Source organism: Hemicordylus capensis, chromosome 3, assembly GCF_027244095.1.
Source record: "Hemicordylus capensis ecotype Gifberg chromosome 3, rHemCap1.1.pri, whole genome shotgun sequence".
Lineage (NCBI taxonomy): Eukaryota > Metazoa > Chordata > Lepidosauria > Squamata > Cordylidae > Hemicordylus > Hemicordylus capensis.
In genome coordinates, this window is record NC_069659.1 from 305,103,277 (window position 1) to 305,175,365 (window position 72,089).

General features: G+C 41.4%; 1 protein-coding gene across 2 annotated transcripts; it reads right to left on the bottom strand.

Moving 5' to 3' along the window:
* Positions 1-7,055: 7,055 nt before the first annotated feature.
* Positions 7,056-51,459, bottom strand: SLC25A36 (solute carrier family 25 member 36). 2 transcript variants are annotated; one of them, XM_053307696.1, is made up of 7 exons: positions 51,300-51,459; positions 36,424-36,594; positions 31,200-31,277; positions 24,784-24,884; positions 14,697-14,763; positions 12,817-13,106; positions 7,056-12,307 (listed from the first exon to the last, which is right to left on the bottom strand). In XM_053307696.1, exons 1-7 carry the CDS (start codon positions 51,338-51,340, stop codon positions 12,114-12,116), a joined length of 942 nt encoding a protein of 313 aa, XP_053163671.1. In that variant the 5' UTR covers positions 51,341-51,459; the 3' UTR covers positions 7,056-12,113. The 2 variants fall into 2 exon arrangements, with proteins under 2 accessions (XP_053163671.1, XP_053163672.1); XM_053307697.1 differs by lacking the exon at positions 51,300-51,459 and adding an exon at positions 47,147-47,513.
* Between the last annotated feature and the right edge of the window lie 20,630 nt (positions 51,460-72,089).

The following is a 72,089-nucleotide window of genomic DNA, read 5'->3' on the forward strand; positions in this document are numbered from 1 at the left end:
AGTACACTGTATACTTTTCAGAGGTCCGATATTGTTCTATTCTTCAATCCTTGTCTTCTTGGTTCCATGTAATATTCTAATTTTCTGAGATTGTGGATTTGGGGTTTTCATGAGCTGTACGCCATGATCATCACAATTATAACAAATTAAGGCTTGACTTATCTCGCTTTGCATGTAATGCGTCTGTCTCATATATCAGTTTCACCTTTTAATTTGCATTACTGAAATTAATGGACTTTTGCACGATATTCTAATTTTCCGAGTTTCACCTGTAAGTGCACTGGCTGGCATCCAGTGTGGGTACTAGGGTAGTGTTTTTCACTGCAAGGCCTAGTGGTGGCCACCATCAACCCTAAGTGCAGTTCCTGGGCTAATTGCTTGTTGGGCCTGTGTGAAGCTTTGGCCAATGCTGAATGCCAGGTACAGTTCCCATGGCACCCTTTGGAGGCAACCATTACCACCATGTGGTGTTATTCTATGCCCAGCACGGGGGGGGGGGGGGGCACATGCTCCATTAAGGGAAACTCAGGCGTCTTGGGCCTCTTCACTATCTTGGAAGGTATGCAGTGCTAGGAACTGTAGGCCGTCCCAACGCTTTCCTTGTAGAGCTCTTTCTCTCTTAAAGGGTCTTCTCTTAAAGGGACTAAGGAAAAAGTGCAGTGCAGAGGAGAGGTCAGCACAGTGGGAAATTGCACTACACTGAAAGTTTTTTGCTATTTAGAAAAATATGTGAGGCTCACTGCACTGGGCAAAAGTCATGTAACTGCATGAAATTGTGGGGAAACTTGAAGCTACACACATGTGCAAAGGTCCCCTGCAAATAATGAAGACGACGATTCACAGACCTACCACATTGTTGCACAAGGGCAAAACATGTTTGACCTAGCACAAATCTTGTCTGGAATGCAAGGTCATGACTTAAGCATCTAGCTGGTTCAAAATCCTTGTGCTAACATAGCGTTAAGACTGGATGTTGGCCACTGTCACCAGACTTGGAGATTCTATATCGCAACATGATTATACATATGTGGACAAATGTGTTGGTACCCCTCCATGAAAAAGAAGAACCCACAATGGTCTCTGAAATCACTTGAAACTGACAAAAGTAATTAGCACCCATCATTGTTTATTCTGCATATAACAAAAATCAGACTTTGCTTTAGAGTTTTGATGCAACAGAATATTTCAAATAACACAAATGAAAATGGCATAGACAAAAATGATGGGACCCTTAACCTAATATTTTGTTGCACAACCTTTAGAGGCAATCACTGCAAACAAGCAATTCCTGTAGCTCTCAATGAGACTTCTGCACCGGTTAACAGGTAGTTTGGCCCATTCTTCCTGAGCAAACTGCTCCAGTTGTGTCAGGTTTGAAGGGTGCCTTCTCCAGACTACATGTTTCAGTTCTTTCCATAGATGCTTGATAGGATTCAAATCAGGGCTCATAGAAGGCCACTTCAGAATAGTCCTATGTTTTATCCTTAGCCATTCTTGGGTGCTTTTAGCTGTGTGTTTTGGGTCATTATCCTGTTGGAGGATCCATGACCTGTGACTGAGAAAGAGTTTTCTGAGACTGGGCAGTAAGTTTCACTCCAGAATGTCTTGAAAGTCTTTAGATTTTATTGTTCCCTGCACAGACTCAAGGCACCCCATGCCAGATGCAGCAAAGCAGCCCCAAAACATAACCGAGCATCCTCCATGTTTCACAGTAGGTACAGTGTTCTTTTCTTTGAAAGCTCCATTTTTTTGTCTGTGGACATAGAGCTGATGTGACTTGCCAAAAAGCTCCAGTTTTGTCTCATCTCTCCAAAGGACATTCTCCCAGAAGCATTGTGGCTTGTCAATATGCATTTTAGCAAATTCCAGTCTGGCTTTTTTATGTTTTTCTTTCAGCAGTGGAGTCCTCCTGGATCTTCCTCCATTGAGCCCACTGTCACTCAAAAAGCAACGGATGGTATGATCAGACACTGATGGACCTCGACCTTGGAGTTCAGCTTATATCTCTTTGGAAGTTGTCCTTGGCTTTTTGTCTAACGTTCTCACTATCCTTCTGCCCATTCTGGGTTCGATTTTCCTCTTGCAGCCTCATCCAGGGAGGTTGGCTACAGTCCCATGGACCTTGAACTTCTTAATAATTTTTGCAACTGTTGTCACAGGAACATCAAACTGCTTGGAGATGGTCTTATAGCCTTTGTCTTTAACATGCTTGTCTATAATTTTCTTTCTGAAAAGAAAAGAAACTCTCTCCTTTGTTTTCTCTGGTCCATGTTCATTGTGGGACACACGATGATACCAAACAGCAGAGTGACTACTTTTCTCCATTTAAATAGGCTGAATGACTGATTGCATGATTGGAGACATGCGTGATACTAATTGAAGAAAACAGCTAATTTGAAAAATCACTCAAATCCAATTATTTATCTTTTCTAGGTGTACCAGCAAATGTGTCCAGTGGGGATATGCACGGAACTGCAGAGGCACGGTCTGTTGCCGGCATGGGTCTCCCTTTAAGGGTGGGGGGTTGCACTTACCTCTCCCACTGCTTTCCCCCCACCAGCACTCTGTTTTAGTGAAATATTTTTGGGGTGGCAGCATTCCTCCCAGCCGCCCCTGCCCATTATTGTCCGGAAATACCGCAAGTAACAAGTGCACGTGCACCCGCCGTGCGTACTTGCGGCACACATCACATGCTGCATGTGTGATGTGCGCAGCAGAGTGTGATGTGTGTGGCGGGCGCATGCACACTCGTTACTTCCAGTATTTCTGGAAGTATATAATGCCTCCGGACTGGTCGGTGCACATCTGTAGTGTCCAGGCCACTTTAGAATATCTTTGTAAAATAAGCAATACTTTATCTGTTTTCACACTTGTTTTGCTTTACTCGATGACATATCAAAGGCATGCAGGTATACATGGGACAATCACTTTTCAGGAGGCATAAAATACTTTTTCCATGAGCTGTAAGGGTACCAACAAATTTGTCCACGTGTGTATAAATCTGGTTCTCACACTTAAAGGTTTTAACCTTTAAAGCCCTAAATGGCATGGAACTGGGTTACCTGAGAGAGCACCTTGCCCCATATTTCCCAACCCAAACCTTAAGATCATCTTTGGAGGCTCTCCTCTAGGTGCTCCTGCCAAACGAGGTGAGGAGGATGGCTACAAGAGAGGGCCTTTTCAGTGGTTGTACCCCACTTATGGAATAGCCTCCACAGTGAGGTTTGCCCGGCTTCAACATTTTGTTCTTTTAGACACCAGGTAAAGACCTTTTTGTTCACCCAGACCTTTTAAATTCAAATTTTCAGATTCTGATTTTTAACCAATTTTAAAATGAGTTTTTAATCTGCTTTTTATTGTGTTTTGTATTTCCTTTTCACCTGTCTATTTCTTTCTTTTTTTGGTCTGTTACGATTTAATGTGTTATGTGTTTTTATTGCATATTTTAATTCTCCTTTGGGCAACTTGCAAGGAACAATTTGTTATGGGGTGGCTAACAAATAAAGTTTATGATTATTATTGCATGGGGAGGCTGGCTACCCTGCCGCAGTCCTACACACACTAAGGTGAAGGTGAGAAATGGATTTTTTTTGGCTTCCAAGTCCCAGCCAAGGAGGATGGTTTTTTTGCCTACCTCGTTCAGAAGCTGGAGACAGAATCTGGGTAGGGCATGTTCATTCTACATAGCTGGGACTTGACAATCAAGCTTCCTACCTCCAACCTTGTTTTTAATCTAACACACCATCACAAAAGGGAATTACGCAGAGATCCTGAAACTAAATAATTCTCATCTCCTACCCAGTTTACAGTTGTGTGGACTGCCCTGATATCTCTGGTCCATTTGCAAATGTTCACTTGTTGAAGGAGCTGAGTGGCAAACTGTGCATTTCAAAGAAGGGAAGGTGAGTGAGCGAAGTTGTTTTTTGGCAGAGAGAAGAAAATACTCTGTTCCAGTAAGAGGAGCTTACAGCAACTTTCTTTCACTGCTCATCTTGACTGACAATACTCTGTTCCAGTAAGAGGAGCTTACAGCAACTTTCTTTCACTGCTGATCTAGACTGACATCTCTGTAGATGGGTTTGCTGCCAGGGCAGAACAAGGGGTGGGGGGTGGGAGCCAGAACGGCAAGCAGAACAAACTAGGATTCTCGGTTGGTGTTTAATATGAAATGACATGTAAGCCAAACCAAACTGTCAGCACTGGATTGTAGGGAACCTCTGAATGGTAGGTCAGTGTCTGAAGTGAGACAGGGAGGGCCTAGCTGAGGACCATGAGAAGGGGGTGGACCTGGCAGGAAACCTGAAATTAAGCTGGGAGTTCATGCCAGGGCCAAGCAGACAACAGGAACCAAGAGTAAAAGGGATCAGAGCCAAAGTCAAAAGCCAAGCAGATAAACAGGAACAAGAGACAAGCTGAAAGTTGAAGTCAGGGATCACGTCAAACTGACAAACCAGATTAGAAGATGCAAGAGCAAGGAGACCTTGAAGTGGAGACAAAATCTGAGCAAAGATAGAAAGCTTATAATCTCCTTTCTGTTCCTGAATGATCCAGTGAACGACCTGGCTTGTGTGGGTTCAGTCCAGGCCCTGAGAACTCCATGCCTGGCACTACTGTTGAAGTTCAGGTGGGCTGCTATACATATTCTTAGATTCCCAGCCTGAACACAAGTAGTTCTCGACACTTTGGCCACATCCAGACATTACCTGGAACTGGAGTTACAGGTTGCCGGCAAACCTGTAACTCTGGTTTCATGCAATGATTGTATACGTGCAACTGTGGCTTCACAACCAAACCACAGGGTCCAGTTTACTTCCCAATTCGGACTTGGGATTACTCCTCAGTTTCACTGCTTTAAACCTCTTTTACAAGGGGCCATTGTGCTGTCTGCTTGAACCTGTATGGTTACAGGTTCAAGCAGTGGCTGTGACCAGTGAGAAGCCAGCTCAGAGCAGCACCATCAGCAGTTATGCTCTAGGGCCTTATCCAGAACTCCATGGTGTGTTCCCTGACCAAATGCCACACCACTTCCCACATCCTACTTCCTCTGCCTGCCAACAGACACGCCAGGCCCTGCTGCTCTTATAAAGGGCCAGCAGTACTACCTGGGGAGCACTGCTTGAAGTCTGTACTCACACCCTCTATGAGTTCTTGGCCAATTGTGAGCGATTTCCTGGAACTTTGAAACCATACTCACAGCCTGGCGACAGCCATGGCTGTACAAGTGGGTGGAACCAAGCTCGGAGGACCAGAAAGAGGGAGAGGAAACTCTAACCTGCTTTTGGAGTTTCCCAAACCAGGGATGGAGGATTGTCTGCAATGCAATCCCCAATTTAGAATTTTAATTGCGAACTGCAGTTCTAAGCCTGTTCCTGCTAGAATGCAGCCAAACTCTGGTTAAGCAGCCAACTTCAAACCATGGTTTCAGATGGTTTCTTGACCCAAAATAAACATGGTTTGACGAGTGGCATTGGCTCAGACAGACTAACCATAATTACTGAAAACTATGTAATTTATATTGCATAGGTATGCAAAATTAAACTATGGCTTTGTATTATGTCTGATCATGGCCTAATGAATTCCAGAGACTTTAACTCACAATGTTTGTGTGTCCTGCTTTTATTTTAGGCATTTCATTTACTTAGCTAAATGCAGCTTAACAAGGTGTTTGGTTGTACTTGTACCACCCACAAGTAGAGGGTGGTACATACCACCATACCCTAGTTCTTCAACTGACAGAGAATGTGTTAAAAGCTAATGATTTTCTGAGTCAGGACAAATCACATGCATTGGAAACAGTACACAAAAGACTAGATCGAAAGTTTTGTTTAGCGAGAAACAAGTACTGACAGTATCAAGCAAGCTCTTTATGAAAATTACTGACCCTTTTTGCTATTGGCACCATTAAATTCTCAAAGGAAACTAACATTCTGTAGGAGAAAAATATCCCTGATTTTAAATACATGGCTTACAATACACAGGAAGACACGAATGCAGATTTCTCGGGATTATTTTTTTTTTAAGCAGCAATGTTAGATATGTTTTTCAGGAGCTTCCTCCTTTTGTGAATTTTATATAGGGATTCTTTAGTATCCAAATGAGTAGAGATAAAGCCTAGCCTCTAGAAATAGCAGGGTAATTCATGGTGAACAGCATGGTCACATGCTCAAGTTGAATGAGGTGTTAAGAGTGAAGACAGCTGGTATAGAAGAGAGCTGGTCTTGTGGTAGTGAACATGAATTGTCCTCCTGCTAAGCAGGGTCTGCCCTGGTTTTGATTTGGATGGGTGGCAAAGAGCCCCTGGTGGTGCAGTGGTAAAACTGCCGCCCTGTAACCAGAAGGTTGCAAGTTCGATCCTGACCAGGGGCTCAAGGTTGACTCAGCCTTCCATCCTTCCGGGGTCGGTAAAATGAGTACCCAGAATGTTGGGGGCAATATGCTAAAATCATTGTAAACCGCTTAGAGAGCTTTGGCTATAGAGCGGTATATAAATGTAAGTGCTATTGCTATTGCTAAGTGCTACATCGTGAACACTTTCTGCTGTAAGATATTCCCCTTAAGGGATGGGGCTGTAGAGCATGTGCTTGCTAACTGGGCAAAGAGGCACCTTTTTGTGATTCTCTTTATTTAGCAGAGGGAGAGTAACTGGCCCTATCCACCTCCAGCACAGTAACTCCAGTGACTGTTGCTGGTGTCTATCTTATGTTTATTTTTAGATTGTGAGACCTTTGGGGACAGGAATCCATCTTATTTATTTTTTCTCTATGTAAACCACTTTAGAAACTTTTGTTGAAAAGCGGAATATATTTGTTGTTACATTTCCCACCCATACTCACAAAAACCAAGCAAAATGCCATTATTTGTTGACAGGGATATTTGGGGGCAATATCTGGGGCAAATGCTATCAGGAGTAGTATTCTACAAAGTTTCCTCTTTAATTCCAAAAAATCAGCCCAATTCTGAATCTAATTTACTCCAATACATTCTTCACATAAGTACTGAATTGTACAAAAAAGGCTACTTTACACTTGAAGAAGTTAGCCACATGTGGATTTACAACAGGTTTGAATAAGCACATTTTATTGTATTTGGAAGTTTTGAACAGTCCAAATGAACGTTATCAATATAATATAAATACAAAAGTATTTAAGCACGTCATTGACAACCAACTACATGGTATGCAAGAACAACAGCAAACCTCACAAGAGCAGTAGAATATTGGATGTGGCAAATAGCTATGACTCCCAGGGCCTCAAACGATATTCACATATACAGGGTATGCAGACTTTTGAAATAAAACTGAAATCATGCAGAACTTCAGGTATTCACAAAGACACATACATATGTTTGCTTGTTTCTTAGTACATGTATATAGGCACAGGTCAATTTTCTGCATTCTTTATTTTTCTTTCAAAAAATAAAGCACTGTTATTCAAGGAATGCAACTGTCAGGGAGAAGAATAAAAATAGGAACAGAAAGAAAATGTCAACAATCTCTTGGACTGAGGAAATGTGTGGAGTGCAACATAAAATTCTGATATTGGGTTGAGATGTAAAGGACCACATTAGTTCCATGTGTCTAAGTGAGTTTTAGACCTGTGTTTCTCAGACAGCAGATTCCCTAGGGCACAAAGGAAACCACTTTATACACTACGGGAAGTTTCAAAAGCAGTTTGCAACATAGCATGGCAATCTGCTTTTAAAAATAAAGGGGGTTGGGGTTAGAGCATGCCCAAAGTAACTCTTTGGTTCCCAGCCATAGTCACTGAAGAAAAACCTTTTTATTAAGAGACACTCACTCTCAAGTATAAAATTTAGACAGACGCCGTAACATGGCAATTTATAGTAGTATGTGCTAGCGGTTTTTTATTTTGCATCATTAGTGCATAACCAAGAACTGATTTATTTATTTTTTAAATATAACGTCATTCATGCATAGCCAAGAATGAAGCTTGGTTTTTAAGACAAAACCACGATCAAAGCAGAACTTTCTTATGTGCAAGATGCATGTTTATTATGCTGTTTTTATGTTGAATTTTTTTAATCTTAAGTACAGAGAATCTACTATGGCTTGTTCCCATGATGTTTATGGCACTAAACCAAGTATTTAAGTACAGTTCATTTAAAGAAAATTTGATACACCAGGTATAGTTTTAAAGGTGTATTCATTGTCTATTGTGATATGTTGCTATAGTGCCACCTTCTGGTCAGGCTTACCATCTACATACTGCACTGTAAACTATTGTTCCAAGTATAAAGTAGAAAGTTTTCAATTGTAGTATTTAAACTGTGTGTGTGAAAAAGTTCTCAAATAATGAATTTCCAAGGATATTTAAGGATACAGTTTACTTAGGAATATAGTCAAATCACAATTAAAAGCAAAAAGAAACTCTTCTCTGTGTTATATTAGCTCCTCTCTTTCATTAAACATTTCTTCTTGTAATATATGAAAAGCTATGCTTAAGTCTCTTTGGAAAACATTTCAGAGGTATCCAAAGATTTAAATATATATAATTGGTTAAATAGTTACAATGAAAAAAAAATTCACCTCATGAGACACTACAACCAGATGTGAAGACTGAGAAGAAGACCAGAAGACTAGTAAGAGGAGACCAATTACCCATCTTCAGTTGATAAGGATAAGAAGCATATGAGGCTATCATACTCTGGTATTAGAATCAGTAGCTACACCAAAAGCAATCAACTTCTGGATTAGGCACACTGATTTCAGCAAGGAGAATGCATTAACCAGTTGTTATTGTTTTGTCTAGAACAGGCCTGCTCAACTTCGGCCCTCCTGCAGATGTTGGCCTACAACTCCCATAATCCCTGGCTACTGGCTACAGTGGCTGGGGATTATGGGAGTTGTAGTCCAAAAACAGCTGGGGGGCCTACGTTGAGCAGGCCTGGTCTAGAAGATGGTTAGAATGAGACACTTGCCAAAACACAAAATCCGTTTGGGGTCCCCACTGAGAATACATGCACCGGAGAATATATTACCGGAGGATGTCCTGGCACACTATCAGGGGACTGGTTCACCTGAATTTCCCCTCTACCTCATGACCTAAGTAATGACAGAGAGGTTCAGGAGTAGTTATTCACTTTTCATCACACAACCCTCTCTTCCTTATGCGTGGGCACAACCACCAAAACACAATATACAGACTATGAATGGGAACCTGGTATTGAAGCCACAAGAAGCTTAAGGATGTTCCTTAAGTCAGGCAAAATCATGAACTCAGAATGTCCAACAGCATTCCCTAGTGACACAAAAACAATCCTTATTAATCTCAGAGTTCTATATGAACATACTGATTGTTTGTCAGTTGGATCAAAGAAACCCTGGATTAACACAGCTTCTGATTTTCAAGTAGACATCCAGAGGGATACTCTGTTTCTGAGAGGGGCTAATGTGATGGACTTGGATCGCTCATGTTTTTAGTAAGCTAGATTGAGCCAACTGTCCAAAAGGAATCTGGTGTCCTGAAACCATCAGATAATTTACTTCAATTGGAATCCCAGCATGGTGACTTTACAATAATTGCACAATGGAAAACAATTTGATCGTCCAAATCCACCTGAGCTCAGAATTTTTTTAAAAAAACACATTTTAAAATGAAGTAATTCTGCTTGCGTTATAAAACAATATTACATTACACAATTTAGCCTCTATATTCACCTGACATTTCTTTTTCATTGAGGCAGCAGTAAGATCTTTGCTACCAATATTTAGAAGCAGGAAAGAACTAACTTAAAACAGAGGTCATTGGGGGAAAGCTCCTTTAAATAGGTTTTCATATTCATCCTTGAACTAGAATGAATACACTGCCAAGTGTACTGTATAATGGGCTCAAATGAGATCACGTACAACATTAGGGAAAGTAAGCCATCTTATGTGTTCCCTTCAGAAAAGATCTGGCAGGGGTCACTGTGCTTCACAAGTGGCCAAATAAGGAGAAATACTGAAAACTCTTCCGAACCAAAGACTTCAAGAATTATGTCTGGCATAGGCCAAACAGGATCAAAAGGTGAATAAAATCTTATATTTTGCATTAGCTAAGCACTGATTCAAAAGACAGGGGACCAAAGATAACATGGGGTACAACCATGCCAATATGAAGCATTTTAAATCCCCAATGACTTCAATTTAAGTACACTTTTCCACAGTCCTCATTGGGCCTTAAGAGTGCTTGGATGCAGCAGGATTGAGCCCTAGGATCTTAGGTGGGGGGAGCTGCAAGTCAATAAAGTTATGAAGCACAAGGAGGGCTGTGTTATTAGGACAGAGTCATTGCACAAAATGCACATGGACAAATTTACCCTGGAGTCATTCCTTGTTTAAACTAGAGAGGCAACAGTAAATTATGAAGCTACCAACTAGTTAGGATGGAGGTTTCTTCACTGTAGTTGCAGAACATGAAACATTTTATTATCTTTCTAAGAAATAGATTATTTGCAATGGCTGACATGATGCACAGTTCTCATATATTCATTAGAACTTGCAGTGCTGCTACTTCAGACCCGGAAGCAGCAACGCTGCTGTAGGGAACTGGTGGCAGTGCTACTAGCGTTACCGTATTTATTCCCATTGACACGAATGGCAAGACCTGCAGTAGCACTGGCAGCGCTACTGCTGGTTCTTTACAGGGACACTGCTGCTTCTGAGTCTGTAGCAGCAATGCCTCAAGTTCTAATTGAGATGTTATAACTGCACATCTTGTTGGCCAATATTTTCAAAAAGTTGCTTTGTAAAAAGATGCAGCATGAATAAGCCAAGACTTGCTCTTAAAATAGCAGAGCATATTGTACAACTCACGTTAAAACTGATTTTCAAAATTATAAATATTCTGAAAATGTAGAAGGTTCCACTTATACGGTCTTTTTGCAGAGTGCTTCAGGATGAAGCAAATAATAAAGCAAAAAGGAATTCTTGAACTCAAGGTATTCAGTCATCATTTCTCTCCTCTGGTTTGATATTAAATCCACAATATTAGCACTTTGACATGGCACAAGATGTATCCTACATGTTTCTCAAAATCTAGTAGAGTTCTGGTACTCTAGTTATTGCAGTGTTAGGTTAAATACTGCAGGAACAAGCCACTGATGAATGCAGCTTGTTCAATGCCAAGTTGACTGAACATTTCATATCCTGCTCTTTAAGGACATCCTGTTTGCTGGTTCTCAGGGACTGAAAGCAACACACTAAAAGCTATACCAACACATCAAGCCTAGCATTCATAGCTAGTAGGTAGGAGTGCCTTAATTAACTCTGTTAAGGATGATGGCCTTGTTGGAGTGGGATTTATGGGCACAGTGTGTAAGTAGCCCGAGAGAAGAGAAGACATGATCTGTTTCAATTTCAGGTGGATCGTCTTAAGGCTCTTTCCACAGGGCACAAATACTTAGGACATTTAAAACACTATGGCCCTTCAACACTAGGCACCCCTGGGTCCAATATTAAAGCAACTGGATTTATCTTTCTTTCTTTTTTTAAAGTTTCCAGCTGCCCCCACCATGCCTAACTAAAGGCCACCTTTTTTGTAGACAGAAACCCAGCTCTCCCTGTCAGATACCCTGAGGTAGTAAAATGGGAAGCTTAACATGAATCTTCAACTTTCATTTTATTCTCAACTGCAAAATGGAGCTTCAGACATGACTGATTATGGATCCGCTTTAACCAGATACAGATACAACCTTCCAACATATTACTGTGCAGTAAAATACCAAGTGAATTTAAAATCAGCAATGAACAAGAACTGAAAAGTTGTATGCCTTGTAATAGGAACACGTATTAAGACCCTTCCTTGTTCACAACCATGTTGTTGATGCTCACTGCATTGCATTAGGAAAGTTGACACAACTGGAGAAAGTTGCAGTGTAGAAATATGAGGTTTTCAAAGGCAATTCCTTGGGAGTAGCTCCAGATTATCACATTGTGAAAAGATGCCATATGATAAGGCAGCATGAGTTAGCATGATTGCCTATCATCAAGCTTCCATTTTGTCCACAGCTGCATATTCTTGATAGGCTTTTCCTCCTACCTACCACACTGAGAGTTCATGGTCCACTGCAAGCTTTTTGGTCTTCCATTTTCTTAAGGATAGCTCGTAGTATTGCTATCCATTGAGTAAGTAGACTACCACTTCATAGGTAGACATCACTATAGCTGTGTTTGGAATCTGTCTAATCAAATGTGTTAATAGACCACGGTAGAGAGAGCCATAGCCTTCTTCTCGTACAAGCAAAGATAGTGTCTGGAAGAAAGACCTGTACTTTGTTCCTTCTTCTCGTAACCTTGTTCGTACAACCTCTATATAAAACAAGAGAGAAAGTGTGTTTAGTTTGAAAATAGCTTCCCAAATGCAAATGAAGTGTAATATAATTTAAGAATGGGGTGGCCTTAAAAAAAAAAAAAAGAGAGACAGAGAGGAAGTGAGGCAAGAACCAGAACAGCAATAAGATACATAATACTTTTGCTGGTAGCTCAGCACAATATTAATGAGGCTGTATCAAAATACAAATACGGTTAATTACTTGACACAGCTATATCTAAGCGAAGTTAAGCGGGGCTAAAAGTAAAGCTGTAGTAAGCTTTAATAAGAATATACTGGACTGAATCAATACTTCACCTAAATCGTAAGGCACGATGTCTACTTATACATTAATTCTGGTCCCCACATAGCACAAACCCTTAAGGTATCAGTGGATAATACTGATTTCACTGAGCCAAACAATGGCAAACATATGGCTACAGTATGCTTTATTTGTAGCTGATGGAAAGACCTGCACTGTTGGATCCCATAAACAAGCCTTCCTTACCATGTGGATAGGCTATAGATGTGGCACATGTTTTGGAAGTGGCTGCAGCCATCATCATGCCAATGAAGTCAGATGCTTCTTTCACAGATTCATCCTCCTCATCCATTGAAGAAGCAGACTTGTAGTCTAAGAGTCTTCGCTTAATACTCTCATAAATAACAAAGTGAATAACAGTTTCTGATATGCCTGCATAGGATGCAGACATTCCTCTGTAAAAACCTTTAATGCCATCTGATCGATAGACTTTGCGCACACATTCAAAAGCGCTCATCCGCTTTTCCCCACGATTCCTAAAAGACAGGAGAGCAAAAGTTCAACACACTGGATTACTTGAAAATACGTTGCCTGGTCCAGATATCATTCACACTGGCCCACATGCTGCACAGCACAAAAGCACAATACTTAAAGTTCATGCCTGCACTTTGGGAGCACAGCTTACACTGGGAACAATGTAAGTGATGCTCCCAAAGTGCCAGTGTGCAACCACCAGGACTTCCTTAGATGCTGACAGTAGCACAAGTCAATTGGAAACGCTGTGTAAGGCTGCGCAACAAGTGGGCCACTATACTGGCTGTTATAGTGGTCTATTCAGAAGCATGTAGGGCTGGCAGGCAGTCTGTTACGCTTTATTTTCACACTAATCACACAAAAAGCAAGATGTATACTCCATTTACATCTGCTTCAGTTCCCCCCACCCCAAACTTAAAAACTCTTTATTTTAAAAAAATTTACAAAGCAAAACTCTGATCCAAACACAAACAGCAATTCCAAATAAAAATACAACAAACCCCGATTCATCAATCTATCCAAACTCTAATATTGTCTAAGACAGGAAAACGACCATAATTTTCCCCAATTAGTGTAAAGAATAAAATTTGACCAAATTACATAAAAAGCATTATTTGTAGTCTGGTATGAATGGGACCGAACAATCTGAGTTAGCTTTTCTGAGACTGTGATATGCCATGATTTCTTATACTAGATATCCATTGACATGTTTTAATTTTTCCAGTGTTTGGCTATAGCTAACCTGGCAGCAGTTTTATTAATGTCACATCTGTACTGACCCCAGACAATACTACTAAACGCAAGCTGGGGGCATAATCCTGGTTTGTAATCCTGCTCATCTCTGTGAATACCTATGTCCAAAAGGATGAGACCCCTTGGACAGGTCCACCAAAGATGAAAATAGGTACCCTTCATCCCGCAACCACTCCAGCAAAGTGGAGAGCAGTCTTTTTGGATATATGTTATTTTTCCTGGCTTCAGGTACCATCTATGGAATCTGCTTTAGTTGATATCTTTAGTTCTGCGATTATCTAAAGTGAAATCAGGAAGTACCCTATCACATGGTTTGGTGATCTGCATCCTACATTTCAATAAGTTATTCTTCTGACTAGATATCTAAATAGCAGTCCTAACGCTAGGTTAAATGTAGAGACAACTTGGAACATCTACACATCAGGTAGAGCCAAAATTATTATAATGATTTTATGCCTCTGATCACAAAGTCACAGGAACTCAAAAAAGGCAGCCTAATAGCCTGAAAATCATACAATGTACTATGTTGTATAAAACACAACATGGCTGTTAATTTAAACTAAGGGGTTAATTGGAAGGTCTGCTAGAAATCTTAATTCTTGATGCTTTCAAATGATTGAAAACCATCTCCTTCAAAGATACTGTCTATCTCATAGCTAATTTTATTTACGTTGCCAGAAGGAAGCCAGTGTGTATTCTAGATCACATTGGCTCATAACCAAACACTGTATTTCCATTAACTAAACAGCATTTCCATTAACTCTACAGCATGGTTTTGCCCAAGTTATTAAACCTATAATTATGTCGATTCATTTAACTTCTCTAGAAGAATTAATTACCTTGCATCAAGTTGTAACCGCGTCTTTATTAGCCAAATTGGATTGGTCGCTGTGACTGAAGTAAAACCTAAACAAATTTTTTTTTAAAAAAATTAGCTTTACTAACATCAAAAAACACAACCTGTTAAAAGCTAAAATGTGCACAATAAAAAAGGTACAAGTTGATGTGAACTTCTGCTAACTGTTAAAAACCAAAGTAGGCCTCTACTGACATTTTATTAATTTTTAAGTCCACAGAGCCAATAAACTTTTGCATTATCATTTCGAATTAGTATTTCTTCTTAGTTGTTAGTAATAAGTACAAATAGCTCAATTTGTGCCAATCTATTCAGACAAATACCTTTTTGACACCTTTCAAGCAGTAAGAAAGACTAGGCGAACTGTATTTAAATGTACTCCAAGTAAAAGCACATTGCAAATTAAACTAAAGTATGCTGGAAGAGCATAAACATTTTCTGTAAATTTAATTTATAAATCAGAAAGACAAAAATCAAAACATAAAAGCATGTTAACTACTTGATATGGTAATGCTAAGAAACATGTTACTGTACATAAACCCTTTAATACTGAACTATATAGCATAGTTAAGTAGGACGTTTTATTAATTATGCCAGTGAGTTCTACTTAGCATTCAAAAGCAGGGACTGTTGGTTGGCTCAAGGAATACTTGAGAAAACATACAAAAAATGAATAGTTAATTTAATACTACTGCATATATACTATGGACTACTTAGCAGTCAGATGGTAACTATTTAAGGTTTCAATAGGGTTAATAGGATCAGTGTGATTGCTCTACCACTTTAAAAGCAGATAGGGAAGAGTATCTCTCCTCACTGCACAACCATAGAGAACAGAAAAACAGTGTGGGTGGGCAGCTCTGAATCAGTTATTTGCTAGTCCAAGGTACCCAAAGTTTTACTATTTTATTCTACTACTGTCAAGTGAAAGCCACTCATTTCGCCATGCAAATCATGTTCCCTTCCTGCAGGCAAGGGAAACAAAGATTTTAGGAAGACAGTTCAAGGAGCACCTTATTCAGGACATCTCTCAAACAATGTCAGCTCAAAAAAACCTGAGCTTGAAGAAGCTTATTTGCAAACCACACAAAAACCATCAAAAGGCTATTTATGTACCAGTTTCTTCTGGTCAATCTCTATTGGCATTCACATGGGGCGTGGGGGTGGGGTTGCACAGAAATGACTGAAAGACTCAAGAACAGAAGTGCCAAAGGATCTTAACTGTTTTAGGGTTTAGTTAATATTAAAACGAAGTTTGAAGGAAGTATTTTAAACTGCTGCACTAAAATGCTTCAAGTTAATTGGTATTTTGAATATCACTCTCCCAATGACTCATAACTTGCCCTTTTGGGGTCATTTCACTCATTTAAGGAGTCAATTCAATCAAACTAAATAAAAGCCTAAAGTTTTTCTATTACCTGTATTTTTATTGGGGCCTCTAAATTGAGCTGAAGAGTCCCACAGGAAATGGCTATATGCTCTTTCTGTCCAACTAGTAATTTTTTGGTTCTAGGACCACACCGAGAGCCAAATGAACATAACTTTAAAATAAATCCCATGCTTGGGATTCCCTACATTTCCCCCACCCTTCTGCACTAAAAGCAGATGCCAAGCACCCAATCCAGATCAGGAGCCTGCCATATGTAACCTTTCCCCCGTGCCATTTTCCTGTTGGAAATTATCACCCCAGCTACTGGCAGGAAACAGAAGGCTTGGGATCAATTTTCAGAGGGAAATCGCATGGTAGAAGAGGTAAAGCTGCTTTCTAAACCAATCTTAAAATAGATCTAATCTAGATCAAGGCCCCCTGTGGATATTTTTTTAATTTTTATTAAAAATAAAAAGGGCTTTTTGAACAGCATCTAAACCAGATTCCTATTTGCAAGGTTGCAAAAATATTGTCAGACTGTATAGCAATCTGACAATATGACAAAGTAATTCATTCACTTTCAATGTATATTTCCCCCCTTTCATATTTAACTACCTGCTTCTACACTGTGTGTGTGTGTGTGTGTCTAGTTAGTGCTAAATGTACTCCCCAGATGACATATAATCAACAGTATACTGGATGACATATAATCAACATTAACGAAGAACAGACTTTTTGCTCTTATCAGGTTTAAATCACAATATTGGATGGATATAAGGTCCAACAATGGGGTGAAGGGAAAATATCATTGTGTTTTGAAGAATGTGGCAAATAGCTCAAAATTGGATTAATCCGCTTAAAAAAAAAAAAAAAGATATTTCTAGCATTTGCTAGCATTCCTTAACGAGATTCTAGCACTGCAGCAATTTTATAGCATGTAACTTTCAACAGCATCTTATAGATTTTAGCCCTATAAGTGTCTCTAGTTCTCATGCTACTGTTTTAGCAATTTTACAGTTCCTTTACCTATAGATTTTAGCCTTAAGGCAATCTTATCGTAATTTTATTGTATCCTCACAGTCTTAATGCTAACAGGCATATGCACTATCATTTTTAACTGATTTTAATACCACCTGTTACATGCTCCTTTTACTTTATGCTGGTCTATTACCGTAATAAAGACTGATTGAACATTCCTTAAAAATACAGCCTTCCCTTTAATCAAAACTCAGTTGGCTTTAAACAATTATTTTTCTGCCAATGCGTAGCTTTTAAGGACTCTTTAACAAAGCATTTCCTGACTGCAGCCTAAAGGAAATTAATGCTAAGCAAAGATTGGCCCACCATCTCTGTAGCCTGATGGGGGTGGAGCAACAGCTCTGCCCACATAGGGAGCTGGAATACTAGCTGCACTGCTGTGTTGTTCCACAGCCCAATGTGTAGGGAGGGTGATAGATAAGCCGTTTTCATTTCTCCCCCTCCCTGAAAAAGCACTGTTTGGTGCCAGGCTGGAGACACTCAGGGACATATTCCAGGCAGCTAACAGGGAGGGGAGAGAATAACTTCCCAGTCCTCCTCTCTGCACGCTGGGCCATGGAGCAACGCTGCAACACAGCTAGTGCCCTTGTTCCCTGCAGGGGTAGAACAAGAGCTCCAGCCACATAAAACTGCAGAGAATGTGGGTCATCAGGTATAAGATTCCAAGTATCCAACATCAGGCCACTAGAGTCCAGATACCCTTTACTCAAAATCTTTCAAAACTATACAGCCTTGTATACTTTTGACAGTGTCGATGTAGTTGTTTGTCCCAATTTAAGGAGAATCAATGAAATCAATGGAAGCTAAAAGTTGTCAGCTTTTGCCCTATATCTATCTATCTATCTTTAATCTAGAATAATTTTGGTTATATCTTTGTCATTAACCCTGCCGCCTGTTACGATCTTCTGGAGAGGTCTGGATACGGTTGCCACCAGCTTGTTTGGTGGCAACCCAGGACCGGGCTTTCTCTGGGGCTGCCCCAGGGCTTTGGAATATGCTCCCTGCTGAAATAAGAGCATCTCCTTCTCTGTTTGTTTTCAGGACGACCCTCAAGACTCCCCTGTTCTCGCAAGCTTTTAATTAGACTTAATTTTAATAATTTGTTTTAATAATGGTTTTATTATGTCTCATGTATTTTAATCTGTGTTGATTTTTAAATATTTTAAATTTTGTACACTGCCTAGAGATGTACCTATCAGGCACAATAAAAATATGATAAATAAATAAATAAAATCTCGGCAAAAAACTAAAGAACATATTTTAATTCTTTTCCAAATCATAGATCTGTTTGAGAATTTGGTGTAAAAACTATAGAAGGATGCATTCACTAAGAAAAAAGCATGTTTTCTCAAAAAGGGAGGTCATGTTTCAGGAGCTATTATGCCAACCCAGCAAAATGTTTTAAACTTGCCTGCATTTTAAAGGGCCATCTGGGGATTCCACTGGGGAATGTGTGTATATAGACAAATCTGTAACTGGACTGTGCTAGGCAGCATAATCATAATTCAAATTAAAACTCTACACAACTTGTATTGAAAATTTATTTGTGTCAATTAAGCAAAAGTAAGCTTTAACCAGATCCAAATTTGCTTTCTCTTTATTTCTGAAAACTCTAGTTGAAGCACCAATAAAGGCCTTTTCTGAATAGCAAAATGACAGGCTTCAAAATAAAACAGCTAAGATCCCAGGTATGTATCTGTGTTGTCTTACAAAGTAATAGCTTTGTTTGCAAGGGTTGATGTAGTTGATAAATACATGTGGAAACATGTAATGCCAAACAATATTTAAAAACAACAGAAAAAGACTGTGGCAAGAATATAGTTAAGTGAATATTAACTGCAGTTCTCAAATATTTCCTTAAACAAATAACCAAAATAAAAAACAATGCTACACACTGTCCACAAGGGATTCAATTCACCAACTTGGCAAAATATACAGCAGTGGTCTGTGAAAGGTATTGTGCACGTTTCCCCAGATAGCACTGGAAGGAATAACTGAGTGGTCTTTTAGAACAACGTATACAATTGGAATTGAGATATAAAGATTCCCCTTACGTTGGTTGTTTAATAGCGAGTACAAACCCAAGGTGTGGTTCTTACGCTAGAGGCTGCAAGAGATGCTCAGTTCAGTACTCACGAGGTTTAAGTTAGTCCACATTTCTGCAGGAAGTGACCTGCGGATGGGGAGCATGAGATGACACGATCTCACTCTTTTCACGGGAGAAATGTACAGTAAATGCCTAAAATAGACACAGGCTTTTCTGTATCATAACAACAAGCAGTGACCTCATCAGACACATGTGACAAAATTGAATCCCAATGGAAGGATTTGTGAATTAGAAACTGTGAGATCTAACTTTTGAGATCTAACTTTAAAGTTTAGAACAAAAAAGGAGGAAAAAAATTAGTACAGGCCACAGATATTAAAAAAGGGTTTTGCAAAATGCACTGAGTACTGAAATTTCTGCAATTTGCAGCAGCTTAACCATTTTACAACATGTAAAATACTTACCTATATTTGTGCAAAAAGGCCTAAAGTGTTATTAAAAATGCTAACCTTGTCACACTGGCCAAAAAAATAAGAGTTAATATGATTTTGTATCATGCTTGGATATATAAACATTTTTGAAACACATGTAATTTTTAAGATCCAAGACTAAATATCCTGTATCTGTTTTGCATACATCTTTGCAATTACCGAACAGGCTAATTGTGGATCCTTTTAGCAATATAAAGAGAGACAAACAAAATAACAAATTACACCATTTAACTAGGCCACTGTCTCCTCTCCTTCATTTGAAACGAGATAATGTTATATATACTGAAGCCAACTACAGCTTGACAGAATGTCTTTCATACAAGTATAACTGTCAAGAAATACATGGGTGCTAAACAAAATATGTTGCTTGCTAAATGAAAAAGCTTGCTAAATGGAAAACAAAGTTGCTTGCTAAATGGAAAAGCTACAGTGCTACCACAGTTGAGAGCGCATTCATAGAGAAGGGTAGTATTTTTGCTGCATCTTTTAGTGGATGCCAGAAACAAGTCTCAGAACACAACAACTTCCAACTGCATATAGTATCCATCACCAAGATCACAAAGGGTAGAGTCATTGCTCTTCGACCATGGTCATTATTTTTTTAATAGGCGTGAAACTTGCAGTTTCACAGAGGACTCCCCCATCACAAAAGCTGCCCATACTTTCAAAAGAAGCAGATCTGGAGCCGGGTCTCACGATCAGTGAGACCTGACCTGGTTTGTGCAGCAGAGCGGGGAGAGCAAGCGGGAGCCCTGGGCGGCCAGATTGGCTGCCCACACGATTGCTGGCTCTGCGACGGAGCCAGTGGGGGCAGGGGGGGCTGATTGGCCCCCGGAAGCTCCAGCATGCCCTGCGTGAGTGCACAGGGCATGCTGGCAAGACCCCGGAGCCGGGGGCAGCTTTTCGCCTCCCCTCTGGGGGTCTCCTCGTGAGTAGCCGCGGCACTGCACCACGGCTACTCATGATTAAAAAAAAAGAGCTTGTGGAGCGCTCACTCCACAAACCCGGTTTTAGGGGAGGGGTACTTGAGCAGGTTACCCGCTCTAGAACTACTGGGCTCGCAGCCAAGCCCGGAGGTTCTCACAATTGCAGAAAATAGGGCTAGGGAAGACTAGCTCGATTTTCTGCAATCATGAGAATAGCCTCCTGGTTGCCCATCCTGTTATACACAACTGCAGGTTCTACTTAACTAAATGAGTGGTCTGCGTGTACATGCTGGAGTGAGTGCAGCACTCTGCAGTGGGGCAATTGACTCTTGTGCAAAGGAGAACAAACTTGTGAAAATATGATTGAACACTTTCTCAAAAACAAACAAAAACTTTCTCTTGTTGTTATGAGATGGTGTTGATTTCCTTGCCACTGAAATATATTCTGCAGAGAATTGGAGGGCAACAGAGGTAGGAGAAACTTTTACTTACAGTTCTTGTTTAAAACCTTTGGCTTGAGATCAATTTAAGCTTTGCTATTTACACCCAACAAAACAAGTGCAACTTAAATAAGGTATTTTGTTTACTCAGAGCTTTGGTCTGGAATAGATATTCAGGCTATGATCCAGTCCTCAGCTCCACGCATGGGGTATAAAAGTACTTGGTGCATATGTAGTGCTACTGCTTCCTGCATCTAGTTTCCAGGGACTTAACGTCATACCCACCATGACTGTATCAGGGTTACAAAGAGAGCCTAGTTAGAGCCAGGTTTTAGGTACTCTGTATGTGGGGTGTGTGACAGCTCTTACCAGGCCACATCATAGGAGCAAATAATTGGAATCTAACAGTCTTTTAGATTCTGCAACAGTGCCATTGCTACATTTGGACGGCCTTGATCTACCCAATCCCGAACCCCACGATCTCAAGAAAGCAAGAAAAGTTGGTGACAAAATTCAAGGCACTAAATATGGGAGGCAAAATACACATCTCTTTTTGGACAGCAAAGATGGCAGAGCAGGTACAAAATAGCATGCATATTTAACAGTTCAGGCTTTGGAGGGTTTTTTGTTCTTTAATATGGTTACCATTTAAAATTAAGAGAACATTTATTCATAAACTGAAGACAGCAATCTTTTGCTTACAGTTTCTGAAAAAAACTGAATATCTGGCCATCATAACATTCAATTTTTTAAAAAGGTCATGATCTATTTTAAAAAACCCTTTCTTCCTGAGATTACACAGTGTGCTTGATCTTTCAAGGAAATTTGAATTATAAGCCAAAACAGAACTTGCAGGCACAATTGTTAATAGCTTAATTTAGTGCATTCAATGAAAGACTTAAGAAGCAATTACAAAAATGACAAGGTTAGCATTTTTCCCACAAGCTAGGTTAACAGTCCTTCTACATTAGTTGTATGGCTACACAGCTAGCACTGTGAATCAGTAAGGCTGTTCACATGAGCAGCCCTACTCAAGCTTGAGCAGCTCTACCTGGATAGGCTGTTCGTGTGAAGCACCGGGATCATGGCCAATCGCAGCACAGCCCTCCTGGGTAGCCCAGGTTTTTTTACCCAACCTACCTGGGTAAAAGGGTCCTTTTACCCAGGTACAGGATTGCTTTTACTCAGGTACAGGGTCATGTGAACACTAAGGCTGCAAGCAATCCAAGCAGACACAGAGCAGGGTGCCTAGAGCACCCACCTTGAGGTGTAATCCCCCATGCACCACACTCCTCTCACGGTGCATTGTGGGATTTCTGGAGGCTGGGGCAGCATTTTCTCAGCCTCCAGAACACTGCACCGCTCACCACAGCAGAGACTGTATGTGTAGTGGCATGGCAATGCGAGCAAGAAGATCGTGAGGTGTGTGAGTGGGGGGCACTCACACATTGCCTTCCCCCCAGCCACCAGGGATTTCGGTCATGTGAACGTCCTTAGTGTTTTATTTATAGGACTTTTAATGATGTCTATGGAATTTCTGGAGCAAAACTATGCTAGTTAGAGGGGAGAAAACAGCTACCTTTCAAGCCCATCTGCTCGGGACATTCATTTTCAACTCATTTTCCATGTGGCTTAGATGCAAAACTGCAAAGCTGAATATTAATGCTCATTAGTAGTGAATGAGCACCTAAGCATGATAATTTCAGGTAAGAACAAAGCCACAGAAGTACAAGAGAGGCAAATTCCCAGCTTTAGAAGAGGTAAAATATATACATGTCTCAAACAGACATAAGGACAAGCCAAGCGGCTAAAGAGATTCAGAATTTAAGGGCTGGCATGATGCATAGCTGGTACAGCAATGGAAGGAGGACTTCTGTTTTTCAGGAAGCTTTCAGCATCCCTGCACTGAAGGTTTCTTGTGTAGCCAAGTGGGCATGGAGGAGGAGGGCAGAGGGCTACAAAAGCCCTTTCTATTTGCATATTTCTGTTCCTGAGGGCCATCTAGTCCTCAGAGACAGATTTATGCAAGTGGAAAGGGCTTTTGCAGTATGTGGAGAAAGACAAAAATTCCTCCTCCCTTCCCAGTCCACTGAGCACAAAGCTTTAAGCACAGGGGTGCTGCATGATTCCTACAGACCTGCAGTCCTCTTTCCATTGCTGTAAAGTTGTACATTATGCCTGCCAGACAAAATCTTTAACCTGGGGTCTAGATAGCATGAATTAAAGTTACAATTCAGGTATCACTGCTGGGCAGGGCAACAAAGTCTGCATGTAAATATGAAGCTTGCCAAGAAGTTAGTTTTCCACCTCTTTATCTGACTGGGCAAAGATACAAATAATCTATTAGGAAACAGCAGGTAAATAAACTTTAAGCTAATTCTGATCAACCATTTTTGTGCAATATATATTGCATAAATAGTAGAAATAACCTTCAATTTAAAAAAGATTACTAATCCATTTTCATGTCTTCTGCTCTTTGTCAAGAAAAATAATATTCCTTTAAAATTCTCTGAGGAAAAAAGAACACAGGTAATAGAATAGCCTTTTACATCAACAAGAGCTCTGAAGCAGTTAATTGACTAAGGCACCATTTTAAATCAACTCCCAATGACCCTATTATTCCCCATTTCCCTCCCCAAATGGATTCTTTCAGTGGAGTACAGAGACACTGAACTCTATTCTCACTTATTAGCTGCAAAGTTCTAAGCATGTCAGTCAATCATCAGCTTCAGGACTCAATTTATTCTCTATTCATTGGCTAAATCTAACATTTCAGGTAAAACCAAAACATAGCGTATTATCACCCACTTGAAAAAAAGCTAGGACATATAGCTTGAATTATTTATCCATCTGGCCTTCCATTGCTAGAACTGTTTTGATAGTGCCTGGGCTAGTCTTAAAATGTCTCAAGTAAGGACATGCTGCATAGAAAGGATTCATCAATAGAAACTTTAATATCACCAGGCAATGTATAGGGTATCAAGCACCATTTTGTCCCTTAACCCTGCTCTTTATGACAAACTAAACTTTCCCCAAAATATTTCAAGATTCCATTACATCAGTGGAAGAATACAAAAAGAGCGATATTGAAGACACTAATTGAATATTTATTCTAAAGACAAATTAAATAAGGCTAAAAGCCTATGCCCAATTACTAATCTAACTGAACTGAAATCAAGCGGACTTAGTTATTATTTACTTATGAGTAAGCCATGCTGAATTTCATTTGTATCTAAACTTTTCTCTAAGGAATTTACTTTCCTCCTCCAGGTAGGGGAAGTTTACTTGTTTTCTACCTCTTTATCAAAGCCAGTAATGCTAGATTAGTTAATACTATCACAAACTTTAAAGACCTCAGCATGGGTTGTATGGAGAAAACCTGATGGCATATTTCATAGATACCAAATCAGATGATGCAACACAGAAAAGAGTACTTGGTTTCTTTATTTCAGATATTGTTTTCCTGAAAGATAAAGTCTGCACTAGTTGACTATCAAGAATTATGAGGAGAATAATTTTCCTCATAAACCAAGTGTCTCATACTAGTCTCTTACACAGATTTCTGTAAACACCTAATACTTACAATATGCATTGTTTTCAGGAAACTCTCATACATAATGTTACAGGTCAAAGTATCACCTGTAGCCTGAGACTCTATTCTGAACCCGTTTTCCTTATTTCTGCCATTTTCTATTCACCAGCGCCATTCAACCACTGAGGCTTTTAAGGTAACTAAAGCAGAAAGTTACAGAGCCTTACCTGCCACTCCAGCTGAGCTCATGTGTACTTGGGTAGAATCTGGCTCCAATATATTATTCAATGCTTCCTTGCAATTGGAGTAAGCAGCAAAATATATTGCTCTAAAAATCCAAACAAAATCCAACTTTTCATTACACCACAATGTAGCAGGAAAAGAAATACAAAAAGAAGTTTTTCAAAGCTATACAATGAAGCAATATCAATTCTTTTAAATGTTCTGGACAAGCCTATTTTCCCCAACTCTCTGATTTTCAGCTCAAGCAAAAATCAAAGGATATTGTTGCCACTGGGTGAACATAAGTAATTCTTCCTCAAACCATGGATTTTGGTTGGCCTGAGCTTTCATTTGGCTGTAGGTAGCTAGTTTCATAATCCTTCAGGAGCTCCATGGCAGAATCTGTTTTGAAGTTACAAGCACTGGATGAGGGTTAAATCCAAGCCAGACGGAGGTGCTCATTGTGAGGGCTCAGAATCTGAGGGGTGTGTTAGATCTTCCTGTGCTGGATAGGGTTACACTCCCCCAGAAGGAGCAGGTGTGCAGTTTGGGAGTACTCCTGGCTTCACCCTGGTAACTCAGGTTGAGGCCATGGCCAGGAGTGCTTTCTATCAGCTTTGGCTGATTCGACAGCTTCGCCCATTCTTTGAAGAGGATGACCTCAAAACAGTGGTGCACCATCTGGTAACCTCCCGGCTTGACACTGCAATGCGCTCTACGTGGGGCTGCCTTTGTATGTAGTTCGGAAACTTCAATTAGTTCAGAATGTGGCAGCCAGATTGGTCTCTGGGGTAACCTGGAGAGACCATATTACGCATGTTTTGAAACAATTGTACTGGCTGCCAATAAGTTTCCGGGCAAAATACAAAGTGCTGATTATTACCTTTAAAGCCCTGAACAGCTTAGGCCCAGGTTACCTGAGAGAGCGCCTTCTTCTGCATGATCCCCACTGCACATTAAGGTCATCTGAGGAGGTTCGTCTCCAGTTACCACTAGTTCATCTGGTGGCGACTCAGAGGCGGGCCTTCTCTATAGCTGCTCCAGAGCTGTGGAATGCTCTCCCTGCGGAAATCCGTGATTTGAATTATCTATTAACCTTCAGGAGAGCCCTTAAAACATATCCGTTTGGCCTGGCTTTCCAGGGTTTTTAAATCGGTTTTAATATTTTAACCTGGTTTCAGGGTTTTTAGTTACTGTGACTGTTTAATTGTTGTTTTAAAATGTTTTGAATTGTTAATTGTTGTTATATTGTGTTTTAATTTTTGTTTTAGCTCTTTACTGTTTTAATGGTTTGTTTTAATTGTAAACCGCCCTGAGCCATTTTAGAAGCGTGGTATAAAAATCAAATAAATAATAATAAGGTGCCCGATAATTTACTTAGCTGACACACTGCAACACTTCAGATGATACTGCCTCCAACCACATGGTTAGGAAGAGGGCATGCTGAAAGCATGGCTGTTCTGACATCAGTGTTCCCTGTTAATCATGTGCACGGACCGGTTCGGAGGCCATTCTAAAGGCCTCCAGACCGGTCTGGACATGGGGTGGTTTTGGTTCAGGAGGATGGGGTGGGGGGTTCCAATAAGGAATAGGGGGGGGCGTTACTCACCCCGGAGACAACCACGCCGTATTTCATTGAGCAATCAGGCGGCAGGATATGTTGTTGACTACAACTCCAAGCATCTCCAGCTTCAATGGCCTTTGGGGATTATGGGAGAAGCCCTTTGCAGCCAGACCGGCAAAGGGGAAGGGGACGGCAGGGAGTTCTCCTGCCGCCCTCTTGCAATGGGAGGGGATTTCTCAAGAAGGGGGTGGCAGGGGTCTTCTTGGGGGCGGCAGGGAGATATCCTGCCGCCCGATTCTGAATACATAAGGAGGACGGAGCCACCGAGCGGGGAATGAAGCGGGCGGCAGGGAGATATCCTGCCGCCCGATTGCTCAATGAAATACGGCGTGGTTGTCTCCGGGGTGAGTAAAGCCCCCCCTATTCCTTATTGGAACCCCCCACCCCAGTGCCGGACCGCAGCTCCGTGGTTCCGTGCACACCCCTATTCCCTGTAACAAGGATTCCCAGATGTCACTGGCTACAACTCCCATAATCCCCAAAGGCCATTGAAGCTGGAGATGCTTGGAGTTGTAGTCAACAACATCTGAGAATCCCTACTACAGGGAATACTGCCTGAAACCCTTTATGGATGTCCTGATGCCCTCTGTGACATCCCTTTATCACCTGTAGAGCATCATTGTACCCTGCATGTACAACGATACAAGAGAATGAGGTGACTGACTGGACGTCATCAGCATGTACTGCTGACTCGCTGTGTTGTGAGTGGAAGTGTGCTCTGCTTTAACACTTAAGTTCAGGATCCAAAGAAGCATGCAGCTAGTTTCATACACCCAAGGAAATCTGGAGCAAATGTTACTTGGACAGCTTCATGTCCGGCGACTATGGGAACCGTGGGGGACTGTAAAAGCAAGATGTATTATAGCACTAGGGCTAATTGTTCAAAGAAAAAGAAAAAGAATCCAAGTTGCCACCAGGCAGTCCAAGTTTTTAGACACACAACAACCTAACATAGCAGGGCTTTACTTCACTTTTATGCATAGTTGCTGTTATAAAAATAAATTAATAATATACTAAAATATCACATTTTAAATATCCGAAATAGACAACAGGCTGACTTAGTTACCAAATTCTTGCTACAGTATTATATAATTATGACAAATCAAGTAAAAGTTACTTTATATCAATAATCTTGCCACAAGGGGGCAGGGAAGAATTTTTTCATAGCATTTTTATTATATCACGTTAATATATTTGTGTTCTTAAGTTTTAAAATCAATCTAATATTTTTCTAGAAATTAGAAACAAACCAAGAGTTACATTAAATTGTACATTAAAGGGGGCCAGGGACATGGATTTCTAGTAGATTTAGCATAAAATCATGCAAACAGCAGGAGTCATAACTTGAACATAACATGAACCGTCTCTAAGCCTTCATTAAGCAGAACATCAAGTTAACATTATTAGCTCTGCAAACACGTGGCCTTTCACAAGGAAGTGATAAAGTAGTTGTTTTACGTGATGCAATTAGCAAAACGAGATCCAAAATCAGTGGCGTATGCTATACATGTTATGAAACAAGCTTCCTTAAAGCTTACTCAAACAGAGAGAAGCTGTTAAAGCTACTTAGCAAATGTTTAACTGTAACACAAATGTATTTGCCCACAGCTGATGACTGGAAAAAAGCATGATATGTTCATTCATAAGGCTGAACACATAGCCAAATGGACAAGTCTACATGAAAATGGAGTAGTCCAGTGTCAAATTTTATGGACAGAAGGGGAACAGGAGAGAAATAGCACATATTATTTCAGTTTCACATTCTCTTTGTGATGGCATGGTTGGCTTGTTGAGCGATCAAAGTTTTGTTTTATCTATCTAAAGCTTTATCAAAAGCTGAACTGTTACAGTATCTGTCTGTCTTACATGTTGTATTTTGCTTTTGACAACTCTCACTGGGAACAACGTTGGGGAGAAGCTGCTTCCCCTTCTAAAAATAATATATATTTTCCAACATGTTTTGGGCCAACAGAGATCCTTTAGCCCAATGTTAAAAAGATACCATGCATAAATAACCAGAAATAATTCTGAAATGGAAAAAGGCTGGATTAAAAAAATCACCATTTTATTGGAGCCTCTAAAAAAGAGAGGCTCAAGGCTCTTCCTAACTTCATTCGTTGTTACTGGAGTTTCAATGCCCTCTTTAAATGGTTGTCCTAGTTCATTTTAAATTCCTGTTGCTTTTATTCTTTGTTATTTTGCACTATCAATTTGATTTATATCACTCATGTTTCAACAAAAGCACCAAGTTCTATTAATTTCACTTAGTGAGCTGTACACATGCTCTCTCACACTGAAATCAATGGCATCTAGGAGTGCTTAACTTAACTTTGTTGAATTATGATTTTAAATTCTTCCAATTCCAAATGAAATATTAGGGAATAAAGATTCTTCATGGAGGAAAAAAAAATATAAGGTTTTTCTTCAGCCACTATCTTGAGCATACCAACATGGAAACAAGTTTCACTAAAATCAGTGTCAATAAAACATTGTTAATAGTTAATAAAATACCTAGTATTGCAATATTAGATTGCTATTTTGACCTAAGGAACACAGAAAAGTTGTAATTCTTTACTCTGTGGGAGCAACAAGGACAGCTACTTTATAGGACTATCAAATTTTTGAGCAGAGTGTAACATCCATAAACAGGAAATAGACAGGCCTGAGATCCATAAACAGGAAAGAGACAGGCCTGAGATGTCATTGCGTTGCACACAATGATGGAAGCTACCTAAAGAACATATAAGGTCTGCATCAATGTGTTTAAAGGTTTCCCCAAGGGATGAGTGAGTAGGCTCAATGTTGTACCTGCTGGAATGAATCATCCCTTTTATTTTGTACAAAGAAGGTGGATGAAGTTAATTCAGAGAGTAACAGATTATAGTACTGCCCAGTGTGCATTCAGCATACTGGGCATCCAGCCACATGAGTCATCCACTGAGCAGCTGCTTCTTGGCATATGCCTCCACCACTTGTACCATTACAATCTAATGCTTCTTTTTCATAGATCATTCTGCATACTAATTGCTCTCTACATTTTTTTTTAAAGGATGGTGCTGCAACTCCCCAAGCCTGCCAAAAAGGCACTGCCAAGGTTCAAGGACCCTTGGCAATGATGTGGGCTACGTAGTAGGTGGCTGCATGGGGAGTAGGGACAGCCTGGAAACTGAGTAGTGCTCCATTAGCAGAGCATGTCCTCCAGCTGTTCTCTGGGCTGTCCCAAACCTGCGACACAAGATTATAGCAGTCTAAAAGAGCCAGTTGTCACTGGTGAATAAGCTAGACATGTTCTTTATGCACCTGAAGCTACACTGTAGAGTTAAAGTCACCGATACCAAAAATAATCTATGTGTGTCAGTTTCTTCTTGACAGATCCAATTCAAAAAGCTGAAAGAGATCCAGAAATATAGCATCTGCCTCATCACAGGTAGATCGCCCACTGTTTAATTGTGCCATAGCTTTTATGAATACTATGACACACAAGACTCACGATACTCATGCAGTTGTCCCTTTGCTCTTCAGATTGAATAAATGAAACCGATTAATGCAACTTTTAAGTAAAAGTATGTCTTGGAAGAGAGAAAACCTGCACTCATTATTGCAAATGGTGTGGATATATTATTATTATTTCTTGTTTACACAGTCAGACAGGTGTTATTGACTGGTTTGTTTTATCCAGACATCGAGTCCTTCCCAAGGACCTGGGATGCCAGAATTTTATTGTCAATTGTTATAGATATTGTCGCAGAATATAGGCTGTTCCCAGTAAAGCTGCTTTTTGTAATTGGCTGATGGTGATTTCTGTGGCCCCTATGGTGTTGAGGTGCCCTTCAAGGTCTTTTGGAACTGCACCCAGGGCGCCAATTACCACTGGGATTATTTTGGTCTTTTTCTGCCACAGCCTTTCAATTTCAATTTGTAGATCTTTGTATTTGGTGATTTTTTTCTATTTCTTTTTCTTCTATTCTGCCATCCCCCGGTATTGCTATGTCGATTAGCTTGTATTTTTTGCAGATGTTCCAGTGTATCATCCCTGCTACCTTGTCATGCCTTGGTTTGTAGTCAGTCTGTGCGATCTTTTTACAACAGCTGATTAGGTAGTCCACTGTTTCATCTGCTTCTTTACAAAGGCGGCACTTGCTGTTGTTGATTTTTCGACTTTTGCTCTTATTTCATTTGTTCTTATTGCCTGTTCTTGTGCAGCCAGTATTAAACCCTCTGTTTCTTTCTTCAAATTGCCATTCTTAAGCCATTGCCAGATCTTGGTGGTGTCTGATTTTCCACTTATATTGTGCAAATATTGACCATGCAGGGGCTTATTTTTCCTTCTTCTTATTATTATTATTAATTCAATTTCTATACTGCCCTTCCAAAAATGGCTCAGGATGGTTTACACAGAGAAATAATAAATAAATAAGATGGATCCCTATCTCCAAAGGGCTCACAATCTAAAAAGAAACATAAGACAGACACCAGCAACAGTCACTGGAGGTACTGTGCTGGGGGTGGATAGGGCCAGTTACTCTCCACCTGCTAAACAAAGAGAATCACCATGTTAAAAGGTGCCTCTTTGCCTAGTTAGCAGGGGCAGCTTGGCAACAATATATGTACACAGCTACTGCCAAAGGACGACACATACACAGGAGCAACTATATTCAACTACTGCTAGTAGAGGGAGAGAGCTTATTCTGCAAAAGGGGTCTTCAGAATAAGCATTAAAGGCTTACACTAAATTTCCTTCGAAAACTCTACCCATGTTCTAATTCTAATAAGTTAAGATGACATCGGCTTGTTTACCTGGATGGAGCCACGCCTACCAAGTTAGGACCTAGTCCCCGGAACAGTGAGCGAGGACCTTCCTTTTGTAATATCATCCTGGAGAAGAAACACATACATAATAAAAGTACATGAAATTTAGTTTTAGAATCACAGAAATGGTTGGAAGGCAACCAGTGAGCCATCAAGTCCAACCCACAAAGTATTTACAGTCTGGTGCTCATTTCAAATGATATGCCCCCTTTGGGAATACTGATAAACAACAATTCTGTATGACAGCACCACACACAAGAGTTGTTATCTCTATAAATAACTTGCAGTGTGGTTGGAACGGTTGTAGGTATTCTATTTGGGCCAATGGGAAGTGAAGCACTGGTATAAACACCCCAAATATAACTTTTACCATTCCTTCCCAACATTATTTACAATTCAAAAAGTATTCTATAATGGCATTTACAATGTTATAATGTGCAAAAGGGGGCAGTCACCTGCAGCAGGTGAAGCAGCATAAGAGGAGAAGGTCGTGTTCAGGGTATGTTGCCTGATGTAATATAAAGAAGCCGAGAAGATCTAATTTCCCACTGAACAGAATAAATAGCAACATACAGGAGAATGAGGAGACACCTGAATAGTGGGCTGCTAATGAACAGCTATAAAGAGAAGCCACTAAGAACTGGTTGCAGATCTGAAGTGTGACGAACAAGCAATCATGAGCAAATTCTAGTATGACAAAAGCTCCGAGGATATAACTAGGCCTCATCAGTAACGAATGAAGGGGCTCACTCCTACAAAACTCTCTTACAGTGACTTCAAGGTGGTTCTGGATCAGGAGAGGCCTGCCTGAGGGTTCCCATTTTATCCAAATATAGCCAAGACACAATCAGAGAGAGAATAGCAGCTAGAAGTCTCCTTGACAAAGAACCCTAACACTGGCTTCTGGCCAAGACTATAAATGCAATTGGATACATACAAGCAACCTGGTCTAAGTACTCATTCAAATATTCACAGGAAGAGGTGGCACAGTCTTCTCCAAGGACAGTGCCAATTCAGTTTAAATACAGGAGTTGTTTGCTTGGATAGAGGGTTCACACATAAGATCTATACTGCCTGTAAAATTTGAGGGAAGGCTTGAAAGCTACTCTTCTATCCAAAATGATGTTTGCGTGCTCAGGCCTGTAAAAGTTGAAAACTTTGGAATTCCAACATCAGAATTCCCTGCCCCCCTGTCTTGGGGGGGGGGAGGTGCCAAGACAGTAGACCAGTGCCCCAGATAGCATCCTGGTGTGTTTGTGTGTGGGAAGGGGGGTGCTTTAATTGGCCACCCAGCACCGAGGTCACTGGGTGGTGCAGAGATGATGGTGAGTTTGTGGTGGGGGAGGGCAGGAAGCATGGAATCGCTACCTGAGACACCTCCACACTCCCTGCCCACCCCGAATTCGCCATCATCTCTGCACCACCCAGCAAATTAAAGCACGCACACACACACCACTTGCCCTGAGGCAAGTCTACTGTGTCCTGGTTGAGGGGAGGGAATTCCAACTTTGGAATTCCAAAGTTTCCAACTTGCACAGGCCTACTATCTATACACTTTAATTTGGGGGAGGATACAGTTTTCATATGACAGTGTTTTCAAACAAGTGACTGTTCCCATGTGAAAACCAATCTCTTATTTCAGACTCAGCAACAGCCTGTTTTGAACCTGAAGGAATTGTGAAGAAGTCATGATAATAGTGAGGTGAAAAGGAAGAATGGTACAGGGCATGACAAAGGTCTTTTTCTTTTACTCGGACAAATCCGCTCTGATATCTATTTTTTCCTCCTCTTTTAATTACCTCCACATGTGATCATTTGATATATTGTAACTTGGCCATTAGTAGCAATGCTTTGAAGGGTGAAGAGAGGTGAGAAAGAACCACTCTGCCTTAACTGACGATAGAATGTATTACATGCTTTGATTAATCTACTAAAGTTACAGCTTATCACGCAGATGCTGAGAAGGAGAACAAGCTGGCTTTTTATTAGAGAATGCTTAGCTTTTAATTTAGAAAAGCAATGCAGCAATGAATAAAGTTTCCTGATAAATGTGGCCGTGTACAACAGAAGGTGCAGTTTTACTAGCAGTGAGAGCACTGCATAGGAAGAAAGTCAGTATAGTATCTGTTGAAAGTTGGATTAAGTAGAGTAAGGCAATACTGATTATACTATTTAGCCAAAAAGTGATAAGTAATGAATGTACCTCATATAATCGTAATGTTTAAAATATAGAACTTTCATTACATCCATCTTCACAGCCAGCTCAGGTACCTTTAGGTTCCAAGGCAAACTTATTAGCTAATCAGGATGTTGCAATATGCCCTGCACTATGCTTATCAACTCAGATAACAGGCCCAACAATGTTGGAATTTCTTTAGAGTATTTCTTGTTCAAACAGAGGCACAGGTTAATGACATGAAGATTGAGAAACCTGCAAATAATGGTATAAAAGGCTGCTTCCTGAACTGTTTAAACTGAATAGTCCGAATACACACATTTAACATAGTGATGAAAGATTCTTTATTCATTTTTGACAGCAACACTAAAATATAAGGCTTGTTCTGCCACATTCTTTTATTACTGTGCAGAACCAGAATTCAAATTCAAAAGGTGTCATCTTAAACTATCTGCTTGCAAACGAACTAGCAGGTATTGTTTTACCTTGCTTTTCAGTCATGCTTGGTACTCAAATGGGCTTAAGAATTAAAAATACATCTGAAGATACAAAGAGTGCATTTGTTTGGGATGGGGTGGGAAGAATCGAAGTGGTGTTTTGCATCTCACTATTCCAGCTTCATGTTTCTTCTTGCAAACTTGTGTTAATTGTGATTTTAAATTTAAGACTTCTGAAGTATGACGACCAGTAGTACTTCTTGAAAATAATGCGTATCAGATTCCTTCTTTAGTGAGTTAAGCATGATTTCACAATATTAGCTGTGAAGTATGGTATTGCTCTAACAGAGGCACTAACAGAAGTATGATTATCACTCTAACCGAGAGGCAAGTAATACTCAAATGATACAGCAGTAGTCTTCAGTGAAATTCCATTTGCTATGCCCAAAGCCATTTTCTAATTACATAACAGGAACTCTTTTATTCAGCCTACATTTGCCAAAAACAGTATTCAACAGAGGCAGGACCCAATCCTATAACTAGAACAAGCAACATATGGAACCATCCAAGACAATCTAGTTTGCTTCGTCACAGTGAGGACAGTTTTAAATATTCCCGAGTGAAAGCTGTCCTCACTGTGACAAGACAAACTAAGCTGGCACGTAAGAAGAGCTACACTGGGTTTGAGTCTTTTAGAGACTGTACAAGTAACAAACACAGGAGATGGTGAGTATTGACCTTGTAGTTGTGCAACATTTCTCAGATGCTCTAACAACCTGTGACTGTGGGAACAGCCTCCTTTTCTAGCTTCAAGCTCAGGAGGAAAGATGGAAATGAGGCAAGAAAATGACCCTGTCTTCACAACAGCCCTGTATGGCAGGTCATCAGAGAGTGGGGTGGGGAAGGGTGGCTGGAAAACAGTGACTTACCTAAAGCAGTGGGGGCAATTATGGCCAAGACAGGATTTTACCCAGAGACTTGCAAACTCATGCTACCTTAGCCACTACATTTTTGTATGTTATTTTGAAATGTGTTGGCAGGGACAACCAGTATGATTAAACAATAACAGTTATTAAATACATTCCAGCATAGCTATGGACTTGGCTAGTTCTTTTATACAGAAAACCAATCTGTCAGTGTTCCTACATTCAGTATCCATTAAAAGAATGACTTAAACATTCACCTGTTCCTTCTTTTGTTATTTCCCCCCCTCCTTCCATTAGCCTACTTTATGCTTCTGCATTACAACATTTGGTCTTGGGTTTTAGACATTTGGACTAATTCAGTTTGAACCAAGCAAAGTTTACTGTTAATATACTATATAGGTCTATTATAAATTAGCTTACCTATATTAGCACCAGAGGAAGCAAAACTGCACTCAGCTCCAATTTGTTACAAATGCTAATTTTGTGAGTTTCCATAAATGCAAGAAAAGTACATTACCAGTATTTTCCTCCCTTGTGGTTGTCAGTGAGGATTAGGGAGGATCCTTGATCCCACCTTAGGAGTGAAGGTTAGCAGAAATCTTCCTACCCATTTGGTAATGACTGACCACTCCATCATGAGAGGCTGAGCCTTGAACTGCATTTTTGAGGGGGTGTGTGTGTATAGACAGACTCACTCCTGACTGCATGTTTTGCTTTAGCAAGCCACAAAAACTGGACTTGATAGTGAAAGAGAGAGTTTGCAACTAACAGCTCTGGAATATCTGCCTCACATTGCAGAAATATAGTTATTCTCCCAATTCCAAAATATTTTTGGAAAGGTCTTCTTGTCACAGGCCTTAATTGTATCAAAATGCCTTGATGCAAGAGATCATGGAACAGTTCAGGTGTGCCACATATTTTTATTTTAAGAAGATGTTAGTTAGCCCCGATTTGCTATAGCTAGAAGACAGCCACATCCATCTTCTAAGGGACAAACAACAAGTGTTTAGCCTTAGGCAAAAGGGAGTAAGAGCAGCCGTTGGTGACGAAGACATAGATCATTCTAACAGCAGTAGCAACAGCCACTGGCATCTGTAGAGGGCATGTTACACAGTATATAAATCATCACTAACACTGAGATAGTAATGTGAGGTAAAAATAAGAACACGAGGCTGTTTTTAGTGTGTCACAGCTCAGTAAACAGTTGCTCTTGTTTTTGTATCCCTTGAGAGAAATTAAGATGGATAGTTTTGGCTGGTAGCCCTTTCTGTGGATTGCAAATCCTTGTGTGGGATCATACCTTGCCTTAGGTATGGAAAGCTGTGCGTGAACAATGGCCTGGGTTTTATTTTCCAATGCCTTTAGCCTTAAGCACAGTGAAGTCTGACTTGAAAAGAAGGTATTATAAAGATAAAATAAAAGTAATTTACTGCAAAAAGATTCTGTGTAAATCAAAGCCAGGTTAACCACAGGGTTGTTGATAGTAACACCAAAATATCTCTCTTCGAGATCAAAGGAATGAGAAGATAAAAGGGATTTGCTAAGGCAATCAAAGTGCATCTCAGGTATGTTTTACTCAAACTTTTCCCATTATTATTTGCCTTTTTATAGGGCAAAGGAGAGTATCCTTGCAAGAGAGACCTTCTCAGAGAGCTTAAAAGAGAGGTACTCACTTTAAACAATGGAGAGGCCATGGGGAAACTCTAGTAACACGATTAACACTGGCACCATTCACAGTATTCAGATGAACTTCAGAAATGTACAGAGTAACAGAGGAAGACTGCAGCCGTGTTTTCACAACTTCTAGCGGACATGTCAAAATTGCACCCACAGTGCCCGCACATCTGCAAAGAAAAACAACATGAGTTATAAGCCATCAACGCATTGAAAAAAAAATCTGTATTCAGCTAGCCACAGAGGATATGGCAGAAGAACCAACAGAAAGCAAGGTTTCCGAGCAGGTTTCCTTGCAAGATAATATTAATTCAATCCATTGCCCAATTATCATTTTTCTAGTACTTCTGTTGCAAATTAGGGGGATGGGGACATGGCATCTGCACATACAAGTGACAGGTTTAATCCCTGGAATAGGGCTGGGAAAGACCTCTGCCTGAGCCCTTGGAGGACTGCTTCCAGTCAGTGTAGACAATACTGAGCTAGATTAACCAAAGGTCTGTCTAGTTATAAGGCAATTTCTGATGTTCATAAATCAATAACATTACATGGGATAGTAAAATTGAGATGGCATTGAATAGTGGCAAGTATAAAACCTGGACAATAGCATGTATGCAGTGAACTGGTTGCATACATATAACTGCCTCTGGCTACACAAAATTATCCAGCTACATTATGTGTTGGCATTGGACTACTTATGTATTTAAATGTCTAAAGATTACTCCAAAACCACATTTAAAGTGATCACCTGACCAAGTTTCTAATCTTTTAAATAAATAAATAATGTACTATGCAACAAGGACAAAAGGCTTTGGGACACAAACACTCAAGTCAGGATTGTTTGTAAGATGTACTGTGAAAGACAAAAGGGAAGGCCAGAACAGCACCCCCTGCTTTGCTGGTGAACACCATCCCCTACTATCTCCAAGATAGGGCTGAGAGAGACTCCTGCTTGCAACCTTGGAGAAGCCACTGCCAGTCTGTATAGACAATACTGAGCCAGATGGACCAATGGTCTGACTCCGCATAAGGCAGCTTCCTGGGTGCCTGTACCAGATGGAAGTAGAACATACAGCTGGACACAGAGTTCCAAAGCAATTTCATACAGTGGATTAAAATATTGGCTATGAGTACCCAATCACAGGCAGTATCTGTTGCAGCTGCTATGCACCGTCTATCAGGTGCTGACATCCAGACTAACCATCTGCTGACATGCCAGGGTTTTCCACTGCAAGCAGGAGAGAGGTGATTTTCAGATATCTTTCTATCCTTTGCATTGCCTGTGTCTCCCAAAACTATCTTCCTGAGGGTCCCCGAAGCCTCCAGGGCAGTGGTTTCAGGAAACATGGAAAACCCTGGCCTGTCAGTAGAGATCAATGCCAAGCATGTGATCTACCACTGAGCTAGAGTACCTCCTCTAAAGTTCTTTTTTTATTATGAAGAGCATGTTTGTAGTGGTGGTGCTGGGTATTTTGGAACTTCCTCCTAGAAGAAGTTTGTCAGGTCTGATTCGCTGCAGTCAGGCTTTTAGAGACGTCTCTTCCACAGCTTTATTTTTGTATTGCAGGTCTTTCCTTTACAGGTTGTTCTACCTTGCTTTTGTTCCTAAGTTGCTTGGAGTGTGCTTTGCGATTAAAAAAAAAGTATGACAAATAAATGGGCAACAGTTCTAGAAAATATGCACATAAACTTATTTAAGAGAATGTCTTTTTTGCTATGAACCACACAGCCCATTGAGATCATTTGGAGAGGTTTGTCTACAGTTGCCACCGGCTTGTCTTGTGGCTACTCAGGACGGGCCTTCTCCATTGCTGCCCCGAGGCTTTGGAACACACTTCCTGCTGAAATAAGAGCCTCCCCATCTCTTACAACTTTTAAAAGGGCAGTCAAGACGCATTTGTTCACCCAGGCTTTTAATTAGATACTGTTTTAATTGTGTTTTAATAGTTTTAACTTTTTAATTTTAATTGTTGAAATGTTTTAATCTTTTATTGGCTGTTTTTCTTGTTTCGTAAACCGCCCAGAGAACTTGCATTTTGGGCAGTATAGAAATGTATTAAATAAATAAATAAATAAATATTAAGGGTCAACACTCAATTTAGAAAGCTTTACTCAACAGATCCACTTTGAAGAAAGGTTGCTATCTTATGAATAGTCTGAAGGGTGTCTCGCAAAAAGTGTGAAGGCTAAGTGCCTCTCAACCACCGACAGCTTATGAAAGTAGTATTATTAATGGTTTTAAATTGAAGAGTCGCTTATTCACACCCATTTGTGCATTCTATCAAGAGCAATATTACAGCTTCAACTGCAATTCAGTTTGGAATCCGATCATATCCTCTGCCCATTTCCTTTCATTCACACTCACCTCACTGAGAATCATGTTTCACTGAAATAAATTCCACAAGATTATAGGTTATCTACTTAGACGATTACAGGACACTGTGCTTACAGAGTTGGTAGTCCGTGAGAGGCATGCATGTGCCATGAGCTGTTCTGCCTAATGGTTACTACTACAAAACACCACATATTCAGTTTTAAAACAGACACACCATTACCTCTGTCATGTTTAACCACCGACCTTTAACATCAACTCAGTCTTATCTTTCCTTTCTTCCTGCATGTACTGCTAAACCACAATTTAACACTGAATCTTTTTTTAAAAGAGCCCCTGGTCAAAGTCCTCCAGGATACGGAAAGCTATTGTTAGAGAAAGTTTTAGAGCTTGAAGTCTTCACCCAATACCTTAACTTTCCACTTACAGGGGAAAGCTTTCATAAAGGTGATCTCCCAGCAGCGCACAACACTCTGACTGATGAAGCAATGCAATGGGAGAAGCACTGGTGCTTCTGAAAAGTTCAACTCACTCAGCTCCACTGCCGGCTCAACAGTGGGGGCAAATTTCAGCAACCTCCCCTTCTCCAAAAAGCCCTTTATGCCACCCAAAAATATGTCCCTGAAGATTGTACAGTCCTCAGGACATATTTTTGGATGACAAGGAGGGTTTCCAGGGAAAGAGAGGTTGCTGAAATTTCCCCAGGACAAACATTAGAACTGGTGCTCCACTGGTCTGGAACTCTTCGGAAGCACTGACACTATACCAGTGCTTCTTCTACTGCACTGGTGCTTTGTTAGCCATCATACATTGGCCAGTATACTGTGATGAGACAACTGTGCTAACACACCTGAATCTGCTGCAGTGAGCACTGCTTCCCATCAGAGCTACAACTTCAGATGAAAAATTAGGCAGGGGTTTGTGCTTGCATGCATGTGCACAAGTGCACGTGCGCACACACACACACACACACACACACACACACACACACACAAACAAACTTTCCCATGCAAGGGATACATTCAGGTACAGCATGTCCTGATATTTACACTTATTTTGTGTGTTGCTCCCAAACAAAGTTCAATCTAGGTCTGTACACAAAAATCAAAAGGCACTGTTAAATATCAACAGAGCTCTTACAGAAAACAAAATGTTATTTTCAAACAAATTGGTCAGCTTACCAGGTGCCTAAAATGAGAGTATCTTTTAATGGAATATGTGGGATTATGTGTAAGATTCTTTTTAAATCATTATTCTTATTTTGCTCTGCTTATTTACTTAGCTTCTTACTAGAAATACTGCAAAAGAAACAGTCGTTTATTTTCATAACTCTGGAAAGTCAAACACAGGCAATTCCAATGTTGACAAAAAACACATTCAAGACACACCTCCTCTCATGAATGCCTTATCATAGGTCAGATTTTTTGAAGCTTGTGGTCTAAGATGCAAAATAGTTTCCCATTCTTTTATCACACAGCAAATTAAAGGAAGTGATTTTTCATCTTACACTGAGCTAAATCATATGCTGCAACAGAACATATGTTTTTTTTTGGCATTTGAAAAAAACATGAATTCTAAGTACTGTATGGCTGGAACCATGTAGTTAGCTCAGTGACTAGTACACAGGAGTCGTGCTGTTTTAGCTCAAGAACTACAGTATCTGAACACCAGATGAGAAAATAAGTGGGGGGGAAATTTGACCTCTAAAGTATTATTATTTATGCAGCTGCAAAGTAGTAAAACTGTTCTGCTACTAGAATGTTTGAGACAGGTAACAGAACCCCAGAACTCTCAAGGGAACAATCAATTCCAGGTTGCTCAGTTGGGTTCAGTTCAGTAAGTGAAAATCTATTGTGTTGTGTGTACACCTTTAAAAAGCCTCAATGGTTTCATTTTTCTTTTTCTCTCCTCATTTTTTTTTAAACTTTCTTAAAAAGTTACTTTACCATTATTGCCTTTTTACAGATGGAAACTGAAAGACAACTCGTGGTTTCAGGTCTAAGATGGCCAATATATCTAATGGACCCCAAAGGTTAACTTCCTGTAAATAAGTGACCACATGCACAATTATAAAGTTAGAATGTCTAGCCAGAGTTCTGGGCAGTTCTGCTAATAGCATTCACTCTCGCTTGCTCCTCCTGCCACCACATTCCTTATCTCTCTTCCTCCACTGTCACCACTACCAGCACAACCATCCCAGTTACTCTTACTCTTTTATTCCCTGCTCTCTCTGTGTCACTGCAGCTACCATGACCATCATGCACCCTCTCTTGCTCCCCTTCTCTTTCCGTTGCCCCACACAATGTGCTCCCCCTTTTTTGCTCCCCGCCTCTTGTCACCATGCATGAGCTCTCTCTCCCTCCCACCACTGCTGCTCCCACAGCCACAACACTCCCTCTATTTCTCTCTTCCTCCTGTTCTCCTCCTTCTCCTGTTGCCCCATATGCACTCTATCCTGCCGCTGCAGCCATCGGGGTCTCTCTCTGTCTCCCCCCCACCTCCGCAGAATGAGCCTTTTTGATGGTTGCAGCCCCCGCCCTTAAAATAACGAGCCCTCTTCAACACTACAGCACCCACCTTTAAAATAGTCAAGAACACAGCTGTACAACCTACTTCCAAATTGTATTTTTTTGGTCTCAAGTTTTACATGCACTTTCACCATTAGATACTACATGAACCCTTATAAATACATATTAGCCAGCTAAATTCTCCTTATGGCCTCCTATCAAAGATCAACCAAGCCAATGGCCAGAGTTATGAAGGAAGTATTCATTCACTAGTTAGTCTGCTTCTAAATACACAAATGTAAGTACTGCCTTGTTGGATCAGACCAGAAGTCCACTTAGTTCAGCTCTCTTTCTAGGCTACCAGGTGCCATTAGGAAAAGTACACAATCAAGAACATTATAGAGATGGCTCTTTGCCTTCAAAACCTTGTAACAAACAAGATATTGCCAATGATTCTTAGTTATAAAGGTTAATAGCCTGATACTGTGAAAATCTGTCAAATCCATGTCTGTGGTCATGGCAATACTGAAGGCTTTGAAAACCTACATAGTAGTAGGCCATCTGGAGAGGTAGGAAACACAGACAGAGGAACTGTGCAAGAACTGACAGAATAGTGGATATTGTAGCGTGTTGATACCTGGAAAAGGGAGAAGTATGGTTCAGAAGTTCAGTCTTACGTTTTTTCAAGAACAAAAACAGAATGTAGAATCAAAGCTTTAGGTGTTATTCCTGTTTTATGTAGGTACATCATTTCAAGACAAACTGTGCTTTTCTGAGAAGTTAGCAATACCTTAAAATAATCTGAGCAACACTACATGCCTATTTTTCAAAAAATCCAACAGACTTTCTCTTCAGCCTTAAATGGAACTTGAAGAGTGCCACTCCTTGAAATTACACAGAAACAAGAGTCATATTATACTGTTTAAAGTACGTAATTATGACATTCACAGAAATAACAGACAGATCTAATGCAACCTGTAGCACAACATATTATCAACATGTTATCACTACTTTCATGTTATGTGCAAAACTGATATTTTATAAAACCAAAGGAAAGTTTTCAAAAGTTTTGAAGAATAATTAATACTACAGAATACTTCATTGTGAATCAAGACTATAGCACTAACAGTTCAATGTACGGATATCTACTTAAGGCTACTTGAGTGCTATCACCTTTTAAGACTGGTGCATAGCTGGAATAATCATATTGGTTGAAGAACTTGACACTAATCATGTTTTTAAGATAATACTAATGTTTTGTTGTTGCAGATTTGCACTGAAAACAGAGGGAAATCATGTTTTCGGTCCTGTGGACATTTATGTACACAAACCACTTATAGAAAGGACAACTTTCTTACCACTTACAGAATAGGACAATTACACACTTCAGGGGAAGGCAACAACTTTATATCAAGCAAAGCAACATAAGCTCTGCAGTCAGTAAGGTAAAGGTAAAGTGTCGTTGAGTCAGTGTTGACTCCTGGCGACCACAGAGTTTTCTTTGATAGAATACAAGAGGGGTTTACCATTGCCATCTCCCATGCAGTATGAGATGATGCCTTTCAGCATCTTCCTGTATCGCTGCTGCCCAATATAGGTGTTTCCCCTAGTCTGGGAAACATTCCAGTGGGGATTTGAACCAGCAACCTCTGGCTTGCTAGTCAAGTCATTTCCCCGCTGTGCCATTAGGTGGCTGCCCACAGTCAGTAGTGTTGTGTCACTATATTGGAAACAAATACTGAAATAGGTTTCATAATTTTGAATTAAAAGAAACATACTATTAAACACACTTTCTTACTAATTTTATTTATTTATTACATTTATAAACTGCCTAACACCTGAATCTAATCATTTTGTAGTAGTCCTGCAAAATATGTATTTATTTTAAAAGTCAAGCAGCAAACATATTAGAAATTATCAGGGGACCACAACCCCTGGCAAACTACAATCTCCAGGGATCCCTCCAAGTTCCCTCCCTGGCAGCTTCAGATAGGGCTGGGAGAGACTCCTGACTTTAACTTTGGAGAAGCCGCTGCCAGTCTGGGTAGGCAATACTGAGCTTGATAGGCCCATGGTCTGACTCAGTAGAATGCAGCTTCCTCTGTTCATATTCTTGAGATGGGAAGTTCCTGTAGGCTTCCTAAGATTTCTGAAGTTTGGCTTGGCTGTCATAATATGACTAAAATAAAGGGTCATAAAGAAAAGGGAAGGATCAAGAGGAGAGGAGAGCTGATCTTGTGGTAGCAAGCATGACTTGTCCCCTTAGCTAAGGGTCCATCCTGGTTGCATATAAATGGGAGACTTGATGTGTGAGCACTGCAAGATATTCCTCTCAGGGGATGGAGCCGCTCTGGGAAGAGCAGAAGGTTTCAAGTTCCCTCCCTGGCTTTTCCAAGATAGGGCTGAGAGAGATTCCTGCCTGCAACCTTGGAGAAGCCGCTGCCAGTCTGTGCGGACAAAACTGAGCTAGACAGACCAATGGTCTGATTCAGTATATGGTAGCTTCCTATGTTCTTAAGAGAGTCTTAAAGCGTAGGCAATGTGGAAAGCCTTCCCTGCAGTTGTTTTCCCTCCTATGTCCCTTTTGTCAGTTTTGCCCTGAAAAGAAGTGCAGGGAAGGGACAACAGAAAGCTAGAAGGAAAATAGAAATCCACGTCTTTGGAAACGACCACATCTTCTGGGGATTTTAGAAAATACTATGAAATACTACCTTTTTTCCTGAGGATTCCCAGAAGTTTATTCCCAACCAAGATATAAAGTTTGCCCATCTCTGAAAAAAAGATAGGTTTGGCAGGAAGAATGGTCAAAAGAGCAAAGAGGTCAAAGGACAGGAAAGTTAAACAACTACCATCAGGAAACATCCCTCAATACCTGTGATCATACTGTTTAACTAAAAAGTAATCAATTCCGTAGAGTCTTTAAAATAGTTAGTTTAAAGCAGGGCTGCACAACTCTGGCCCTCCAGCTGCTGTTGGACTAGAACTCCCATCATCCCATAGTGGCCATTCATAGTGGATGAATGGAATTGTAGTCCAACACATCTGCAGGAGGGCCAAAATTGTGCAGCCCTGGTTTAAAGGCTTCCTCATATATTCCATCTTCTAGCTTTAGAATCAATGGGTACAACTCCTTTAATACTGAAATCTCCAGTTTTAGAGGGGAATGTTTACTGAAGTTGTACAGCTTAAAACACAAACACGCACCTTTCATTTTTCAAGAGACTTGCAAGTAAAGTTTCAGTGAACTAATCCTCATGACCAGGCCAATGCATTCTGCATTGGGAATATTCCAGCTCAAAATGCAACATGATTTTCACTGTATACCAAGCAAAAATTGGTATATATTTCCATACACCATAACTGATTTCAATAAACATATTTTCAAGTACATGTGCTGCAGACTGTAGCAGGATTAGTTCTGGCACCTGGTTACCACATGGACAGAAATCAAATGCCACGTGAAAACAGACAGCAATTCTCATTCTAAAAATGAACTCTTCTGTATCAGAGATGGGACTTAGGAAAGGCAACACGTTTCACTTTGCTGTTACTTCAATATTGTTATCCTATTGCCCTTTAAATAGAATATTCTGATTCAAGGTAACAGAAAGGGTAAGTAAAGTTTAATACAAGTGGCATACTGCTGCTTTCTATATCCTGCAGCCAAAGTAAAGGAGAAAAGAGAGAGACATGCAGCTAGAGAAAGGAAGCCAAAGAGAACTCCCTGGCAGCCAGATAACATAAATAGTTTGGATTGATGACCCCGAGCTACTTTCACTCTTCTCTGCATGTGACTGCAAGCATGTTTTCAGCTTTGCTTGACCCAGAGTTAGGGACAGACCTACAGCTATTACTGGGCAAATGAACAACACAAGGTCTTTAAAGCACCTTCTGCACAAGATGAACTTTGGCCCACTCCGCAGGACCTTGAAACAGACAAGAAAGATTCTAGCCTAGGCTACTTCCCAAAAAGACACAGAGGAAAATTACTAGCTTCAGAGTCAGGTCATGTCCCTCTGCCCCAGATTAGTTCTGAATACATCACTGTGGTCTTTATCTACAAGCAAAACTCTCTCCTAGGGCAAGAGGTGCAGAGAAGTTGGGACCATGCATATTTGTGGTGGAGACTGCTTGGAGACAAACAGTTTCTGCCTGGCCTTTCGAAAGCACCACAAGAAGACAGGGAAGACACATGGTCACATGAAGAAATGGCAGGGAAGAGACCCAGACAGGTTATGAGTAGGTGTGCATTTGTGAACAGAGCAGAGTGAACTGTAGGATATGGTGATGAGATTACATGAAAATAAGCAGGCTGAAGTGAAGCTTGAAAGAATAGGCCTGTTGAACCCATTATGGGTTCAACAGGCCTACTCTTTTAAGCTTCACTTCAGCCTGCTTATTTTCATGCATTTTAATACTGTACTCCTTTTAATACTGTACTGGATACTGTACTCCTTTTCCCCCAAAGCACTTTTAAAAAAAGAATTGTAGACTGATTGAAGATCAGATTCTAAAAAAAATCTAAGTTTAGGAACTCATAATTAAATCACTGTCAGAGACTGAAATAATTTTTTATTATCTACTCTTATAATAAGAAATGCTACTTAAGATATATCCCTCTTGCCACTCAAATGTCCCAGCTTCATTTTCAAATGTCCCAACTTCATTCAGACACAGAATCTTCTTTAGCAGAGTGTGTTCCCAAACTCTTTTCACTACCTCAAAAGTGGTACTTTTTATACTTTCTGTTGTGCACAATAAAAAAGCAAAGCCCTTATTTGACAAATAATGTCAAATCACATACAAGCATCCTAAATCTATGTATGTCTTCTTTGGAGAAAGAGCTAGTGTTCAGCCGAGCTGTGTACATTCCTATATAGCCATATTTAGAAATATTGCCTAAACTTCTCCAGGATATGACCCATTTACTATTTGATCCACTGCAGTTGGCAGCAATGCAGCAAGATGATTCAAAATTGCCTTGAATCCAATCTAGAAAGAAGACCTAAGCGATGGAAAGGGAAGGACTAGTTGTGTACTGAATTTGCTTGTCTCCTCCTTCACAATCGCTTTGTTTCTTGGAATAAGAGTCCAACTAACTCCATAAATTTTGCCTCTACAGAAACCACCAACCAAAATGCTAAATGTCCATAAAGGACTGTCACAGTTATACTGGGGAGAAAAGGTAAGTAGTAGAAATACTTGGTTTGGAAGATGCACATCTGTTTAACAGGCATCAACAATAAAGCATCCATATGATCTTAATCAGGGCTGCACAACTTCAGCCCTCCTGCTGCTGTACTACAACTCCTATCATCCCCAGCCACTGGGGATGATGGGAGTTGGAGTCTAAAATCTGCAAGAGGCCAAAGTTGTGCAGCCCTGATCTAAACAGTTCAATGAACCCATACAGAATCAGCCATCACAACTAAAGGAATTATAATAAATATTTATACAGCACTTTTCAATGAAAGTTCTCAGAGCAGTTTACATTAAAAAAAGAAATACAATTGTTCCTTGTTCCAAAATAGCTCAGTCTAAATAGAGACACAAGGCAGATGCAACTGTTCGTAACCAACCCCAACACAGTAGCTTTTTGCTAAATATAAGTGAGCCATCACTCTAAAAATATGCCTCTTTGCTCACCAGGCACCTAGTTCACTTCTGTTGTACTTTTTCCTAAAAATATTAGAAAAAGCACTTCAAAACCCATGATGTAGCTACATACACACTAGCAGAGCCTACCAGGCTCTGCTTTGCACGATATGGGGAATGTTTTTAATATGGAGACATGGAAAGGGAGGTAGACAAGAGAAGAGAGGAAGAGAAAAGGACAAACGGGGGTGGGCGGGAATAAAAGCAACAGGAATAATGTTCACCTACCCCCCAGCAAAGAGATGCACACGGGTGTCTTTTTGGTTCATCCTCTCTCATTCTTGTCCAAGGCAAAGAGGAAAGGAGAAGGCGATGGTAAGGCTGCCTCTACCCTTATCGCTTCTTGGCTTTCTAGGCAGAGATAGTAACAAGGGCTGCCATTTGGCTCCTGCTCAGGTCATGCAATCCGGGAGGGCCTGGCACTGCTCTGGCACTCTCAGAATTACGGGGAAATGGAGGGCCCGTCTGCTGCCACAGCAACACACACTCTTCTTCTTCCCTCGCGGAGCAGCAGCTCGAGGAGGAGCAGCAGCAGGGCACGAAAGAGTCCGAGGAGCGCCTCTTTGGCCTCTAAATATGAAACGAGGCCCAATATAAACAGACGCCGCCATTGGCTGTCAGGAGGGCGTGACGTCACCCGCCTAAGCTTATCAGGCTCCGTGCACATGATCAGGAGCACTAAGCGAATCAAGGAGCGCATCAATGGAGGAGGGAGATCGGGGAGAGGGAAAGACCAAGTCGTGTGGCCAGGGGGGCGGTCTTCAGAGGGGAGGATCATGCTGCAATCTTTGTGCCCACCGAGTTCAGTGAGATTTGCTTCCGAGTAAATATAATTCGCACAGGGACTGGGTTGACTCCTCCGCAGAACAGTATTATCTGATGGATGAAGGCGTTATCTTTCCACCTTTGACTCCTGCCTGTGCGACTCAACACGGCTCTGTTTACAGCTCTATTACCTGTCCCCGCTGTCCTAAACAGAAGGGACAGGGCAACGAAAGTTTCCCTGTTAACGACTAAACAGCATTCTTCAGCGGAATGCTGAAGAATCCTGTCCTCACGGTTCCCGCCTGCTCCCTTCGTCACTGACAGTGGGATCTTAAAGCATGTTTACTCAGAAGTAAATTCTCTAAATGCAATGGGACTTACTCTCTAGTAAGAATCGCAGCAGCCTGTGACCAACGGAGTGACAGAGTCTCTGTCCCAACGAGTGGAAACTGCTGCCCGAGTGGGGATTAAGAGCAAGCGGCTGCAAAATGGAGGAAAGGGAGGGGGGAGCAGTCACTCCAGAGCTTTACAAGCCACGCAAGAGAGATTATGTTTCTTGACCTAGAAATTCCACCCAGGCCAATTTCAGATGCCCGATTGTATTCAAGCAGGGATTTTTGTTATAGAAAGTACTTTGCTTATGTCCAGAGGCACTTGGCAAGCAAGCAAAGATCAGATGCTGCAAACAAACTTGGGTGGGGCTAAACCCTGGCATGTTTTAGCCTCAAAGTCTAAAGCCATGAAGTCAGCATGTTAGTATTGTCAAACGAAAAAAGTGACTAATACCAACCGCAAGCTTCTGCTTTACAGAAGAATAGTGGGCTTTGTTACTTCTAGCATGATAACTAGATTCCAAGGAGAAAACAAGTCAGTAGGTGTTTATAATTAACCTATATGCTACACAGCACCCAACCCTTCCAGGTCTTCAAGTCCTCAGCAAAGCACCGTCTTGTGTAGGTGGAGACTTCCACCCTCTGTGTTTGTTGTGTTAGGGCAGGACTGCACAACTTTGGCCATCCCGCTGCTATTGGAGTACAACTCCCATCATCCCCAGTGACCATCAGAGATGTTGTAGTCCAACATCAGCAGGAGGGTCAGAGTTATGCACCCTTTTGACAGGGGAGGAGGAAAGGCACCTATTTGCAAATGGAAGCCTGCTCTCCCACCCTCAAATGGCTTCTCCAGAAGCCTTGTGAAGTCTGCAGGAAGAGGTAGTGCCAGCAGGTGCCTCTCTTGGCAGAGATTCATCCCACCATTGGGCGCCTCTGGGATTGGCATTAGGCCATCAGCCACTGTCCAAGGGAACTAACTCTTGAATACAAATGTTTTTGGGTTATGTTGGGAGCAGGAAACTAAAAGGGCCTTATGCTTATAACAACACACCCTTACCAACTGACTAAACGTATGCCTCATGGCATTCAGCTGCTTCCAACTGCAACTAGTCCTCAGTCACTTTGACCCTGCTGGGTTCTTTCCAGATGGGAATCCCACCTACACACACACACACACAGCTCTACAGTTGTTAGTTGGCCATAGGATCCAGAACTTTCCCCCAATCTGGTACTGTTGCAGGGAAATCTCTATTCTTCAAAAAGGTGGGGAAATAAGATTCCTCCTCAATTGTCAACTAATTAAAGTTGCATAGAATCCAGTTCTGCAAGTATAACAACAAGAGCTCTGCTGGATTAGAACCAAGAGTCCTACTAGCCCAACAGCCTATTTCCATGCCACAGCACATGACAAGAACAGCCCTTCATGTTGCTATGTTTACAGGTTCTGGTACTTAAGAAATACACTGCATTTGGATATGGAGATTCTATTTGATGGTCATGGCTAATTTAGATTAACCCTCCAACATTTTTTTAAAGTCTATTTTTTTTAATAGCTATTTTAGCCAACATATTCTGCGGCAAACTATTACTTCAACACTCTTTAAAGTACTACTTCTTTTTCAGTTTTGAGCCTACTGCCAGGTTAGGTTATCCTGAATTGTTACATTATGAGAAAACCATCTCCTCTATTTGCTCTTGCATACCTTTCATAGTTTTATAAGCCTCTCATATGTCTCATCTGTTCTATTCTTTCTAAACTAAAAACAATTCCAATATTTAACTTTTCCTTTTAAGGTTGCTTGACCATTTTGGTTGGCTTCTGTAGCTTTCCAGTGCTCTCATGGGCACCTATTGGACAGCATATATTATGAAATTGGTGTCAAATGTCATAACCATTCTCCTCTAAGCCTGTTCATTTTGCAACTTCCTTAAACATGTGTCTGTGTGTAATACATACATTTAAGATAGTGAATGCTGTTTTGCTATAGTATTCAAATTCATGACTGCTCACAGCCTCCTTCTTTTTAAAGAGGTCTATAATATGCATATTTAGGTGTGCCTAAGCCAAATCAAATCATTGTGTTTGTGTTTAACTCCACATGTGTTTAACTCCACATAGGATTGGACTAACAAAACTATTTTATCTCACCTCCCTGTAGCAATAAGCATCAGCCTTGTGGCCTTTTCTTTAGTTATTTGAATGGTTCCTTTGCCATAGGGCACATCCAATTAATAAATGACAAAAATGAGTAGAGTGTATGTACGTACACACATACGTAAACAAACACATACAAAGAGAGAGAACACATGCAAGGCCACTGCTATCCCTCATCCATTAGAAATGGGAACACACACTGTCTGGGCTATTTATTGCAAGTGTGAAGCTAAGCACGTGTTTTCTAATAATCTAGAAGCACGTATAACTATAAGTACACCACACAATTGCAGATTCATATATACAGTTACATATCCCCCCCCCCCCACCGCTTCTATTACTACTGCTAAGAGAAGGGGGTCATCATTGCAGAAGGTTCCAAGTTCTCTCCCTGGCATCTCCAAGATAGGGCTGAGAGAGACTCCTTGGAGGAGCTGCTGCCAGTCTGTGTAGACAGTACTGAGCTAGATGGATCTATGGTCTGACTCAGTATATGGCAGGTTCCTATTGTCCAAGTAACATGCACAGGAAACACGGCAAAACCCACACATTGAATTTACCACCTTGACTTTATGTACAAAAGGCAATTAAAATGCATTAGGGGTAACTTATCCATTTTTAAATTTTCATTTATTTAACACATTTTTATACCGCCCCATACGCGAATCCCATGATCTTGATCGTGTCACCTACAAGGCTGAGAATCTCCCTTCCAGCCAAACTACCCAGTGCATTTTTATTCAGAGGTCACTCCTACAGAGTTTAACAGGCTCATTTCCAAGCAAGCGTGCACAGGACTGCATTTTCACCTACCTACCAACCACCCCACCCAAAAACCACAGCTAAGAGACCCACCAGCCATCTCCACGGTAGTTGCAGCAAATTAACTGCTGTAGGGAAGGTTTGTCTTCCCTTCCAATGTCACCTTTGATCACGACCTGAGGCGGGATCACGCCTTTTCTCCTCTACACACCATCCACCTTTAATTCCTGACAGGCCCTATAAGTAAATCAGTCTGGGCTGACCCTTCTCTCCCAAGCAGGCTTCTTACACGGCAAAGGTCTGGGCACACTCACGAGTTTCTTACGCACCATTAAAGCATCGAGAGTTCGCTCTCATTTGCACCTACCCTCCAGCAAACAGATGCACCACGGTGTCTCTCTGGCTCATTCTCTCTCATTCTTGTCCCCAGCAGACGAGACGGAGACAGAGAGGAGGGGGAAGGAGCTGGAGTTGGCCACTTCCTTCCTCTGCTGTTGCTTAATGGCGTAGCAAAGCGTGGATAGCTTCTGCGACCGCCACCTACTGGGCAAGGAGCTAACAGCAGCTCAAGGCGCTGTACACTTATCACTTCGTCCTGAAAAAGAAAGAAAAGAGTCCGCGAGAGTCACCAAACCTCGGCCCGTCTCTTCTTATCTCACCGAATACCCTTGAGGGGTAGGCGGAGGGGCCACTTTTAAGTTTCATCACATGCTTCTCTACAGTCGGAAGTTGCAGGACAAGTGAAGGCGGAAAATTCCAAGTTCTGACATCAACAACCTACCTGGGTTGGGCCACACTTTATTTACTCGTTCAACTTGCCTAAAGATACTGGATTCCCGTTATAATAAATCCACATGCACTCCGTATAAAAGAGTTTCGATGCATTATTATTATTATTGTTATTATAACACAGCAAGGCCTCTTCTGGCTCCTATTTCAACCACCACAACAAATATTTATATACCGCTTTTCAACAAACGTCTCTAAAGCGGTTTACATAGAGAAATAACAAATACATAAATAAGATGGCTCCCTGTCCGCAGAGGGCTCATAAACTAAAAAGAAACATAAGAAACACCAGCAACAGTCACTGGAGGGACTATACTAGAGATGAATAGGGCCAGTTCCTCCCCCCACCCCCCGCTAAATAAAGAGAATCACCAGGTTAAAAGCGTGCCTCTTTCTTTGCCCAGTTAGCAAGGTTTCAACACTAACAACTAGTACTACTATATACAGGTAAGTGAAACTAACCTAGAGCGATTTTCCTTTTAACTGGGTAAAGAAGTGCCTTTTAAAATGGCAGCTCTCACACAGTTAGTAGAGGGAGAGCAACTAACCCTGTTCAGTCCAGCATGTGTATTGGTGAATCCCATAGGGACAGAGGACCATTTTCTCCTGTCTTTTGCTATGTTAACTTTTGTGAGAACCATTTTTTTGTTGGAAAGCGGTGTGTGTACAACTATGGGCCTATCCCAGCTCGTTTCAGGAACAACTCAGGTTCCTGGCCACACTCAAATTGAATAAATAAAAATTGAATAAATAAATAAATAATAATTTGGTCTTCTGTTCAGATCAGGGGGATGTTCCTTGGGTGGGGGATCCTGTGTTTTCCCCATTGTCATGGACCTGGTTAAGTTTGATTTCACAGCCACAATCCAGTCCTGCAGGGGTGGAGGACCTATTAAGATGGTCCACCAGAGAAGGCTGCTGGACCCAGTAGAATTCCAAAAAGCCTTGGAGGGTTTTAATGTTGGTCCTGCCAGCGATTCTGTTGATGCCCTGGTGGGAACCTGGAATAGGGAACTCATCTGGGCAGTAGTTACGATTGCTCCTAAGTGTCCCTTCCGACCTGCTTTAAAAGTGGCCGCTTGGTATACAGAGGAGTTACGGGGTCTGAAGCAGCAAGGTAGGCGCTTGGAATGCAAGTGGAGGAGAACACGGTTCGAAATTGACAGGACACAGCATAGAGCCTGTTTGAAGGTTTATGCGGAAGTGGTGCGTGCAGCAAAAAACCAACAATTCTTGTCTGTGCACATTGCTTCCTCAGGTTTGTATTCAGCAGAGTTATCCCAGGTTGTGAGGAGTTTGATTGAGGCTCCTTCAATTTTGAACCAGTCCTCAGAGACAATGTTCTGCTGCGATGCCTTTAATGGGTTTTTGCAGACAAAATCTCTTGTATTAGGGCTGACTTGGACTCCACTGCTTTTGCAGAATCTATTAAGGTGATGTCCAGCAATCCCTCTTGCAGTATTAGATTGGATCAGTTTCAATCTGTGATGCCTGAGGACGTCATCTTCAGGAAATGGCATTCCTTCCCTAAAAAGCCTGCCTACAGTCAGTAATAGGCTGGATGAGGAATAACAAATTGAAGCTAAATCCAAGCAAGACGGAAGTGCTCATTGTGGATCGGAATTTGAGGGATGTTATATCTTCCTGTACTGGATGGGGTTACATTCCCCCAGAAGGAACAGGTATGCAGCTTGGGAGTGCTCTTGGAGCCAGGCCTGATCCTGGTATCTCAGGTAGAGGCTATGGCCAGGAGTGCTTTCCATCAACTTCGGCTGATTCGACAATTGTGCCCATTCCTTGAAGAGAACGATTTCAAAACAGTGGTGCATCAGCTGGCAATCTCCAGGCTTGACGATTGCAATGCACTCTACGTGGGACTGCCTTTGTACATAGTTCGGAAACTTCAGTTAGTTCAAAATGTGGCAGGCAGACTGTTCTCTGGGGTAACCTGGAGAAACCATATTAAGCCTGTTTTTAAACAGTTGCACTGACTACCGATGTTTCCAGGTCCTGTCCCCCTATACTGCCATGTGTAATTATTTATAAATACTGGTATAATTAGGAAACATAGGGAACTGCCATATACTGAGTCAGACCATTGGTCTATCTTGCTCAGTATTGTCTTCACAGACTGGCAGAGGCTTCTCCAAGGTTGCAGGCAGGAATCTCTCTCAGCCCTATCTTGGAGAAGCCAGGGAGGGAACTTGAAACCTTCTGCTCTTCCCAGAGCGGATTCATCCCCTGAGGGGAATATCTTGCAGTGCTCAAAATATAAAGAGCCCAAACTATAAAGGTAAAATACAAAGTGCTGGTTATTACCTTTAAAGCCCTGAATAGCTTGGGTCCAGGCTATCTTAGAGAGCGCCTTCTTCTGTATGATCCCCATTGCATGTTGAGGTCACCTGGAGAGTTCGTCTCCAGTTACCATGTCTGGGGCCATCTCAGGGCCGGGCCTTTTATGTAGCTGCTTCTGGACTGTGGAATGTACTCCTGGCAGATATCTGTAATTTAGGCTCATTGTTGGCCTTTAATAGAGCCCTAAAAGCTTACTTGTTTGGCTGGTTCATCCAAGGTTTTTAAATTAAAATTAAATTTAAGTATTCTAATTGGTTTTAAATGGTTCTGAACTATTTTAAAATTGTTTTTATATTGTTTTAAGCAGTGTGTTTTAAATGTTTGTTGTTTATGTTGCTGTGCACTGCCCAGAGCCTTTGGATGGGATGGTCTAGAAATGTAATAGATAGGTAGATAGATAGATATATGATAGATAGATAGAACAAAACATTTTATTATTATGAAATTTGCTTTGCCCCCCAAGAGCCCTTCAGTTACATCAATCTAGTGTACATCACTAAATTCACAGATATTACCCACAATATAACATGCACATATTTGGCCTAAATTCATACACTCTCTTCCCAGTTGTCCTGTTTTGCAAATGCACCTGTCACTTTTAATAACACTGTTTTATAATCAGGAGCGGAGTCAGCCGAGCAGCGGCCTTCATCCAGCCCTGCTCAGCGACCCCCTCCAATACGCCCGTGCATGTGACATCTTGCACACGGGAGCATGGCTCGGGCTTGGAGGAGCCCATAGCAAACTCCCACCTCCCACGCCCAGGCCGCCGAGAGCGTGGGCAAACTTTTCGCCAGTTATTTCAGGCAGCTCCGACTGCCCGATAGAACGTTTCTCGCGTCCTCTCCCTCTCTGGAGGGAGAGGAAGAGAAAAACGTCCTATCAGGCAGCCGAATCTGCCTGAAATGATGAGCTGAGAGCTTGTTTGGGCTCTTGGCAGCCCAGGCCATGCCCCTGTGTCACGTGCAAGAGAGGGAGAGGAAGGGAAAAACGTTCTATCTGGCAGTCGGAGCTGCCTGAAATAACTGGCGAAAAGTTCTCCGGGCTCTTGGCGGCCTGGGTATGGGAGGGGGGAGTTTGCTCTGGGCTCCTCTGGAGCCCAAGCCATGGGGCATCAGTGGCCTTTTCTATTGGCGGGCTGGGTTCTTGGAGCCCGTTCGCCCAATTCGCCCCTGTTTATAATGTTTGGATGCTTCTGCTGCTTTTCCTGGCCAGTTCAGCCTTCACAAGCTGAGAAACAGCAGTTCAGATTCCTGCTCAGATAGAGAGGCTATTCACACGTGCAGCAGAAACCAGGCTAAGGGAGTCCGGCCCAGTTTCTGCTGTACGTGAGAACTGCTGGGAGCCATATGGCTCCTGGTGGTGGATCAGCAGCAGGCCATCTTAAGTAGGGAGCTTAACCGAGGTTCTGGGTGCATGTGCGCCCCCAAACCAGGCTTCGCGATCATGTGTCTGCCACAGCGGCTCACAGCCGTGGCAGACACACTCAGAGGGGCGGGGGGCTCTCAGTAATGCACCATGCACTTGCGCAGTGCATTATTTGAGCTCTGGGGAGCAAGGCACCGCATGGCGGCGCTTCCCTGCACCCAACTTCTGGGTCGCCCAAGCGAGCCACCACTCGTCTGGGTGGCCAATCCACCCGCCCAGCAACAGGTGAGTGCTCGTCTGTGGGAAGGGTTGGGCAAACCCGCTCTCCCTGCAGACCACACTGAGAAGCTCTTCTCACCAATCGTGAGAAGAACTTCAGAAAATGCATTTTAAGCAGGCTTGGTGCGTTTCCTCCCTCTTCTCTCCTTCCTGGCTGCTTTAAGGGAAGTCAGAGGCAGTTCTAAAGCTTGCTAGGCTGCAACAACTAGAAAAGTCAGCAATTGTAGTCTTCTGCATTTGCAAATACGAAAAGCATAAGAAGATGTTGCCATTGGTCTGCAGGAGAGCATGATATTGTCACTCAGACTTCTTCCAGGCCTTTTTTTTTTACATGGGCTGCAATCTTGGCTTCATCTATACATACATGCAGGGGGAAGAGGTAGAAGAATTCTGAGCTGGTAGATATAATAGGTGTAGCCACCTAATGGCACAGCAGGGAAGAAACTTGCTGAGGGAGCAAGAGGTTGCTGGTTCGAATTGCCACTGGTATGTTTCCCAGACTATGGGAAACACCTATATCGAGCAGCAGTGATATAGGAAGATGCGGAAAGGCATCATCTCATACTGTGTGGGAGATGGCAATGGTAAATCCCTCCTGAAATCTACCAAAGAAAACCACATGGGTTTGTGGTTGCCAAGAGTCAACACCGACTCGACGGCATAACTTTGCCTTTAGATATAATCGGACTGCACACATTTTGATGGTAATTGTGTATTCCTGTTCTGAATGCTTTTCTGTGTAAAACAGAAATGGAAAACTAGCACAGCAGAGTGAAAGGTTCTGTCCCAGTTTATTGCCCAAAAAGTTTCTATTCGCAAAGAGATTTTCCCCCCTGTAGGAGAACATTCAAAAATATGATCATCCACCAGGAGTCTGAAGTGGTGCATTCTGTTCTACCACCTCAGCTGTGTGAAGACCATTCTAAGGAGCTCACCAATGAAGGAAAACTTGTGATGGTAAAGAACAGGGATGATGGGAGTGATAATCAGTGATTAACATATGAGACAACCTAGATGGGATTTCTTGTAGGGTTGGGGTTTGCTTGTTTGTTTTTCAAGCCAGGACAGCAGCAGGGAAGGGAAGAATCAGACTGGGAAGTAGCTTTAGAGAAGAAATTTAATCTTTTTCTCTGCTCTCAGGGTTCTCCTCAGGTCCTATTGAACCTATTGATGGACATAGTTTCCCCCAAATATTTTTTTCAGTATTTGTCATAATCTCAAGCCATGAAAATTTTAAGGATTGCTTTTCATTGTTTCCTGGATGGACTGATGTTGGAAAACTCCAAGCCAGTCCTGGAGGGCTGGCATTACTATTTGCCCTACGGAAGAAAACATGCAAGTGGTCTTATAAACAAGTAGAACTCATGACAAAAATGTCACATCAGATCTGAAATCTTATGTTATGTTGATGAAGAAGGGTCAGAGTAGGGCACTGATCGGCACTGTTGCCAAAACAGCTTTTCTGGGGGCAGCAAACAGCACTCCTCTATATGATTTGGAAATGTGGGACCACAGCTTCCATTTTGGGATACCTGAGCTCACAGGATCGTGAGCTCTGCACATGCCCACATTTGGCAAACTATGCAATTTGGTCGCTTAGTACAAGCAAAGCATGGAGCAATGCAGTCCTAAGGCACCATAACAAAAAACTGAAGGGAATCATCCCCCAAATATATCTTTGTCTGACCTTCAAAGAGAAGGAAAAGCTGGCAAAGTAGTCCTCAGGTTAAAAACATATTTTCAGAGGGATTAGCTAACTCCCTCCTGCCAGAGATAACTCTCCTCCGCAGTATCTCAAACAAGAGCAGTGCATCCTCACCCCACAGTCAACAACCTAATGAGCTGGTGAGGACTAAGGAGCAAAGTTGTTAAGAAAAACCTTTCTCTCCACCTAGAGAGGCATCCTGGTTTTCAGATAAACATTTTAAGGTCACCCATTCAGACCACCACCTTCACCCAAGCCATTTCCAGCCTTTTGTTCAGTGGGTTTACACCCAAGTTGACCAAATCCTGAAACCATAAACTTCATGGCTCTACCTGAGTTTTGGCCCCTCCATGGAGGGAGTGTGATTTATGCATTGTCTCTGGCGATGTTTTGGAGTACAAGTACTTGTGGCCCAGCCACATGGCCTCAGGATCAGAACTGGAATCGGAATCTATACAGACCTGTACCATACTGGTTCTCGAGCTTGGGAGTGTTAGCTCTATGCCACTTGCCCTCTCTTCTTCCTGCTTTTCTGCTACCTTCCCCCGGTGGGCAAATCTGCTCGTGTGCCCATCAATGTGCACCAGATGCACGAATGGACAAGGATAGGTTATGCTAACTTTCTGCCCCTCTAAATCTCCTCTCCTCCTTCTCTTTCTTTTCCATTTTTGCATGCAAGCCCTTTCTACAGCAAGCCTTAAACTGATTTATTTAATTACAATTTGGGCATTAAGCTAAAATTCCTCTTCGTGAGATTCTTGTTAAGACTGTTCATTAAGATTTTATTACTTTGCCTAACCAACTTTTCATTTTGTGTATCTCTTTCCTCCCAAATAAATCTTTAAACTGCATATACACTTCCTCATCATTTCTAGACCAAAGCTTTGCTCAAGATTAATATGTAATAGACTGCTCCCCCCGCCCCCCAGTCAAACTGATTCCCCATGGTAACAAAAAAAGTATAGTTGGAGTGTCCTAGCCAAGCATTCTAGAGCAAATCTATTAACAGGACCAGGAAGGTGAAATGGAAGGTTGGGATGGACAGATGGTTTTATTTGTTTTCTTGTTTGGTATAATATGTTTTTGTTGCTTTCATAATGTTGCTTTTCCTTTTTATTTTGTTCTGAGGATGTCCTCTCTTTGTTATTGTGTTTGACATTTTATCCCATTTTTTCTCCTTTATATAGTCTGTGTACCACATAACTGTTCACATCAGTTGTCACTGCCAATAGTTTTTCTTGCTCCCTCTCCATCTTCCTTCCTTCCTTCCCCACTTCTCCCCATTCTCCCAGAGACAAAAGTTTGGGGCGGTGTACAAATTTGATAAATAAATAAATAAATAAATAAATTCTTTCTGCCACCCTTGCAGAGTTCATAGAATGAGGACCAGCATAAGACTCAGGTGAGACTTGGCACTGTTTAGTGTTATTTTAGCCTTTAACACATAAGTAGAAATAATGTGAGGTGTCCCATTAAAATGATGCTACAATGCTACAATAGACTTACTATTAGAAATTCAAGGTCACGATTAGTCTTTATGCAAAAACCTTTTCTTGTCCAAAGAAGTGAGATTTGGCAGGTATAAATAAGAAGAGGTGCAACTGAAATTGACAGAAATGTCTCATAAGAAAGGACAATTAAGTTCTGTCCAGAGAAACTAGGACAGCTGAGAAATTAGCTGAAAAATTTACCATAAATTCATTACATGCTCTGTGGAATATGGAGAGTCTTATGATTGTTTTATGCTCCAAGACTTCATTAATTCATAGTCTTTATATTCTACACTCTGAGACTCATGTGATATCTGCAGCCAGTCCCCGCCGACACCCCCCCCCCCCGGAGAAAAAGAAAAAAATCTTCATAAACTGAATCACTTTCCATTTTAATGGCTGCATGCAGTTTAAATCTGTGCATTCTGCCATATATATGAAAACGCTTATGTGTTAATAAGATTGTTGATGTTAAAATAGTAGACCTATGCACAGCAAACATGGGGCTTCCCAAAATGGTTAGATTGGACCCAACATCTTACCAACATTTTATTGGACTTTTCCCTCCCCCCATCCCCATTCTCTTTCTTCCCCTACCCTCTCCCCATTTCCCTCCCTCACCTGGACTTGAGGTCAGCAGCATGATGTCCTCTCCTGAATGCTTCAGCCAACTGCCTGACTGCTTCCCTCTTGCCACAGCTTCTGTTTTAAAAGGCACATCTTTTCTTTAAGGTCTTTAGGACCCTGATCAGTGTGGTGTAATGTGGGAATCGCAATTCTATAAATGGCTGCATCCACTAAAGTAACTATATTCCCACAATCTGTGGCTGCACCCATTAAAAGAACTATGAATGCAACAATCCACCACACCATCTGGGGACCCAAGGACTTTAAAGGGGAAAAAATGTGCCTATTAAACAGGAGCAGCCAGACAGTTGGTTCCAGCTTCTGGAAGAGGATTTTGCACTGTGGTCCTCAGGTCCATGTAAGGAAGTAGAATGGGGAGATAGCAGGGAAAGGCAAGAGAAGGGATGAGCATGGGGACAGGGCAGTGGTGGGGTTGACTGGCAAGCACGTTGGATCTCCAACAGAGTTCCATTATGACAGGAGGGAAATGTATCAAGAGTTCTGACTGTCAGAACGCCCTCCTGTAATCGTGGGATTCATTCTGACTGTGTCCAACATAGGGCATATCCAACTGCACAGCCCTATAAAATAGTATGTTTGAGTCACATGAGATATGACTTAAGAAACATAATAGAACACCTGGTTTATACGGTAATGCTTCACACAGCTAACTTCTTATGGTGATCCTGTGCAATGTACCTGAAAGTAAGTGCCTTTGAACACAGTGGGATTTACTTCCAAGTAAGCATGCTTATGGCGATCCTGTGCAATATACCTGAAAGTAAGTGCCTTTGAACACAGTGGAATTTACTTCCAAGTAAGCATGCATAATATTGCATAGCATGCCTCACTTAAGTCAATGGAATTTAAGCTGTGTGCAAGGTTGAATAAGTTTTAATGAAGTCTTAAAGGACTTTTGAGAATATAAATGCTGTGGAACAGGTTGTATTTTATTTGTATGCAAAATAGGAGAAGATTTTTGAAGTGTAGCTACTAAAAGAGGAAATATATCTTCATTTCTAGCGGTATCTAGTTGCACCTGCTAGTTAGGTGTGAGACTATAGTTGTTCCTTTCTAGTTCTTCCAAGTAAGAACTAGTGCAACTAGTAAGGGTGGGGATGATATTTCAGTAGGTCATAAAAGTAACTCTGGGCTAGCCTCCTAGATATTATTTTTTCCCAGAACAAATAGTCCATTAGTCAGGCCCACAAATCTTGGCCATTGGTATACCATCTTGGGGGACAAATGCTCATAGTGTTTTTTGGCAATGTCTATCACATTGCCAGAAGAAGTGAACAGAAAATACTTGATAGCATTGTTGAACTTCCAGCTTTCTCTGTGTTATCACTCCTTATTTATTCCTACCTCCAAACAATTAGAGTAAATTACAGCCATTTTTTGCACAGAGGAAAGGGTTAGGGTCAGGGTCAGGGTCAGTGGAACAATGAACAATTGTTGTACACTTTCCTTGGAAAGATCTTTGGAGGTCATTCCTGCCAATTTCCACTCCTCTGACAACTTTGACAGTATTTAAGAGAACACTGTGTAGCCACCTAATGGAGCAGCGGGGAAATGACTTGACTAGCAAGTCAGAGGTTGCCAGTTTGAATCCCCACTGGTATGTTTCACAGACTAGGAGAAACACCTATATCAGGCAGCAGCAATTTAGGAAGATGCTGAAAAGCATCATCTCATACTGTGCAGGAGATGGCAATGGTAAACCCCTCCTGTATTCTACCAAAGAAAACCACATGGCTCTGTGGTCATCAGGAGTCGACACCGACTCAACGACACACTTTACCTTTTAAGAGAACACTTCCTTGAACCCTGTTGCCTATTAGGATCACCTGGGGAAGTCTGGTTATGTTTGCCACCATTTCATGGGCCAGGTGAACTGGTGGCCAGTTCTCTATGGCTACCCCAGGGCTTTGGAATACACTCCCTGTCAAAAGAGGAGCTTCTTCATCTTTGGTTGCTTTTAAAAAGAACAACTGTTTTATCAGGCTTCTAGTTAAAATTAATTTTAAATTGATTACCATTTAATTTTAAATTTTGTCTATCAGGCAACGTTTCTGTTCCTGTCCATAGACTCAACAATTTTCCCACTCTTTCCTGAAGATTGTGTAAGAATGGATCATTATTTGTTCTGAACTGCAACTTCTAAATTCCCTTCTTTCCCTTGAGAGCTAAAATTTTAATATAAAATGTTAAAAAGTTGCTTGGTTTACAACTACATGGGACAGTCTTACCCAGTTTGATTATCTTTTTCCAGGTTCAAGGCTAAGTTTCATTAAACCATAGAATCATGTTTCCCTTTATAACAACAACAACAACTTGCAGAAATAACAACCAATAATTTGCAAGAAACAAACCAACTAATGTACAGTGCAGCAACAATAACAACACAAGAGCTTGGATATAAGATCAGTGGACCTGTCAAAATAGAAAGCAGTACAGCACCTAAATGGAAGATTAGATTAGAAAATAAAATCTCCAGGCTTAGATCAGATGCTAGTAAATTGAAAGATATGAAAGACAAGAAGCTGAAGAATGAAAACACCAAACAGTATCTGATCCAAAAATACCACCTAGATTCAAGGAAAATTAGAGAAGTCCTGGAAATAATCAAGCAGCAAATAACAGCAGTGTCAAAGAAGATTAGCAGATATGAAGCCAGAATTACACAACACAGGCAGAATCTCCAATTCCAGTCGAATCAGAGACGTTTCTACCAAAGCATAGAAGGAGAAACTGCAAGAAACATAGAAACACCCAATAAAGAAGAAACAGTGCAATTCTGGGGGAAATTATGGGACAATCCAATAGATTATAATAAAAAAGCAGGCTGGATGAAAGAGGTCGAAAAATGTAACCAACAGATGCAAGATCTAATAATGACACCAGAATTAATAGGTGAAAGAGCAAAGAAAATTAAAAATTGGACTGCACCAGGTGACGATGAACTGCATGGCTTTTGGCTTAAACACCTAACAAGCCTCCATAAACAACTGTCAAAATAGTTCAATCACATTTTGCAAGGAGGTGATATTGAACAATGGCTAATAACTTGGAAAACTCATCTCATCATGAAAGACCCAGCAGAAGGTGCAGTTGCAAGTAATTATAGACCGATAACCTGCCTGCCAACCATGTTCAAATTATTAACTGGAATAATAGCAGATGAAGTGATGCAACACTGATTAACTAACAAACAGCTTCCAGTTGAACAGAAAGGAAATTGCCCGAACACCAGAGGCACAAAAGACCAGCTGCTGATTGACAAAATGATTTTAGAAAATGGCAAGAGAAGAAAAACCAATCTAAGTGTTGCATGGATTGACTACAAGAAAGCCTTCGATTCATTGCCTCACACATGGATACTAAAATGTTTAGAAACAACTGGTGTCAGCAAAAAGATAAGAGGCCTTGAAGAATATATAAAGGACAGTGAAGAAGATGCACTTCAAATGGTAAATAACAAGAAACTATTCAACACCAATGAACCAAAGCAGGCCTAAAAGGAAGAACAAGTCAAGAACCGAGCAGAAAAATGGAGAAATAAGCCACTGCATGGTCAATATTTGTACAATATAAGTGGCAAATCAGACATCACCAAGACCTGGCAATGGCTTAAGAATGGCAACTTGAAGAAAGAAACAGAGGGTTTAATACTGGCTGCACAAAAACAGGCACTAAGAACAAATGCAATAAGAGCAAAAGTAGAAAAATCCACAACAAACAGCAAGTGCCGCCTTTGTAAAGAAGCAGCTGAAACAGTGGACCACGTAATCAGCTGTTGTAAAAAGATCGCACAGACTGACTACAAACACAGGCATGACAAGGTAGCAGGGATGATACACTGGAACATCTGCAAAAAATACAAGCTACCTGTAGCCAAAGATTGGTGAGACCATAAAATTGAAAAAGTTGAAGAAAATGAAGATGTAAAAATATTATGGGACTTCCGACTACAAACAGACAAACATCTGCCATACAGTACACCAGATATAACTGTAGTCGAGAAGAAAGAAAAACAAGTCAAAATAATCGACATAGCAATACCAGGGGATAGCAGAATAGAAGAAAAAGAAATACAGTGGTCCCTCTACTTACGAAATTAATCCGTTCCGAATGCACATTTGTAAGTTGAAAAGTTCGTAAGTCGAAAAGCAGTTTCCCATAGGAATGCATTGGGAACGGATTAATGCGTTCCGGAGCCTAGAAAAAAGACCCAGACCCCCAGTAAGGCTTGCAAACTGCACAGGAACATTTCTTTTCAAGAATAAACAGGCAGTAAACAGGCAGGCAAGTCAAGGAAACTGCATGTAAAATTCGTAAGTCGAGGAAACCCCATCTAAAAATTTGTAAATCGAAAAAACCGCATCTAAAACCAGATCTAAAATTGCCGTTTGTAACTCGAAAAATACTTATGTCGAGTAGTTCGTAAGTCGAGGGACCACTGTAGAAAAAAATCACGAAATACAAAGATCTACAAATTGAAATTGAAAGGCTGTGGCAGAAAAAGACCCAAATAATCCCAGTGGTAATTGGCACCCTGGGTGCAGTTCCAACAGACCTTGAAGAGCACCTCAACACCATAGGGGCCACAGAAATCACTATCAGCCAATTACAAAAAGCAACTTTACTGGGAACAGCCTATATTCTGCGACAATATCTATAACAACAGCAACAACATTGACAATAAAATTCTGGCATCCCAGGTCCTTGGGAAGGACTCGATGTCTGGATAAAACAAACCAGTCAACTCAATAACAACTGTCTGACTATGTTAATTAATTAATTAATAATAATATAACTGTGGTCAAGAAGAAAGAAAAACAAGTTAAAATAATCAACATAGCAATACCAGGGGATAGCTGAATAGAAGAAAAATTAATAGAAAAAATAACAAAATACAAAGATCTACAAATTGAAATTGAAAGGCTGTGGCAGAAAAATACCAAAATAATCCCAGTGGTATTTGGCACCCTAGGTGCAATTCCAAAACAATTTGAAGAGCACCTCAACACCATAGGGGCCACAGTAATCACCATCAGCCAATTACAAAAAGCAACTTGGAACAGCCTATATTCTGCGACAATATCTATAACAACAACAACAACAACAGTATTGATAATAAAATTCAGCCATCCCAGGTCCTTGGGAAGGACTCGATGTCTGGATAAAACAAACCAGTCAATAATACCTGTCTGACTGTGTAAACAAGAAATAATAATAATAATAATAATGATTATTACTATTATTACTTATACTGGTATATTGGGGTGGAGTGGCATTGATATTCTTGGAGACTGTTCTTATCTAAAGTAGATTATTCCAAGTCTTATTCCTGCAAATTGGCTCTTTGAGCATGAAAACTCTGCTTTCAAAGACCAGTGCCATTGCCACGGCAGTTATACCACCAGCCATTGTGGGGTTTTTTTTTAATCTGTCTGAAGGAGATCTGCACAACTTGTGTTCCACTAAGCCTAGCACAGCTCCCAAGTCCTGTATTGTGACCCATTAAAAATAAAAAAAGAATTATTGCAGAGGTGTGGCATGGTTGAGGTGGGCTCCTGGGACAAAACGTGAAGGTGGGCCCCTTCCCATGTTGTCAACATCTTCAGAGAGGTGCGAGGAGCAGAACAGGGAGCAAGCTGTCATCTAGCCAGGGGGCAACCCTCCCTCAGGGCCCCAGAGACATTCCCCCCACCCCGCTTACCTACGCCTCTAAATAGTTGGGACTTTGTTACATGCATCTTCATGTCACAGGCAGTCTCTGTTAGAGGAGGTCACTTAAAGATTCCTGTTAGTTGTCCACCCTCTGTCCTCTCTAAACAGAATGTGCCATCATTTAGATATTATGTTAATTGTGTTAACATTTCTCCATGTGAGCACAAGCAGCAACCAATTACAGGTTTGAAGAAAAGCATGATTGTACAACTTGCATGTGCCTCAGATATCTCTAAATGAGTTTCAAATGTCTCCAGTTCAGTAGCTAGTGCTGAACAAAGTACAACACTGTGCAATGCCATATAATATCTTGTGATAGTCCTTTTGTTTCCAATGAACTGCATTAGCTCTAAATTAGAGGAAGGGCATTGATTGTGCATACTGTTCTGTTTTATTTCAGGCTAGTACTCAGCTGTAACTCAGAAAACTATTAAAATGGACAAATATGAATGAACTAGAACATTCACCTTTAAAGATTTTGAGGCTCTCCACGTGAGCCGGATGGAGAGCCGGATGGGGTTTGGCGGGTAGAACGGTCTTGGTCCACACTCCTGCAGACGTTCATGCAGCCTTCCCTGGGAGGCTGGATTGGCTGCCCACACGATAACCGGCTTTGTCACGGAGCTGGTTGGGGCTGCAGGGATCAGAGGTTGCCCAGCCACTGGAAGTCCCAGAATGCCCCATGCGAGTGTGTGGGCCATTATGGGGAGACCCCCGAGGCTGGGAGGCTTGTTGTAGCCTCCTGGTTGGGGGTGTCCTAATGAGTTGCCGTGGCGTGGAGCTGCACCACACCGACTCATGATAAAATAATGGGGTGAAACTGTATTGGGGAAGGAGACAAGGAATGGAGTGGATTTAGGCAGTGAATAACAAGCCTCTCAGCTTCAGGAATATTTTAACTCAGATTTTATTTGTCCCTTCACTTGCACACACCAGAATCTTTGATTGTACAATTGATAGCCCAGTTTCTGTATAAGTTAAGCAAAAATAATACATAAATTAAAAAGAGAAAGTCCTAAAGTTAATGTTCTGGAAGGCATAAACAGCTTTTAATGAAAAGTAATATTTTCAGATTTAATTATTATTTTACATCATTTGTTATCAATATGCATTTTAATAATTCAGTAGTATGTTCATATTGAATATATACAAAGTAGCTTGGAGACATAACTAGGCCATTTATGTATATGCAGATGAATTACACAATTAGATTCATTGTCTGACATCTTAACACAATGCATGTGGTCCTGAAAGCAGAACATACAGCATTAGCCTCGATACTTCTGAAGCATGAATGCATTTGCACAAAAGCAACTTTTGCCACGCCTGGTACTCTGGAAAGGCAATGTGATGGTGGAAACACATCCCTGAGAGTTGTGCAGCCTTCAGGAGCATGTTTTTGCAGATCAAACAGTGCTTCCGGAGAACAGGGAGAGTGACAAAAATCACTGTGGAAATGTGATTGTGTGTCAGATGTGCTGAGGCTACCCCTGAGTGTGTGCTGATGTAAGGAGCATGCATGCAGTGTTAAGATGTCAGCCACTGAGAATAAATAGTATGCTTGATTTACATTGTGATTTATATTCCTGCAGTCTCCTACAAATGATAGGATTTCAAAATGCAGGCTTTTATTTAAAGCTGCTTGCTCTAGAAATATCGAGCCACTTTGGTCGATGACGGTGTAGGGGCAAACATGTAGTTGAATATGTGTGGAGGGAGAAGCCAGTTAGGATGGAAGACTATTTAGAGCAAGAAAACGAGAGGTAGGGGAAAGGTTTATCACCATCTTCTGTCCTCTTCACTCTCTTTTATCCCCTCCTAAATTTTTTTTACAAAACTGCTTTTGTAAAAATAAAATGGTGTCTGTGTTTTGATACTATAATTTGCACATAAAGGGTTGGTAGCCCCAGAGTGTGCTACATGTAACCCTAAGAATCCTTGTGGAGTCAGTGGGAGAGCATTTCTTCAACCACAAGGAAACTCGCTCTGCATTTCTCTGCCACTGAATGTTTAATTGGTGGGGATGCATAGCAGAGCCTTTTTATTGTGGCATCCTGCTTTTCTCACAAGGAACAGTGAATTCACTATTCCTTGAACTCACTTTTCCTTCACTCTTTGCTGACTGGTGAAAATGTTTTTATTCTGCCAAGCCTTCAAGGTGGGGTGATGTGTACTTCTGTAAGATGCACTAAAGACTGTGCTCTCTTGGCATCTCCAGGTGCCTCCTGCCTCAAACCTTGGAGGAACTTCTGCTAGTCACAGTCATGAGGTACTGTACTTCCCGAAACAGACGTTATGTTTTAATTGCTGTGAAGAGTATTTCCAAAAGGCCTTGGACCTGATCTAGCAGGGCTGGATTTGACTGGCCATCAGGAGAAAAGATACCTGAGGAGAAGTCAGCTTTTCAATTGCTCTGAGTAATTCTGTACAGAAAATGTATTAGATTTCACAGTGTCTTCCCAATGCCATCAAATACAAATTCTCAGTAGCCTGGGTAAATAGAATTATTTCCTTTCAGAAATTATAGTTTGATTTATTTGAGAATTGTTCTGCAGTCTGTAATGGTTAATATCACTCAATATCACCTTCCACACTTTGGAGTTTACAGCAATTAAGTCCACATTATTAAGGTCCTGATGCTGCTGGAGGAAGAAATAAGTGTCATGAACCCCGAGTCTGTCATGGAGGAGTCCCAGGATGAAGGGGTCATGACCCCTGAGCTGGACACCAGAGGCTCTCGAGGTGAAGTGATTGTGTCCCCTGAGCCTGAATCTGACCGAGAGGACTCATAGGACAAAGCAAGCTTTGAGGGGACCTCACCCCCACCAATGGAAATGCCAGCATGTGCTGATCCCCTCAACACACCTTTGCCTGTTTGTTGGAGGATGAACCCAAAGCACCCCAATCCCCCCCAGCAGGCACTCAGCTATGCCGCAGCCAGTGTTTAAGAAACAGAGTGCAGATCGTTTAAGACATTAAAGTCTTAAATGGCTGTAGTGCTGGCTCTGTATTTAAGGCCTCAGTTTGTTTCCACCATTTGTTGAAGCAATTTTTTTGTGAGCACATTCTACCTTGATTCTGCTTCTCCCTGTTCTTGGATTCCCCTTTACAAGCAAGGGTGGGGGCATTCCCTATCTGAGTATCTAAAAAGGGGTTGGGCACAGGCGAGAGGGCACCTTAACTTTTGTAGCGGTGGCAGCTCTGCAGTGGCGGCAGCAGCCCATTTTAGCCCTACACAGCACTCTCATTTCAACCCTACTAGCACACCCACATCGCAGGCTTGCGGGAAGTGCTGGCAGGGCTGAGAAGGGCCACCACGAAGCTGCTGCCTCTAGGGAGCTGCCACGACTACTGAGGGTAAGGCGCACTCTCACCCACCCCCCAACCCTCCCAAGATATTGACAAAATGGCAAATGTGGCTCCATTTAAGCAAGTGTAAAGTGATGCATATTGGGGCAAAAACCCTCTTAACTTCACATATACACTGATGTGGTCTGAGCTGTTGGTGACTGACCAGGAGAGGAATTGGGGTTAGGGCGGACAGCTTGTTGAAAATGTCAACTCAGTGTGTGGCAGCTGCAAAAAAGGCAGATTCTATGCTAGGGATCACTAGGAAGAGGACTGAAAATAAAAATGCTAATATTATAATGCCTGATCCACCAGGACTGTTCTTATGGAAGAAGAAGAAGAAGAAAGTTTCATAATGTGTCAGCTTTAAAGCCCTAATCCTGCAGGAGTTTTCATAGTCTTTAGGGCAGTGTTCACTATTTTTCAAGCAGAGCCTGTTGTGGCCACTCTGACTACAGCATTGGACCCAGAGCTACCAATCCACAATTTGAAGAATCCAGGCCTGTGTCTGATTCCATTTTATTAAGGAATCAATTAATGCCTGAACTCAAGATGAACTGACCAGGCCTGACACTCGAGTCTCATGACTGCCTCTAGTAATTGCTCTGTGAAGGAAGAAGCAATCCAGCATTGCATTCTCAATGTTTGTGAAATGGGTATTCGAAAGAGACACAAAGGCCAAGCTTGGTCTTCTATCCAAACGCTAAAATTTAACTTACTATCGGATAATGTATCTGGGAGAAGCTAGGAGCTGAGCTCACATTTCCTCCTACAAAAAGTCTATGTTAATCCTTGTTAATGATTGCTCTGCTCTGCCCAAAGGGGATAATCCTCTCTCTTTCTGAGAAACATCCACTATGTAGAATTAGTAGTATTGTTACACCCCATTGCTGTCTTTAGGAATTCCACCCTAGGTAGATGTACACAAAAGAAAATGATTTAATCATTGTCTCATGCCTATCACTTCAATTCTTCTTTGCTAACACCTTTTAACACCTTCTGGGACCAGGCACCAGAAATCTGGGGACAGGAGAAGAGGCCCATTTGCAAACTCAAAGATGTAGATGTGTTTTGAGAATGTCAATCTTTTCCCCAAACAGCAGCTAACAGGAGATGGAACTCAGAGCCTGAACTGAGCTAATATCCTGAACTAATATCAATAATTAAAGGACAATATCCAGAGGATAACAAGAATGGACACCTTTTGTGATCCAGGTGACTCAATGGACATCAAAGGATGAAACCACTATAAGAAGGGTGTCTCTGGACATGGCAATTAGCAATCTTTGCCTGACACGTAATAGTTGCTCATGTCCTCATCCCAAGTGCTGGCTGTCTAGCTGTGGAGCTAGCAGAGGCTTGGAACCTGCAGACAAGAGACTGCTCAGTGATTCTTGCCACGGGGCTAAGAATCAAGGGCTAACTCTGTCTGTGAACCCCAGCACCAGCCTTCTTCATCTGAAGCCTCATTGTTCTCAAGCCTCACACTCAAGCTGCGCACAGAGGAGAGGAGAGCTGGTCCTGTGGTAGCAAGCATGACTTGTTCCCATAGCTAAGCAGGGTCTGCCCTGGTTGCATCTGAATGGGAGACTTGATGTGCGAGCACTGCAAGATATTCCCCTCAGGGGATGAAGCTGCTCTGGGAAGAGCAGAAGGTTTCAAGTTCCCTCCCTGGCTTCTCCAAGATAGGGCTGAGAGAGATTCCTGCCTGCAACCTTGGAGAAGCCGCTGCCAGTCTGTGAAGACAATACTGAGCTAGATAGACCAATGGTCTGACTCAGTATATGGCAGTTTCCTATGTTCCTATGTACACTTGCTGCCCCACATCGGACTCTGGTAATATGCCACTTCTACAAGCCTTGGATCCCTCTTTCCTTCCCCCTTCTTCCTCTCCCTCTTCCCTCTACTAATTCCTGATACCTCCAATCACCCCACTCCTGTACCTTCCTTACCCCCCCATTCCATCTATATCTGAATTATGTTCGGCTTTAGGAAGATTTAACACACACACATATGATAGTTAGGAACACTGGACTGATGTTGCTAGCCATGACTGAAATATCGTTAGTAGTTCAGATTGATTGTTCTCCTCTCTGCTTGGTTAGACTGATGCTGTTGTTCTTCAATAATCAATAAAGCCCATTGAATTGTTTGAAGCATTTTGGGTCGTCTTATTTCTACCTTCACACCCAGACTATACATGCTCACCGTATAAAGAACTGGTCACTTTGTGACACTGATGAAACAAGCCTAATTTCATATGCTAGCTCCAGAGCATATCTAGTATACAGATCAGGCTTGGTTCACAACAGGCCCATTTTCACACTGAATGGTTTTTGTTGCCAGAGCTATTTGTATTGACCTCTGCACAGTACTTCACTTTGTCAATGATAGGACGGTCCTTTGAGAGACGGAGTCCTCTCTTAAGAGCTCTAGGAGGAAAGCACTGGGAAGGACCACACTTCTTAGCACTCTGTGAACACCTTCCAAGTTGGTACAGAGACTCAAGAGGGCTCAATCTCCACCAGAGCTAGGCAAAGCGCAGCATGGCACAGTGAGAATGGCCATCTCCATGTGGCGCCCAGGGACTTTGCAAAGTATTCTGCTTGGGCTGAAGCTTTACAGTAAACAATTAGTCAGGGGGCTGCACTTAGGGCTGATGGGGGCCTCCCCTGGGCCTTGCAATGAAGAACACTACTTCAGGGATTTTTTTTAAAAAAAGTTTTATTCAATGTATATTGAATTCAATTCAACATTGTTTCTATGAGACTGACCATGCGAATCATTCTTAAACACTGAAGGGGGTGTAGTAGAACTGTATTAGAATTGTAGAATTGTATTAGAAGCTGTACAAATATGATGTGGCTGTTGTCTTCATTACTGACTGTTTGGTGTCTGTGCAGATCACACAAGCATTTTACTGTGAGATAGTTCTTCAAAGTTGTGTGCAGGTGGATAGGTCAGAGTCTCAGTATGAAAATACTGACTTTTGTCAGCAGGTTTACCAGCAGCTATTGTTATGAAACCCCCTCTTAAATTTCTGTACCTCAGAGGGATTTACATCTTTAGAATTGCCAAATCATGGTGTGTTTACATGGCAAATTTACATATGTTTGATACCAGGTTAGTAGTTGTGGTTTCTCCTAAGGAATCCTGGAAACTGGAGTTTGAGGGTGCTTGATGCCACAGATTCCAATTCTGCCTCCTAGAATTAGGACTCCCATGGATCCTCAGGGAGAGGGAATGGTTGATAAACACATTTAAGTCTGTAGTGTAAAACATATTTCAGCATTTGAACTAGAGATGATTGTGTTCCGTGGGGCAGTGACATTCGGAAATAAATGAATTCCACCCCCACCCCCATTATGTTGCAAGAATCTGTCATTTCTTAGTAAGGCACTTCACTTCAGAAAATGAGCATTTGGCAATTCTTCTGAGAGTAATTTCCCCCACAAATGATGTC

Coding starts and splice junctions, on each gene's coding strand:
- SLC25A36 (XM_053307696.1), bottom strand. CDS start 51,340: ATGAGCCAGAGAGACACCGTGGTGCATCTGTTTGCTGGAGG. Junction 36,595..51,299: donor GTGCATCTGTTTGCTGGAGG/GTAGGTGCAAAT, acceptor TTTTCTTTGCAG/ATGTGCGGGCACTGTGGGTG. Junction 13,107..14,696: donor CGGTTACAACTTGATGCAAG/GTAATTAATTCT, acceptor CCTGTCTTTTAG/GAATCGTGGGGAAAAGCGGA.